The 70,104-nt window shown below is 52.8% G+C and overlaps 1 protein-coding gene and 1 long non-coding RNA gene across 2 annotated transcripts; one reads left to right on the forward strand and one right to left on the reverse strand.

Annotated features, from left to right (window-relative positions):
• Nucleotides 1–8,289: 8,289 nt before the first annotated feature.
• Nucleotides 8,290–15,904, reverse strand: LOC109566355 (uncharacterized). Its single transcript, XR_011569371.1, has 3 exons — nt 15,651–15,904; nt 9,318–9,424; nt 8,290–8,981 (listed from the first exon to the last, which is right to left on the reverse strand). It is a non-coding gene; the product is annotated as an uncharacterized lncRNA (long non-coding RNA).
• Nucleotides 15,905–16,026: 122 nt separating this feature from the next.
• SDC1 (syndecan 1) lies at nt 16,027–40,745 on the forward strand. The gene is made up of 5 exons (XM_019970659.2): nt 16,027–16,394; nt 36,220–36,301; nt 37,231–37,703; nt 38,303–38,447; nt 38,584–40,745. The coding sequence occupies exons 1-5, from the start codon at nt 16,329–16,331 to the stop codon at nt 38,751–38,753; spliced, it is 936 nt and encodes a 311-aa protein (XP_019826218.2). The 5' UTR covers nt 16,027–16,328; the 3' UTR covers nt 38,754–40,745.
• The last annotated feature ends 29,359 nt before the right edge of the window (nt 40,746–70,104 follow it).

Consider the following 70,104-nt stretch of genomic DNA (forward strand, 5'->3'; position numbering starts at 1 on the left):
GGCACCACCGATGGATGGACATGAGTTTAAGCAAGCTCAGGGAGTTGGTGATGGACAGGGAAGGCATGCTGCAGTCCGTTGGGTCGAAAAGAGTCAGACACGATTGAGCAACTGAACTAAGCAAGGATACATACAAATTCATGAATCGGTCTATATTTTTAATTTTTATAAATATTTTGTGTGGAGGGGAAAGAAGTGGATTCTGCAGTTAAAGTGAAAGTGAAAATGTTTATAAAAATAATTTATATTTGGCAAAACTAATACAATATTGTAAAGTTTAAAAATAAAATAAAAATTAAAAAAAAGAATAATTTTTATAATTTGTTATTCAAATAAATTTATATCATTTATCTATTGAGAGTAATGTGTGTGTGCTAAGTCACTTCATTCTTGTCTGACTCTTCACAACCCCTTGGACTGTAGACCACCAGGCTCGTCTGCCCATGGGATTTCCCAGTCATGAATACTGGAACAGGTTGCCCTTTCCTACTCCCAGGGATCTTTCTGACCCACAGATCAAATCATGTCTCTTAAGTTTCCTACATTGGCAGGTGAGTTTTTACCACTAGCACCATCTGGGAAGTCCATTGAGAGGAGAGTGTTGAAAATATCCCATCATAATTAATTTTTCACTGTTTTCGCCCTGTATATTTTAAGGACATGCTATTAAGTACATGCAAATATACAGTTGTATTTTCCCGATAATCTATCCGATAAAAGAATATTTTGTTTAAGAAGGAAGGAAAGTAAAAAGAAGAAGTTATCAAAGATATACCCTTAAAGGCACAAGCCCAGACTGTTTTGGAGGCAAGTCTACTGTAAACCTTCAAAGAGCATATAATTCCTAGTTTAAGTAAAATTTTACAGAGCATGGAAAACAATGAAAAGTTCCCAAGTTATTCTACAAAACTGTAATAAACTTGAAAACAAAACAAAATGATAGTACACACACAAACAATAAGCATGGGCTATTTTCATTTACATGTATAGATACAAAGCTCCTAAGTAATATGTGAATCTACCAAACCCAGTGGAATCATACTTCATGACCCAGCAGAATTTTATTGTAGAAATTCAGGATAGTTGAACATCAGAAATTTTATTAATGTAATTTTAGTGCATTAACACATAAGCAGGGAAAATATATCAAATAATAAGAAAGGCAATGCTGCTGCTGCTGCTGCTGCTAAGTCGCTGCTAAGTCGTGTCTGACTCTGTGCGACCCCATAGACGGCGGCCCACCAGGCTCTCCCGTCCCTGGGATTCTCCAGGCAAGACCACTGGAGTGGGTTGCCATTTCCTTCTCCAATGCATGAAAGGGAAAAGTGAAAGTGAGGTCACTCAGTCGTGTCCGACTCCTAGTAACCCCATGGACTGAAGCCTGCCAGGCTTCTCCATCCATGGGATTTTCCAGGCAAGAGTACTGGAGTGGGGTGCCATTGCCTTCTCCGAAGAAAGGCAATAGATAAATTTCAATACTCATTTCTTTTTTAAAAAAAATTTATTGAAATGTAGTTGATTTATAATGTAGTATTAGTTTCGGACATACAGCTGGATATTCATTTCTGATAAAAACTCATTACAAGCTAACAATGTTGAGAAGTTTCCTTCAGCTAAAAAGTAATACCTATCAAACGTTTAAAGCAAACAGCAAATTTAATGTTGAAACATTAGAAGTAATCCCATTAAAGACAGAAGCAAATAAGAATGTCCACAATTGTCACTGCTATTCAACATAAAGCTGGGGTCCCTAGACAGTGCATTAAGTAAAGCATAAGAGATTTAAGTATTAAAAAGGAAAGAATGGTAGAATGATTTACCTAAAATTCCAAGAGGATCCACTGAAAAAACAGTTTTAGAACTATTAAGAGTTCAAGAAATTGGCTAGACAGAAGATTCATATACAAAAACTAATCAACTGATTGTAGTTACAGCTGTCTAGACACCAAAAAACTAATTTAAAAAAATCATCATAGTAAAAAAAACCTTTCAAATAACTGTGGAAAAAAATAAATTCACGATGTGAAGAGAATAATTTTCATTGAAAGATGGCAAAGAAAAATGGATTAAGTAGTGACAGCATATTCCCAGATAGAAAGAGTCAATGCTACGAACTGTTACTTCTCCCCAATTTAATCTGTAAATTCAATTCATCCAAAGAGTTCAGACTGAGGTCTTCAAGTTCCATTTCTTATTGGCTAATTGCAGATCTAGGGTAGGAGGTGTCCAGGATGAGCCTGGAACATTGTGTCATCTTCTAATGTGTCTTGGAGAAGGCAATGGCACCCCACTCCAGTACTTTTGCCTGGAAAATCCCATGGATGGAGGAGCCTGGTAGGCTGCAGTCCATGGGGTCGCTAAGAGTCCCACACAACTGAGCAACTTCACTTTCACTTTTCACTTCCATGCATTGGAGAAGGAAATGGCAACCCACTCCAGTGTTCTTGCCTTGAGAATCCCAGGGACAGAGGAGCCTCGTGGGCTGCCGTCTATGGGGTCGCACAGAGTCAGACACGACTGAAGTGACTTAGCAGCTTAGCAGCAAACCACCTCTGAATCCAGTGGCAGAATCTTCGTCTTCCTCTTCCCCTTCCTTTTTTTCAAGCTCATACATTAGTAGTGTGGGCCAGGATCAGAAGGCAGCGTGTCTATACTCGGTGTCAGCTGGGGCGGCCTGAAGGCTGGGAGCTGGAATCACAAGACGGAGAGTTTGCTCACATGTCTGGCGCTTGACGCCAGCTGTCAGACAGCTGACACCCCCAGAACACCCACATGCGGAGGCCTCTCCCCGTAGCCTGGGTTTTCTCACTTTGTGATGACTGGGTTCTAAAAGGAGCATTGAGGGGAGGGAGGCTGGGAGGGGAGGGGGATAAACCCCATCACCACCATCACTGGTCACCCTCACACCTACAGTCTGGCCAGTATTCTTGACTCTCTTCCAAGGGCCCATAGGACTTGTGTGTGTTCCACAGCTTCCTGCTGTGAACTCCAGAACAAGTCACTTAGATCCCAGCGACACACTTTCCTCATTTGTAAAATAAGGTATGCCCAGGACTAGGCTGCAACATTCGTGTTCTATGTAGTGCGTGTGTGTTACTCGCTCAGTTGTGTCTGACTCTCTGCAACCCCATGGGGTGTAGCCCACCAGGCTCCTCCGTCCATGTGATTTTCCAGGCAAGAATACTGGAGTGGGGTGCCATTTCCTTCTCAGTTCTATGTAGTATTGTTCGATTTTTTGTGATGTGACTTTATTCACGTATTATGAAATTGAGTCTTACTATATGATTCAGTAATTGTGCCCCTAGATATTCACCCAAATGAGTTGAAGATTTATGTCCATGCCAGAAACAGCACACAGATATTGACAGCAGCTTTACTCATAATTGCCAGAATTTGGAAGCTGCCAAGATGTCGTTCAGGAGGTGAATGGATACACAAATTAATGCATCCAGACAATGGAATGTTATTCAGAGATAAAGAGAAGTGAGCCCTCCAGTTATGAAAAGACAGGGAAGAACCTGAAATGCATGTTACTCAGTGAAGTTAGTATGAAAAGGCCATGTGCTATGTGATTCCAACTGTATGACATTCTGGAAAAGGGCAACCTATGGAGACAGTAAAAAGGTCAGGGGTTACCAGAGGTTGGGTGGTGGGTGGGATAAACAGGCAGAGGGGAAGGGATTTTTATGGCAGTGGAACTACCTTCTGGGATATTATAATGGTTTGTACATGACCATATACATTCATCAGAACTCACAGAATGTACAAGGCCAAGAGTGAATCCTAATGCAAACTGCAGACTTCGGTAATAATCATGTATCAATATTGGTTCATTGGTTGTAACAGAAGCACACCCCCTAATGCAAGGTGTTAGTAATGGGGAGACGGGGTGGATGTCTGTACTTTCTCCTCAATTTTCCTACAAACCTAAACCTGCTCTTAAAAAAATCTATGAATTAGAAAAAAGGAAGGAAGGAGGGCAGGAAAGAAGGAAGAAAGGCAAAGAAAGAAGGCCCTTCACACAGGGCCTGCTTCATGGTGGGCTCTTAGCTGATGGGAATTGATGCCTCTTCCCCTTCCCACCCTCCTGGATCAGCCTTGACCATGTGCTTGTGGGTGAGAGAGAGGTCAAGCACCTCTGCTTAACCCCCTGTGTGACCATCCTCGGGCGACAGTCACTCTCCTAGCTTGGCATCACCTCCTGCCACTCCCATCCCCCATGGCCCTGAGCACTAAGGAGGCAGCAGTACTCACCAGGGCATGGCTGGCTTTGGCCCTCTTCCACTTGCTGCTCTGCCCAAGCAAAACTGTGCTCCTGGAAGCCCTCCTTGCTCCTCTCTGTTCCCAGTCCTGGGCCCCCATGGCTCACCCCATCATAGGACCCTAAGACTGAATCCCTGGCTCCCTCTCCTAAGCAGCCAAGAGCTGTGCCAGGACCTGGCTCAGAATAGGCACTCGGGGCCATTTGAGAGCCCTGGGCAGGAATGTGGAAGCCCAGCCTGGAGGGGCACAGTTCAGCAGGGTTCTCAGAATCTCTTGGGCCGCCCCTCCACTTCCATCCCAGGCAAGGTTTATTCCCTCCATGAAGAAGCCCAGGCGAGGATATTCGGTGGCATTTTTTTGATTAGCAAAGTTTTAATAAAAACACCCATCAGAAGGGAGATGGTTAAAAATCAATGTAGAGCCAAACCAGGGAATCCCCACACAAGACGGAGTCTGGTTATAGATACTGACATTTCTAAGACATATTAAATCAAAATGGTGAGTTGCAGATGTTAGTATAAGTACTACTTATGTGGGTAAATGCAAAGGAAAAGGTCTGAATAAATCCCTCCCTTCTTGTATTGCTAGAATTTGTTTGAATTTTTTAAGTCTATTGGTTGTTACAATATTGTTCTACTTTTTTAAAAAATTTTTTGGGGTTTTTTGGCCAACAGACATGTGGGATCCTAGCTCCCTAGACCGGGGATGGAACCTGCATCCTCTGCATTGGAAAGCAAAGTCTTAACCACTGGATCTCCAGAGTTAAATTACGCAGTTAAGGTCATGCAGCTAAAGTAGTGCTAAGAATCTGTCAGAGGAAACTGCAAAGAGTTTTTAGCTGGGAGGAAGTGGCGGTGGGGGGGTTGGGGTGGGTGGGGAGAATGAGCTTGGCCTGCCTCTTCCTGGCTCCCCAGACCTCCACTACTCCACCGATGAGCAGCATCAGTGCCCCTTCCCCACCTGGGGCTGAGTCAGAGGCAGCCAGACACACAGGGAGGGAGGGGAGGGACTGGAGAGGGCCGGGGGCAAGTGGCCCCACCCTAGGAAGTGGCTCAGGATGAATCTGCACCGGGCGGCACCTGGGTGGGCATGGCTGGCATTGGCACACCTGCCTGCTGGAGAACTTCCTGTCCAAGCCTCTGACAAAGGCTGCTCCTTCCCAGGTGGCCCAGAACTGAGTCAAGAGGCACAGCGGGGTTCAGTGCATGACCTCATCGGTGGTGCCCACTTCACACAGTGACTTGGGCAATTTACAGAAACCAAGTGGAAAGATGCCCACCACTGATTTTCAGAATCTCCCACTTCCCTCTTCCCTATCCATCACACCACAGTCTATCTACTTCCTCCTAGTTTTCCATCCTGCCCCTTCCCTCTCTTCAATGCCACCCTCTCCAGACAGGCCAGTCCTCTCTCTCTGTTGTCTTTCCCTGTATCCCAAGCAGCAGTCTCCTTCCCTTCAGCCCATCTTTCCACGCAGGGGTCAGGGGATCTTTCTAACATGCGACCCCTTTGAGTCCCTCCTCTGCTTGGTGGCTCCTTTGGCCTAAGCTTGACTGGGGAAACTTTTCCAGCTCTGACCTCTGACTCAACTCTCCAGGGGACCTGTGCTCTGGCCAGTCCAGACTCCTTCCAGGTCCAGAACACTCTGAACCTCTTTCTTGCTTCCCTGACTCTTCTTAGCTGGGTTTCCGCACTTGGAACCAGGTTGGGAATGTCCTCTCTCTATCAAAATTGCTGGAACTTGTGAATATTACTTTACCTGGCCAAAAAAAAAAAAAAAAAAAAAAAATGGAGATACGTCTTCTGCAGATTTGGAGATGCGATTCAGTTAAGCTTTTTGAGATGGGGAGCTTATCCTGGATCATCCACGTAGGCCCTAAAGCCAATCAGACACTTGTATCCTTGTTGTTAAGTCACTGAGTCGTGTCCGACTCTTTGCTACCCCTGAAGAGCAGCACACCAGGCTTCCCTGTCATTCACTAGCTCCCAACGTTTGTGCAAACACATGTCCCTTGAGTAGGTGATGCCATTCAACCATCTCATCCTCTGCTGCCTCTTCTCTTGCCTTCAGTCTTTCCCAGCACCGGGATCTTTTCCAGTGAGTCGGCCAAAGTATTGGGAGTTTCAGTTTCAGCATCAGCCCTTCCGATGAATGTTCAGGGTTGGTTTCCTTTAGGATGTAAGAAGGAAGCGGAAGGCAATTTTATTACACTGAGATAAGAAGGTGATGTTAAGACAGAGTGGAGAGAGCCCTGAAGACTGCAGTGAGGCAGACACAAGCCAAGTGATGTTGGCAACCACCCCTTTCTTGGAAGAGGAAAGGAACATGTTCCCTTAGAGCCTCTGGAGGGAGCTCAGACCTGCTCCGAGCTGGGAGCAGCAATTGGGAGATTCAGCCCAAAGAAACTGAATCGGGGTTTTTGGCTTCCAGCATTGTAAGAGAATAAATATGTGCTATTTTAAGCAGCCAAATTTGTAGTAATTATTACACTAACCACAGGAAACTAATAAACTGCAAAACCCTCTTTTCATCTAAAAACAGGTTCTAATGGCTTCCCCAACCCCCAGTCCACATCCATGAAACTTTTGAGAACCTCTTCTCTGCGTTCCAAATTGATGTTTCCCTTAAGCTATCAATAAACAGGCTGACAGGATAGTTCTTCTTTGCTTTATAATGATTGTTTATATCTGTTTCTTCCCCCAAACTAGGACCCCCTGGAACTTGAGAACCTTATGGGGGCTGGCTCCAGCAGGCACTCCTGAAGCTGTTGCAGTGCTGTGCTGCCCAATTCCAGGGAGCACCATTCAGGCCAGGTGCTATGGGACGTGAATCCCCAGGGATCCTGTTTACCTGGGAGGCACTGGGGATGGTATTTCCTGGGAGTTGGGCAACATTGCTACTTTGAACACAAGTATCAAGTGCATGAACTATTACACTCCACCCTCCTCCAAAAAAAGCTATTCTCTTAGAGTCTCTAGGCCTCCCTGGAGTGATGGGATGGGTAGCAAGGTAGCAACAGCATCAGGTGATAAGCAGGGTCTCTGGAGGGGACCTCTTTGGGGAAGTAATACTCTGACTTGGATGGGTAAATTCCAATGATATTTACATAGGATGTATTTAGTCTCTCTCTTTCCTGCTGATATTCTATCAAATATTACAGGCAACTCAGAAGGCAAGGGATTCCCCATCAAGGGATATACATAACAATATCTTTGAGCTGTTTTGCAGATACTAAAACCTCCAACAAGTGGGAGAAGTTAATTGTATGTTGCCCATAAGCAGGTAGACCCCACACTGGTTGGAACCGGAAAGTCAATGATGCTGACTCCCACTTACTTCACCACAGAAAGTAAGCAGAAAAAAAAAACCAATCGGAAGAATGTCCACCAGCCGATCACGTCTTCTTTGAATTATTTTACTATAGAATCCCTCACTACCCCCTCCAGGTCAGGACACTTAGTTTTGAGGGCATTAGCCCCCCGTGGCCCCCTTTGCCTGGCAAAGCAATAAAGCTGTTCTTTCCTACTTCACCCTCCTCTGCTGCTGCTAAGTCACTTCAGTCGTGTCCGACTCTGTGCAACCCCATAAATGGCAGCCCACCAGGCTCTGCCATCCCTGGGATTCTCCAGGCAAGAACACTGGAGTGGGTTGCCATTTCCTTCTCCAATGCATGAAAGTGAAAAGTGAAAGGGAAGTCACTCAGTCATGTCTGACTTCACGACCCCATGGACTGAAGCCTACCAGGCTCCTCCGTCCATGGGATTTTCCAGGCAAGAGTACTGGAGTGGGGTGCCATTGCCTTCTCCATTCACCCTCCCCACCCCCCCCCCAAAAAAAAGAATGCAAGGGAGACTATAAATTAGAGATAGATGGGTAGTGAGGTAGGCGTGAGGATGGGACGGAGAAGCAGGGTGTCAAGTCCAGTATACTTGTAATAACCCAATCACCCGTTGTCTGTTTCAGTAAAAACAGAACACACGCAGTCACACAGTCCTCACTCTCTATGAGAACAAGCACACCCATTGCTTAGAAGAAACAAAAATGTCCCAAGGTTTTTATTCTTCGTTTCTCCCAAAGGACTCAAGCCCAGCCCCACAGTAGGTGTGGGCAAGGAGTTACACGCCGAGCCTCCGTGGAGGTCAGGGTCATGCCTGCCACCTCCTGAGACCACCCTCCAGGAGCAGTTCCCCCGAGAGGCAGAGGGGGCCGCACAGACTTCAGACTCTGAAAGCACCGCCTCACTCCAAAATGATATTTCTTGTCTAGACTTCTTCTAGGGAAGGATGTTAGGTGACTCAAGTCACATCCAGAGTTTAACTCACAGTCCAGGCCTCAGAAACAGGCCAGGTTGCCTTCTATAGGGATGTATTGGTGCTTCCGCAGAACCTCTCCTTTCTCCGTCCTTCCCAGACACACACATGTCCTCCCTTGGGTGGTGTGCATAAGACTGAACTGATGAGTGTATTGTTAGGATTGGATTCCTCATGAGAGATAGAAAATATAGGGTAGCAGTGTCTGAAGCAAAGCAGAAGTCTCTTTCTCCATCATGAGTATGTCTGGGTGGGCAGTCCAGGGCTGGTGCAGTGAATCATGGGTCATGGGTCCACCAGGCTCGTTCCTTCTAACCTGTTCCTCTGCCACTCTTGCTTTGGTTTCCAAGTTCACTTCATCATCCAAGATAACTGCTCCAGCTGCAGCCATCGTATCTGCATTCCAGCTGAAAGGAAAGAAGAAGGGAAGGAGAAGGGCATGCCCCCTCCCTTTGACACTTCCTGAAGGTGCACAGCCACCGTTCACTCTAATCAGCGAAACACTAATCACTTGGCTACACATAGTTGTAAGAGATGATGGGAAGGGTGGTCTTTATTTCAGGAGGCCATAAGCCCAACTGAAATTTAGGTGTTTTTTTTTTTTTATGGAAAAGCAGAGTAAAACAGCTGTGGGGAGCAAACAGTACCATCTGCCCAAACAGTCAGCAACAAAAGGGCTCAGCAAAATGTTTCATAACAAGAGAGCCATTCAAAATCAAAAGGACAATGAGATATCATTTTACCTGCATCAGATTGGCACAATCAAAGGGTCCAATGAATGTCAAGTCACAGAATGTAGAAAAATGGAAACTCTCATAATTGCCGCTGGAAGTGTAAATTGCTGTAAGCCCTGAGGAGAGATTTGGAGATTTGTTTAGAAAAATTGCTTAGAGCAATTCCTGAGAAAGTCAAAGATACTTATACCTACTGCCCAGGAGCTCTATCTATCTATCCTTCTAGAGAAAACCTCACATGCACTTACAGAGAAAAATACAAGAATTGACTGCTGCACTGTGAGTAATATTGAAAAACTGAAAACAACTGCATGTCCATGGATAAATAAATTGTGGCATATGCATGAATTATAATACAGCAATTAAGATAAATGACACAGAGCCACATGTATCAACACAGATAAATCTCAAAATATAAATTGAGATGATCTAGTTAAATCCACAATGTTTTGTTTCATTAAAAAGAAGAGGAAAAAAGACATCATGTGAAGATTTGATAAACTAAGTGTTCATTATATTATTCTTTTTTCAAGATTAAGCTGAAGGATTTTTTTGCATTCTTTTTTTACTGTAAAATATACATAACAAAATTTACCATTTTAACCCTTTTTCTTTGCCGAGAAGGGTGCAGGATTTTCAGTTCCCTGAAAAGGGATGGGACCTGTGCCCCCTGCAGTGGGAGCAGAGAGTCTTAACCACTGAACTGCCAGGGAAGTCCCCCATTTTCACCTTCTCAAGGGTACAGTTCAGTGGCATCAAGTACATTCACATTGTTGTGCAACCATCAACAATGATAGAGCCTCTTTCATCTTCCCAGAATGAAACTCTGTATCCATTAAGCAATAATGCCTTGGACTTCCCTGGTGGTCCAGTGGTTAAGACTCAGCACTTCCACTGCAGGGGGTATAGGTTCCATTCCTAGTTGGGGAACTGAGATCCCATGTGACACATGGTGCCACCAAAAACAACAATAAAGTCTCATTCTCCCCTCTCTCCAACCCCTAGGAACCACCACTCTACTTTCTGTCTCTAAGACTTTGACTGCTCTCGGAACTCCAATCACATGCAGTCATACAGTATTTGTCCTTTGGTGACTGTCTTATTTAACTGAGCAGAAAATCTTCCAGGTTCATCAACATTGTTGCCTGTAACAGAAATTCCTTCCTTTTAGGGCTGAAGAGTACTCCACTCTCTCTCTCTCTCTCTCTCTCTCTATATATATATATATATACTTCCTTTTATTTATCCATTCATCTATCAGTGGACACTTGTGTTGCTTCCACCTTTTGGTTATTGGGAATAACGCTGCCATGAACGTGGGTATACAAATATCTGTTCTAGTCCCTGCTTTTACTTCTTGTGGATATATATCTAGAAGTAGAAATGCTAGATTATATGATAATACTATTTTTAATTTTTGAGGAACATTATTTTTTATTATTTGTTTCAAATGCTTCACAATAAAATGATTAATGGTCTTTTTAAATGCTTCATGATAGGAAGAAGTTACCATGAAAAATGTTTTATCATCTTGAAAAATGCCTTTACACACATCTGAGATGCTTTAAGGAGTCAAAATATTTAGTGGATATGGCATCAGTTTCCCCAAATCCAAGCCCTTGGAAGGTTAATCTATACCCACGTTGGTATGGAAACTCGCCTTGCAGTGCTGGCTTCATGAAGGCATGGGGCTCACTTCAGGCCAGTGAGATGGGAAAAGAAGCTATGTGTCCCAGGGGTGAGGGAGGGTAGGGTTAATTCAGAAAACTATTTCCTCGTTCCTAAGAAAAACATTAGGAGAAGGCGGCCTTGTTTCTGGGCATGGCTGTGTTAGCTCTGGTGGCTAGAAACAATGCTGCCATCTTGCCTCCATACAGAGTGGGGACCCACAAAGGAGATGGCAGAGCCAAAGGGTAGGAGAGGCTTAAATTTCCATATTGTGGAGTTTTTAGTTGTTGAGTAGATAATACAGGTATAGGTATGTGCAATAAATGCCCTAATATTCAGGTTACTTGAGGGGAAGCTATTAGTTGAGGTTGAAAGCATCTCCACTGATTCAGTAAATAAATTTAAGTAAACTAATTTAAGAAATTCAGTTCAGTTCAGTCACTCAGTTGTGTTCGACTCTTTGAGACCCCATGGACTGGAGCACACCAAGCCTCCCTGTCCATCGCCAACTCTTGGAGTTTACTCAAACTCATGTCCTTGATGAGTTGGTGATGAGAACTTGAGTTGGTGATGCCATCCAACCATCTCATCCTCTGTCGTCCCCTTCTCCTCCTGCCTTCAATCTTTCCCGGCATCAGGGTCTTTTCCAGTGAGTCAGTTCTTTTCATCAGGTGGCCAAAGTATTGGAGTTTCAGCTTCAGCATCAGTCCTTCCAATGAATATTCAGGACTGATCTCCTTTAGGATGCACTGGTTGGATCTCCTTGCAGTCCAAGGGACTCTCAAGAGTCTTCTCCAAGACCACAGTTCAAAATTTTGAACCACAGTTCAAAATTCTTTGGCACTCAGCTTTCTTATAGTCCAACTCTCACATCCATATATGACTACTGGAAAAACCATAACTTTGACTAGACAGACCTTTGTTGACAAACTAATGTCTCCTTTTATTATTAAAAAGTAATATGCTGTCTAGGTTGGTCATAACTTATCTTCCAAGGAAGCAAGTGTCTTAATTTCATGGCTGCAGTCCCCATCTGCAGTGATTTTGGAGCCCCCCAAAATAGTCTCTCACTGTTTCCACTGTATCCCCATCTATTTGCTGTGAAGTGATGGGACCAGATGCCATGATCATAGTTTTCCGAATGTTGAGTTTTAAGCCAGGTTTTTCACTCTCCTCTTTTACTTTCATCAAGAAAAAGTAAAAACTTTCATCATTAGTTCTTTGCTTTCTGTTGTAAGGGTGGTGTCATCTGCATACCTGAGGTTATTGATATTTCTCCCGGCAATCTTGATTCCAGTTTGTGCTTCATCTAGCCCAGCATTTCTCATGATGTACTTTGCATATAAGTTAAATAAGCAGGGTGACAATATACAGCCTTTGCGTACTCATTTCCCTATTTGGAACCAGTCTGTTGTTCCATGTCCACTTCTAACTGTTGCTTCCTGATCTGCATACAGATTTATCAAGAGTCAGTTTAAGAAATTAGACAAGTAATATATATATATATATATATATATATATATATATATATAATATAATTATAAATACTTTAAGAATACAGAGCAAACTTAAAATTTCCCCTTCACTTTCCCTATCAAAATTTCCTCCCCTAGACCTTTTTTAATTTTATATATATATATATATATATATAAAATCTATGCTTAAACACGTTTTTATTTTTATTTTTTAAGAAAATTTTGGCCACACTACATGTAGATCACTCTTCAAATCACTCTTTTTATCTAAAAGTAGGTTTTGAAAAATATTCCAGGCCAGGAGTTTTCCATCTTCTTAATTTTAAAAAGTGTTGTATAGTATTTCATGGTGTGGGAATACCCACATTTATTCTACTTTTCCTTTATCAATGAACATTTACACACACCTCTTTGGGCACTGAAATACTTATGAAGAGTGAATTCACTGAAGGAGAATTCCTGAGTGAATGGATAGGTGTATTTAAAGTTTCTAGCTGTGGTGAGTGGGGACTACTCTTTGCTGTGGTGCTCGAGCTTCACTGAGGTGGCTTCTTTTGTGAAGCACAGACTCTAGGCGCACGGGCTTCAGTAGTTGCAACATGCAGGTTCAGTAGTAGTGGCCCGTGGGTTTAGTTGCCACGTGACATGTGGAATCTTCCTGGACCAGCGATCAAACCCATGTCCCCTGGGTTGGCAGGCACATTCTGATCCACTGTATCACCAGGGATATCTGCATTTTACGTTTTGATAGATATCGACTTGTCCAGGGAATATTTGTGCCAGTGGAGGTGCCTAATGCATAAAAAGGGCAACCCTGTGCCCAGGGTCTCCGCCCCTCCCCTCTACCCACCCCAGTCTGCTGCTGGTCTCTTCCTATCAGCTCCCTTCCAGCTGCCACCTCCCCCTCAGTGGCAACAGCATGCATTTCTCCAGAAGGCAGCCCAGTGCGTTCCTGGGAAGAATGAAAGAAACCAGAGGAGAAATGAGAAATGAAAGAAACGAGAGAGAAACGAGGGGAGGAGCCACTGGCCCTGCCTTCCAGGAACTTTCTTTTATGGGAAAAGGAAGCAACATTCAAGGCGGTCAGTGATTCAACAGGGATGCTATTAAAAATATTTAACAACCTGTATTAGGAACAGAGGCACAGAGGCCTTGCCTTAGTGCCTCCAGCCGGGGAGGCTAGAGGCCCTCTGCTCAGCCAGATGTTTAACCCTTTAGTTGTCAGATCCATGAAGGTCTGGGAGGATCCCAAGGAAGGGGCTGATAAGAGTTCAGATAGCATGGCCACAGCAGTGCAAATGGGCTGACACCCCTGTGGCATTCCTAGAGGCCGTAGGGTATCTTGGGAGGCACAGGTCCTGGGTTAATATGGGACTCCAAGAGAGCTTCTGGGAGGAAGAGATTTTCTTGCAGAGTTTGGGTTGGGAGGAGAAGCAAGCAGCCCAGGAGTCAGCAAGGTCAAGGCAAGCCCTGATGCTCTAGTCCCCTTCTCTGTGTGTTTTCCTTGAGGCCTCTCCTCTTCGTAATCTGCCCAAAGAAATACACACTGGTCTGGGGGCAAATTTACTCAGTTTGAAAGAAACAGTGGACCGGTCATTTTTCTAATATCAAGACCCCATCAAATGTTCCCTGACCCCAATTTTCTTTATGTTGTGCAGCAGACAAAGGCAAGATTCCAAACTGATCTACTCTTCCTCCATATTGGGTTAAAAAGGCCAGAGAGTTGACCTCAAACCGTGAGCCAGCTCCTGGTGAACACACTCACGGGTCTTTCACTAAAAGGGCCTTCTACCCAACCAGGACCCTGTGAGGTCCCTGGAGGAGGCTTGTCTTGTGCCCTGCTGTTGGATGATCCCTGAAACCAGGGCCCTAGAGACCCTGCATGTGGCACCAAGGACCTGGATGAGGATCTGCCATTCCTCACAGACAGACCTGGGGACACTGAGACCCCCCCCCAAAGGAAGAGCTGCCTGAGGTCAAACAGGTACACAGAAGCAGAGGCGAAACCAGGGGGCTTTACATAAATGGCAACCCACTCCAGAGGAGCCTGGTGGACTACAGTCCATGGGGTCGCAAAGAGTCGGACACAACTGAGTGACTTCACTTCACTACTTTACCGTGTCTGATAGGGGAGAGGCTAAGATGGAGATGCAGGAGGCTGCTTAGTTCAGGGCACACCCGCAGGATGGAGAAGAATCCACTGGCCAGCAGCCAGTTGTCCCTGCCTGCAAAACCCAGGACTCAGGAATGTTTAATCCGTTTTAAGAGAAACACAGGAGACTGCCCAAGAGGCCAAGAAGCAGTCAGGGAGAGTTTTTCGGTTCCAGTTTCCGCCGGGGCAGGCCGTGTCCTCTGCCTGGGGACGACGCCATCTTTGGTGTCCAGGTCCAAGGTCCTTTAGCACCATCTCTCCCGCCTACCAGATTGCTGTCAGGGCTGGGCCGGTGCTTCCCCTTTTCTTTCAAGGCCGTTTGCACCACACCCGCGGGCCTTCTTTTTGCACCGAGGTTCCAGATTGGTGACGGAAACACAGGTCCAGGGTTTCTTGGGGAATCATGAAGAGCAAGAACCTCAGTGATGCTTGTCAGGTCTGCAGCTCAGAGGTCACCTCGGCACAGAGCCGTTTATTTTTACTTTTAGCCCAGAGGATGAAGAGAGGGCATTTTTTGTTTTTAAATTAGGTCTTTTTTTTTAAAAAATTATTTTAATTGGGGGCTAATTACTTTGCAATATTGTAGTGGTTTTTGCCATACATTCACATGAATCAGCCATGGGTGTACATGCGTTCCCCATCCTGAACCCCCCTCCCACCTCCCTCTCCATCCCATCCCTCAGGGTCATCTCAGTGCACCAGCCCTGAGCACCCTGTTTCATGTATCGAACCTGGACTGGCGATCTATTTCACGTATTTTTTTTCTATAGAAAGACACTGAAAAGTCCTTTTTAAAAAAATTTCCCCCCTCGGCAGGCGGAGGTGACTGGTTGTTCTTTTAAAAAAAATTTTTTTAACACCCCCTCCTGTGCGTGTCCAGTTGTTTAAAATAAGGTTCCGAGTTTCCAGCACTGGCAGATTGGGTGAGGGAGGGCGTACAGCGCCCCCATCCGCAGCCAGGGAAGGGTCCCTCGGTTTCAGGCCCCATCACCCCGGGGCCCCCCTGCACAATTTCCGAAAGGGTTCCTGCCTGGGAGTCCTACGCACCTGGAGGGCGCTCGGTGTCCGCTCCCAGAGGGCGCTGCAGACTGGAGCCCAGAGTCGACGACCAACTACCGCCCCTCCCGCCACTCTCCCGGGCAGAGCCTCCAAACCCTGGGCCAGGGAGGCAAGGACTGCGCCCAGCCTCCACCACGGGTGAACCTGGGGGCCGCGGAGCTGAAAGGCCGGGGAGCCACGGTCCGCGGGGGACCAGGGCTCCGCAGGTAGGCGAGGCTTCGGCCCCTGTCGCGGGCCGGGGGCGGGGCTGAGGTGCAGTGGTTGGGGCGTTCCTTGGCCGGGGAGCGGGGGACGGGCCTCGTGGCTCAGGGGGCGGGGTCCTAGGGGGGTGGGGACGAAGGCTGGCCCCGAGACCTGGAGAGCTGGGGGTGGGCGGCTAGTTTTTGCAACGGCTAAGGCCCGGGTTTATTATAAGGCGGAGCTCGGCGGGAGAGGTGCAGGCGGGAGCAGAGCTGAGCCGAGAGGAATCCAGCCGTAAGGGGAGCTGAGAGCGGCCGGCGGATCCGTAGACCTCGCCTAGGACTGCCGCGCGCTGGGCATTGCTCGAGGGAGCTGCGCGCAGCGCAACCGGCGGCGCCGAACCGGAGCCCCGCGCAGTCCGCGCAGCGCGGCGCAGCCCTGATCCGCGCAGCTCGCCGCTCTACTCCAGCCGCCGGTCCGGGCAGCATGAGGCGCGCGGCGCTCTGGCTGTGGCTCTGCGCGCTGGCGCTGCGCCTGCAGCCGGCCCTCCTGGTGAGTGCGGCCCGGGGCCGGGCTGCTAGGCGGCGGGAAGCCGGGGCTGGCAGACCCGCCGATGCCGGCTGTTGCACACGTGGAGGGGGAGGGGAAGCGGGGACTTCCCTTCTTCCCGCGCTAGCCCGGCGGGCCCCGGGACCCGGAGTCCCGAAATCAGGACTCTTTCTCCAATTGCCTCTTGCCATCGAGGGGCGCCGTGAGGGTTTCGCCTCTCCGGGCGGGGGCCTGGGGAGCCCTGCGGAGCGGAACCTGCGTGGGAGCTCCGCACTTATATAGGAACGGCTCCACGGGCGAAGGCGCCGGGGGTCGCCGGCTCCCAACCGGTCTCCCAGGGCACCGCGGCGGCCGGGCCCCCCGCCGGTGACCCGGGAGGATGCGGTGATCGCTGCAACTGCACCCCGCCCGCGGACCCTAATTCAAACCACACCCGCCGAGCTCCGGCTCCTGACCCCTCGGCGGAGGCAAGTTTGGGCGCCGCGGACTCGGTGCGGGAGCAAGCGGGCGTGTTGGCTCCGGAGCCCCAGCCAAGGTTGCGCGGCGAACGACGGCGGGCGGGTGGAGGTGGGGTCCTCGGCTATCCGTTGGCCGCCGGAGAGAAGCCGGGCCGAGCTGGTAGCGGGAGATTCCGGGAAGTTGGCCCCGGCATTCTAGAGACCCGCAAGAACCCAACTTCAGGGCTGCTGAAGTTGTGCTGCCCGCGGAGGGGCGCGAGCCGGCGCTGGGCACCGCCAGGGCGCCCGGGCGGCTTCCACGCTAGTGGACCCTGGAATGGCTTTTCCCCTCCCCCGACCTGGCTTTGTGCTGGGGCCGCGCGGAGGGAAGGCGGGTCCCTTGGCCCGCCCAGCGGATCTGGAGGAAAAGGGGGACAAATGTGGAGCCCGGAGTTGGAGGGGAGGCCTTTGGGTAGGACTCCAGCATCCACCTTTGGCGAGGGGTGGGTCCCCTCTCTGAGAGGGACCTAGCCGACAAAGAGCATCCTGAGGCTCCCCAGAAAGTGGTCTGTCTCCCCAGCCGCCGTCCGCTGGCCCGCCTTCCCCAAAGGGGGCGCTTTGTTCTCGGCCCCTGTAACCCTTTCCTGGGAACCGCCCCTCAGCGCCGGCCCGAAAGAGGGCTGAGACCTGGGTTGCCGCCAGGTGTCAGCGCTGGCCGCGGGGTGCTTGCGTCCACACCCCATCCCCCACACCCGTTGCTGGAGTCCTGGGGTCCTCCCCGCTGGCCGTGTCGGCCATCCCTGGAGGGGATGGTGAGGGGAGGTGCGGACCGAGGGGTTTTTGCCGTTCCGGAAGTGGCGGTCTCTGGCCACCACATCTGGACGGCTCGACTTCCCTAGCTCTGGCAAAAGGAGGCACGTGGGAGGGCAAGGAGCGGCTCCCGGGGCGCGGGTACTCCGATCCTCTCCTTATAATGTATTACTGGACAAGTCTCTGGGCAACGCCAAAACCCTCCATAAGCGTGTCCCTCCATAATAATGGTAGCTCCCAGCTCTTGAGAACCTTGGTGTATTTTTCTCAGGGTCTGGCTCAGGTGAGGTGTATTTTCAGGTAGATCTGTGAAGTGCCTTTTTGCTTTGCTTGGAAACATTTTGGAGTCGAGGAACAGGTCCCTAATGCCTCTTGGATCGCTGATGAGTTGGAGCATGTGCCTCTCAGGGAGCCATGGGGACAGATAAGATTTCTGAGCGAAGTGTCCAGAGCACTCCTGGCTCTTAGGCCCAAGAAGTTGGCATCTGGCTTCTTCTCCTTCACTCCTTAAGTGCCGTGGCTTCTTAGGGATTCAGACTGCACCTTGAACCCACAGCTAATACTCTGGAGAAGAGGGTAGAGGTATTTGGCTCACGTCCCTGGCCCACCTCGCCTTGCCTGGCTGCTCCACACTCTCTCCAGGCTGAAGACGGGACCTCAGCAGTACTCCACCTATTTCCAGCCAGAGTCAGGAGTGGTAGCAGCGGTTTCTTTGCTAGCCTAGGTGAAGCTGGCATTCATACTTCTGAGCGGGGATCCCAGAGTGCCCTTTAACACTGGGAGGCAGATGGGATTAGAGATCCTCTGAGGACCAATGGCACCCCACTCCAGTACTCTTGACTGGAAAATCCCATGGACAGAGGAGCCTGGTAAGCTGCAGTCCATGGGGTCACTGAGGGTCGGACACGACTGAGCAACTTCACTTTCACTTTTCACTTTCATGCATTGGAGAAGGAAATGGCAACCCACTCCAGTGGTCTTGCCTGGAGAATCCCAGGGATGGGGGAGCCTGGTGGGCTGCTGTTTATGGGGTCGCACGGAGTCGGACACGACTGAAGCGACTTAGCAACAGAGGACCACTTTCCCAGAGTTTTCCTGTGTCCTAGGAAGGAGCAGACAGCTGCTTTTTTTTTTTTTTTTTTTCTTCTCTCTTTCTCTTTTTCTCCGCTAGAAACTGAACCGTTGTGGAAAGGCAGAGCAGAGCCAAAGGCAGTTGAGTTTGGAGGGGGAAAGATGGGTGGGAGGGAGGGAGACTCATTAGAGCTGTGGTGGTGGGAGGGCTTCCTGGAGGGGGTGATTGAGCTGAGCCTGAAAGCACTAATCTTTGGGGTCAGACTCTGGCTCAGAATTTAGGGTTTGGTTCTCCCCTCCCCCTATTTACAAAGTTTAGTCTGTTTTCTCTTTCCCAGCCCTGTTCTCTCCCTTTTATAGTGGCTGTCCGTGTTTGGTTCAGAGTGGGGGCATGAATCTTCTGCCCTCTTCCTGAAATAAATATGGCAGTGGGATTTGCCAGGATAGGAGAAGATGTCCACCAGTTGCAGAGGTCTGACGTTTCCCAGGGTTCACTTTGGTCCCAGTGGGAAGCAGGTCAGAACCCCCTGGGGACCAGGGAGTGACCCTGGGTGCCTGACTTTGGACAAGGGAAGGCTGCTGGGGCAGGAGGTTGCTCAAAACCACTCCCAAGAGACGAGAACAGGTTTGTCTAAAAAGGTTTCTGTGTGTGGTTTTGCCTGTGTGAGATCCCCGTGGTCTTTTGTTTCTGCCATGCAAGAAAAATTGCTTGTTCTGAAAAGTTATTTGCTCTTTCCCTCTCTTACTCTCTTCCTTTTCTTGAAAGGCATAAAATCCCTTTTTGCCTTAATTATGGGGGCTAGTAGAGACATTTCCCTTCGGCCTGGAGGAGTGGGTGGGGACAGGGGGGAGACAGAGGGAGGCGCTGACTGCTTCTGCCTGGGCTCCAAGCCTCCTAGAGGTGATGTCACTCCTGGCTTCAGCTCCACAGGGAGGGTGGGGCTGGTTTAAGTCTCTACCTGTGGCTCATGGTGGGTTCCAGTAAAATCTCATTAACCCAGATTGGTGGGGAGAGGGATGAGAAGGGAGAGGAGCCTGGAAAGAATTAATGAAAAGCTTGAATTTTGGAGGCGTTTTTATGGAGGAATCTTTTTTTATGGCAGCAGAATCTTGAATTCTGAACTCCCTTGAAAATGAGGTATCCTTCATATCCAGGTTTTCTCAGTAAGCTGAGAATCCACATTACCCTCAAAAATATTCTTACTTTGGGCAGGACTCTCTGAAATACTTCTCTTCCTTTATTAACAAAACAGTACTAAGCATAGTTTGATCTCTGGGTGCCAGGGGCCTCAAAGCTGTCACCATGTTAGGTTACGGCATTCATCTCCTGGGTTTATTGAGCTCTGAAGAGCACTTTGCCCCTGGGCCTGGTGCCCTCATGTTGGTACACTTGGAATTCTGGTTTGCTCTTTATCCTCTCCCATCCCTGTCTGATAGCAGCCAAAAGTGACATTTGTGGACCTAAAGTGTAGCCGGCAGCTTTTCAGTTCAGTTCTAATTGGCACTTTTCTCCAGCAGTACTAAGGAATTTGTTGGATTTGTTAGAATTATTTCTAAGATAAGAGTTCTCAGTGCTGAGTGAGGGTCTCACCTGTAACACTCATGAGCTGTGATACATGGATTTTGTGCCTTCAGAGGCCCAGCTGGGACTTCTGCATTGTTCTGATACTCCTAGAATAACCAAGAGGCTGTCAAGGGAGGTTCCTGCGGGACTCAGATGTCAGTGACCTCTGAAACAAGCACCTGACGATGACCCTATGTTCTCGGTTCTTCTATTTGGCTGAAGCTGTAAGTGACTTGCCAGTCACAGGTAGCCTGGACCTTGTGAGACTAGCGCACTCTAAATCCTGGTTGGCAAGGGCCCTCATTCTTAGCTTGGGTCCTGTCTCCCTTTTCTCACCATGTTTTATTTGGGTGACAGTGCATGCATACTGTTTGACAGGCCAGAAACAACTTTGGGTAAGGTAGAGCTTTGGGATTGGGTCTCTGCTTTGCCACTAAGTTACCGTGTAATCTCAGATGAGTCACTTCACTGTTGAGTCTTGATGTCCTGTGTAAGCTTATTCTCTCATTTGCGTATTCATTTCATAATGAAGGTGTGAAAGTGTTTGGTAATGAAAATGCCAGAGGAAAGTTGGCTGTTGATAGAATTAGGGTCATCTTCTTTTTTTTTTTTGCCTAAAGCCATGTAGGATCTTAGTTTCCCAACCAGGGATTGAACCTGTGCTCATCGCAGAAGCGTAGAGTCCCAACCACTGGAGCACCAGAGAAGTCCCTAGGGTCATCTTTGAGTGCCTACTATTGAGTGCTATATGCTTTTCCTGCATCCTAATTTCATATTTAACCCAAACCTTTACCATGTATGTCACTGTCCCCATTTTGTGGATGAGGCCTGCAGAGGTGAGCCCCTACAAGGGGCCAGTGTGGAAGAACCAGGATCTGTACGCATGCCTGTGCACACATGTATGGCGTGAAGAAATGGAAGGACTGGCAAATCTCCCCGGTGAACCTAGCATAGGAGGCTGGCTGAAACCTACCAGGCTTTCCCTTGTGCTTGCCCCCAGGGTAGCAGCCAGCATGCGCTGACTTTCATCTTGGGCACTGGGGAGACGTTTGTGGGATTAGTAGATCCTTTATAAGTCTGAAAAGTGGGCACCGTGGCTCCCATGGGGCGACCAGAACCCAGGACTCCTGCCTCCTGTGTTGGGCTCACCTCCTGGCCTTTTCAGTCCTGCTGTGAAAACAGCCGCATGAGGAGTTGGTCATTAAATGATTTCTAGTCCCAGAATCCTGGGATTTTTAACAGAACAAATGATTTCCTGATTTCCTCCTTCTTTTCAACAACGAATTTTAGAGGCTTGGGTTGAAAGCCACTCCTTGAGGGCCTGCGTAAATGTGTCTGGAGAGAAGGAATGGGATTAACGGAGTCTGTGGAAAGAGGGCTTTTGGCGCCAGGATCCTGTACCCTGGAACAGTTTCAGCGCGGTGTCATTTCCCTCTCAGCTGTTCCAGCAGAGGTTGGGCTTTCAATGGGAGGATACGTTCTGGAACCTCTCTCTGAGCTGCCATGAGTGCCCTGGCAACGCCAAGGGGCGGCAAGCATGTGGGCATCCCCCTGCACAAGGAGCCACGACCCTGTGCTCCGGGTCACTTTAGCAACTATGCAACTTCCGGCTCCAGGTAGACATGAGAGCCCCGTCCACTGCCCCCCAGAGGGGCTTTGTGAGATCTTACCACCTCTTCCTGTCCTCAGGATGCTGACCTTGGGTGGGGTGTCAGCACTGGAAAGTCCCCTCCATGCCCCGATCCAAGACAGGGACACCTGGTAAGCTCCCCAGGACTTGGTACCCAGAGGGAGCACCCGGGGCAGGGCGGTCTAAGCTTCCTCTGAAAAGAGTCCTTTTGTCTGTCGTACTGTGCTGGTTTGGGGAGCCAAGACAGGTCTAGTGGGGTCGTCAGGTCAGGAGAGAGAAGCCTTGAGGGTCTCTCTCCTGTGTCTATGGCTCTGTGGTTCTGCCTAATTATATGGAGAGGCTGCTCCCTCCTTGGCCTTCAGCCCTGGGAAAAACTCCTCTCTCTTCCCAGTGACTCACCTGAGGCTTGCAGCCCCACGAGAGACCGTGTGTGTGTGTGTGTGTGTGTGTGTGTGTGTGTGCGCGCACGCACACATGTGCATGCTCATGCACGTGTGAAGTGGTGGGTCCACTGCATGGGTTGCAGCTACGGCTGGGCCTTGCCTGGCCCGTCTTGACTTGATTTCCCCATTGAGCTTGCCTGTAGGTTAGGCTGCAGTCTGAGATTTGGGGAAACCTGCTCACCACCTGTCTGCAACTTCCTCCTCAAAAAGCAGGAAACCGTTTTTTCCCTCCCTTCAACAGTCTTTTCCCTTTTAACTGCAGCTTTAGAAGTCCATGGAAGTTATTCCTACAGACAAGGGTGGCCAGGACACCAGGTCCCTCCTGGTCTCAGTTTAACCCTCTCCTGTGTGATCAGGCAGGTCACTGCCCATCTGCACCTCAGTTCCCCCAGGCACTCAAGGGCCCTCCGCTTCCCTGCCTCAGCTCTGACAGCCATGTGGTTGCAGACAGTCCTTGTCCCGGGAAGGGTGAAGGTGCCACTGTGGGGAACCTAGCAGAGGCTCAAGCCCACTTTATTCCTCCAGGGACTTGAAGGAGCACGAGCTGACTGAGGGGTCATCTGTGGGGCGGAAATCAGGGCAGGCTGCTTGGAGGAGATGGACTTAGGGCTCAGTATGGGAACTGGAGGTGGACGGAGGCCCCTGGGCAAAGACGGGCTGCGGGTGGGGGCTGGGTGGTGGTCCCTGCACACACCCAGGCCCCTGGCCACCTGCCCCCCAGTCCTCTCATCGGCAGGAGCGGAAGCCGTGTTGGGCAGGTTGGGGCAGTGGGGAAGGCGGGCGTGCTTATCGCTCCACTCATCAGCTGAGTCACTGTGCCAGGCCCACGAGTCCTCCCCAGAGACTCATCCAACCAGCCTTGTCCGCGAGCCCACTGTGCGCGAGGCCGGCTAGGGCTCGGGGGCCTGGCTTCCCGCCCTGACCCTCTGCACCGCTGAGTGACACTGCGCAGGCCTCTCTTGGCCTCAGTGAGCCCACATGTGAAATGGGAGGGGGCTCGGAGGGTGGGTGGGCGGAGGCTCGGCAACGAATCCGGGTGTTGGCGACATCTGGTGACTGTGTCGCGGGACTGGTGGGCGTCTGGGTGGGGCCTGCTCCTGCTGCCTCAGGAGAACTCTGCCTCGAGCATGGGGGTTGTGAAGCCTCCTTGGCTTGACCAGACCTGAAGCCCGGAGCCTGGGTGCCTGCTGTGCGCACAGCCTTGAGCGGGTAGAGAAAGGTCCATGCCTGGTCCAAGGGCGCGTATTGAGAGAGGAGAGCCATTAATGAGACCAGACCGGACGGTCAGTCGGTCTGTACAGACAGACCACAGGGACAGTGACAGCCAAAGGCCATTCACCCTGAGAAAGGGATTCATCCCGGAGCCCCTCCAATCAGGAACGCAGGCTGTGAGGCAGGGGCGCTTTCCACATTAGGGCAGTGGGTCCCCAGTGAAGGCAGCAGGACTTGGGGAGGCTGCCAGTCCTGCTCTGGGACAACTCTTGGGCTCCATTCATCTCCAGAGGTGTTCAGAGACTTGTCGCACCATGGGACGCTGGAGTCACAGTCTTGCCTGGCTACCTGGCACTTCCTGTGGCCATGCTGGCCCTCGCTGGGTGCCATCTGCCCCACCTTCTCACAGCAGGCTTAGGAGATGGGGTTCTGGGGCCTGGTCCAGGGTGGGTGGGATGTGGGGAGGTGGGAGGGAACTTCTGAAGGGCCCAGGTGGCTTGGCCACCCCAACTCCTAGTATGTGCTGGGCCCCAGGGGGCCTCAGGAGGACATGAGGCCTTCCCCTGCGGTTTCCACACCATGTCTGATGCCCTGGCTGCGTCTGACCTGGTTGGGGACTTGACTGTGGCAGTCCCATGGCAGGGGCACAGAGTTTGTGTTGCCTTTAATTTCCAGCAGCTTCTCAGCACCCCTGCTGCCTACGGCACGAGCCGGGGCCTCAGAGTCCCGTCTCCAGGAAGTGTCTGGATGGACAGTGGTCAGGTTTGGCCTCGCAGGGTGTGTTGGGAGCCTCTGAGACTGTGGTGGAGGCTGACGTTGCTCCAGCTTCTCCCAGAGAAAAGCACTGGGGGACACTGCTGTCTGTGGTAGGCGCCCTCCTCCCAGGAGAGGGTGGGTAGGGCCTGGGCAACCCGACCTCCTGGCTGACTGGGGCTCACTGCGCTGTGAGCCAGGCCAGGAGAATGGGCCCATAGAGGCTGAGCAGAGACCCCCAGATTTTGCCCCTGCCTCCTCTCCCGCCCAACACCCCCAGGCCCTGGGGAGCAGGGTACAGGGGTCTGAGGGGGTAAGGGTAGGTTCAGAGTGTCCCTGGAGCAGCAGGCCTGGTTGTTGTGAAATTCTGGGAAGGCTCAGGCCAGGAAGCCGGCCCTGAGGTCTTCATGGTGAGCCTGAAGCAGTAGCTGAGGCCCCTCTGGGTTCTGTGAATTGTGTGAGAAGTGGGGAACCCCCAACTTCACCCCTCTCCCTTGCACAACCCTCCCGCCCCAGAGGAACAGGATCATCCTTTCAGAGCCTTGTCTAGGGGCTGGGTATCCAGTGGATGCCCTGGGCCAGCTCTCCTCACAGTGCAGTTGCAGCAGCTGAGCCTGAATATCTGAGTCTGCCTACCTTTGAGGTAGGTCTGGGGCCCCATCTGGGGTCCTGAAGCCTTCAAGCTGGGAAGGCAAGGTGGGACCCAGAACTGGCTGGCTGGTCTGCCTCAGTTATTCTCTCCCAGCTGTCGGAGCAGAGAGAGGTGTTGTGTGGAGGCTGAAAGAGCACAGGCCTCAGAGTGTGGCCAGCCCCGACCGTCACCAGGCTCACCGCCTCTTCCCCGTAGCATCTTGTTCATGATTCTTCACCTGCCCTGAAGCCTCAGTTTCCTCCTGCATAAAACCGGGATTTTTCAAGTCCTGCTTTGGAGGGCATCAGGAAAGATCCTGTGAAATACCATATATGGTGGGATTGGAGCGTCTTCCTCATCTGGCCTCCGAGGAGCAAGTCTGGGAGAGCTTTGGGACTGACACTGCTTAGGGAGTCCCCTGGAGAGAGCTTCCATGGCACTGACCCTGCACCCCAGGGGTGCAGTCTGAGCTGGCCCAGGTGTGGGATCGGACTCAGCACGAGTGACCGGCTGGTCTTACCCCAGTGCTGACGAAGCAGGGCCTGCAAACATGGCTTTTGCCCCTTCTCAGAAATATGAGCCTTGCTTGGCAGGCCAGACTTTGCTCACTTCTGCCTGAGCCTCTGCCAGGGGCCGGCTCCTGCCCCGGGAAGGTGTGGGCTGGGTTGGCAGGCAGTGGCAGGAGGTCTGGTAAACCTGGACCCCAGGTACCCAGGTGGGGTCTCAGGGCAGTTGAGCAGGGCTCTGTGGCTGTGGGGCACTGTAGCCTGTGGGCAGAACTGTGGACTGTGTGGTGCCTTGGACTGGGAGCAGGGCTGGGCTGCAGGGTGGACTGGGAAGGCCCCACGCCAGGGTCTTCTTTCCTTCCTCTTGTGCTGCTTCCAGTGGAAATGATGGCTGTTTTCTTCCTGAGGGTCAGAGAGCCCTCGATCTTGCCTGTGACGGGGTGGTTAACTGCATGTCTGCTGGAGCAAGGCTGTGTGTATTTGTTGCTCAGTTGTGTCCTGACTCTTTGCGACAGCAGAGAGCCCACCAGGCTCCTCTGTCCATGGGGATTTCCCATGGACTGTGGCCCATCAGGCTTCTCTGTCCATGGGGATTTCCCAGGCAAGAATACTGGAGTGGGTTGCCATTTCCTTCTCCAGGGGAATCTTCCTGACCCAGGGATTGAACCTGGGTCTCCTGCCTTGCAGGCAGATTCTTCACCATCTGAGCCACCAGGGAAGTCCTAAGCAAGACTGCCTGGCCCCAGATCCTCTTTCTAAGCCCTTTAGTGGCTGTATGCCTTGGGACAGATGACTTGACCCCTTTGCCTTAGTTTCCTCATCTGTAAGATGGGTATGGACTAGAATCTAAGGTCATCCTGAGGTAAAGTGCTTAGACTAGTACCTGACACATAGTACTCAAGACGTATTAGCTGTGATTACTGTCCCTGCCCCCCCCCACCAACTCCCCACCTCTGCCCCAAGGCCCAGGTCAGATCTTTCTATTTTTCAAGTGACCCCCAAAACCCAGGTCAGATCCTTGGGTTCTTCCTTCTGCCCCATAACTGTTTTGAGCCCTGAGCAGGTGTTTTGACTTTCTGGGGTTTCTCTGAGCTCCTCAGACTGGGGCTACAGTCCACTGTCCTCCTTTAAAACTTTTATTTAAAAAATAATTTTTTTAAAAATTTTTTGGCTGTGCTTCCAAGCATGTGGAATCTTAGTTCCCCCAACCAGGGATCAAACCTGTGCCCTCTGCATCAGAAGCATGGAGTCTTAACCACTGGACCACGAAGGAAGTCCCACAGTCCTCCTTTTAACCAACTTAGCACTTACCTTGTGCAGAGGCTGCCAGGGCCTGGGAATTCAGCACCGGGCATTTGAAGTTGTGCATACCTTCCAGCCATCAAGAGCCTCTGGAGGAGGGCAGGCTGACAGTGAAGGGGCTCAGGGTGCTTTGCTGTTGGTTAGGGGAGGGTCCTACCAGTAGTCTGGGGAAAGGGCCCAACCTATTGGCACCTGGCTTTCACTGAAAATTCTTCTTTCCATCATTCAGGTCAGAAAGTACTGGCTCCACTCTGCCGTAGGACATCCTTCAAGGACACTCTGACCTTCCTGTGTCTCTGGGCTTCGAGTAGCCTTAGTGCCTACTTGGTCTGCCTCCTGCTTGATCCCAGAGACAGGTTCCCAGACTGGCCCATTCTCCTTCTGGACGTGGGAGGAGAAGCCATGTACACCTGTGACTTAAGCAGGAGCAAAGGGAATTTCATCCTCCTTTCTTGGGTGTGGGGTTGGCTGGCAACAGCATTCTGACACAGGTTAAAAAATGTGCTCTTGGCATCTTTCAGCCTCCTTTCTGCAATCCCTTCACATCTTCCAAAGTGCCTGCCCATCCCCAGTGCCCTAGTGCCAGACTGTCCTTCCCTCTAGAGCTGATTTCTGCTCTCCTGTGAGTCTCTAGCGCCCTTCAGCCCTCCTAGAGGCATTTGCATCTTAAATGGGATGGTCAACTGCACACTGGGGAGATCTGGGGGATAAAGTGCTCCCCCGTCACCCCCTCCCCCACCTCATCCCCACAGCTGGAGCCCTGTCTGGCTGCAGGTGTGTCAAAAGCTGCAAGTTTCTGCCTCCTTGAAACCTGAGGACACTTTATTTAGCTGGAGCAGGCGGAGGATGGCTCTTGAAGCCCATGCCAGAGGTGTCAGGTCCCCAGGCCAGGCTCAGTTTGGGGATTAATCAGCCAGAGAGCAGTTTGAGGGGCCTTCATGGGGTGGGGTGGAGGGCGGCAGGCACGACTCGGGGATCCTGCCATGAGCTTTCTGCCCTTAGCTGTCTCATTGAGACAGCCTGAGCCGAGGAGGGAAGAGCCTGTGGGAGTCTGGACTGCTCCCTCTGTCCCTGTGGGTTGACAGTTGCCATGCCCAGAGTCACTTTGGTTTGGGACATCTCCAGCCTCCTGTCTAGGCCATCACCCTCTGGGACAGTGGAGAGGGGTGACCCTGAATCGCTCTGATCAAGTGCCCCTCACTGCTGAGTCCCTCTTGGGGGTTGGCTGCCCCTCCAGGGTGGGCCTTGACTCCTTGGCCACAGACCTGGGTCTCGGAGCCCTCTTGCTGCCTTTCAGCCAAGCCCCTGCTCTGCAGAGGGGCTGCCTGAGGCAAGGTGTCTCTTCAAGGTCACCCAGTGAGTTGGAAGAAGAGCCCAGCTTTTCCAGCTCTGGGTCTGGTCCCTTTCCCCTGCCCACCTCCTTGTCTGGATCCTGGGGCAGCAGCAGGCATGGATGCGGGCTGGGCCAGGCTGGCCTTGCTCAATGCCTGAGTGGAATCCTACCCTGCCTGGCCCAGGTTCTGGCAGGTGGAGGAAAGCCGAGGAACTGGTCTCCCAGCTCCATGGCCCCACACCCAGCCGTCAGCGGGGCCTGTTCTAAGACGAGTCTCGGCACGCGGCAGCAAGACGGGTGCCAGCCCTCTGGAAGGGTGGCTACGGGGGTTGCTGGTGACAGCTCTGACCTGGCTTGGGCATCGGGGCTGGCTCTGGTTGCCAGGAAACCCTCCCTCCCTCAACACATCGCTGGCCCCAGGTACTCCAAGGAGGAGGGCCCTCTGACCTGACCTTGGGTCCCCCTTCTGAAAGTCCTGACACGCAGTGCCCTGCAGGACGTGCTACTGCAGAGGGGGTCTTTAAGCCAAGTACGGGTGGTATCCTGCACCCCAGCCCTGCCCTGGAATCCCCCAGAGGACTGAGGTCTGTCTCCTAGTGGCAGGGTGGGAATGGCTGAGGTGGGGTTGTTGGGGTCGGGGGGTGGTAAGGGGTGCGTGCCCCGGAGGTCCCCCTGTAAGGCACTCCTCCTCGGGGCTCTGTTGGTGCCCTGACAGAAGCACGATCTCAGGGTGAGAGCAGCAGAAGCACCCTCTTCCCCGCCTGTCTGTTCCGGGGGCCCCTCCTGTTTTGGGCCGTACCCATCACCCCTCGGCAGGTCCCAGCTTGACTTGGTTCCTGGTGAGTTGATAAATCGTGGTGCCTGTCAGGCTGGAAATGCTGATGCTGTCCCGAGGCACCGACGGGGCCCCTCCCTCCTGGAAGTGGAGAGGCGGGGGGGAAGGTTTCAAGGTCTTGAGGCCAAAGCCGGGAGATCTGAATCCCTTCGATGCCTAAGCACATGTCCCCTGCAGCACAACTTCCAATTTAGGGAAGAAGCCTTCAGAGAGGAAGTGATTTATCCACCACTGTGACATCCCGGGCAGGGGGAGCCCTGGTCTGCAGGCCTGCCCCTCTAACCCACCCCTACGTGGCTGGCTGTGGCCAGCTTATCACCCCCTGCCCCCACTCTGGCCTCACTCACGATGAATTGGGGCTGCAGATCCCAGCCTAGCCTGTCAGGACCCTAAGAAGGTTTAGGGTTCTTCAAGCTCTGAACCCCTTCTGTTATCCGGATGGGAATGAGGTCCAGAGAGACGGCAGAGGCCCAGGTCACCCAGCAAAGGAATCTCAGCCTGGGGTGGCTCCCTTATCAGGGCTCTTTCCCTTCTGACATCCTTCGCTGTGGTCGTTTCTCTGAGAGCCTTGATTCAAGATGCTCTGGATTTGGCCTGCGTGGTCTGTGCATAGGTTGTGTGAGCCTGGGCTAACCGAAGGGGTGCAAATGATCCCTCTGATGAGGGAAAGCAGAGTCACCAACTGCACTGCTGGTTTCAGCCTGCATCTGGCCAGCTGACCAGATGAGAACTGCCTGGAGAGCCGAGGGGGCCCTGCTCAGCCCCAGGCAGGCAGGACGGAGCCCCAGCCCAGCTTCAGGACAGAAGAGTCTGGCTTGTCTTTGTTTCCTGCTTCTTGCACTCCTGGGATTGAAGGCATCCTCTCAACTCTGTGGTGAAGCTTCTGCAGACCAAGCAGGCACCATGGTGTACTGACAACAGAGAATGGGTATATCAGAGGTGTAGGGAGAACGTTCTAGAGCTTTCTCAGATCACTTGGCCCCTAGGGCGTGTTTTGGGGGCTACATGGTACCTCTTCTTTGAACCCTGGCCCTGAGTGGGGGGTCTTATCTCCTCCAGCCCACTCCCAGTGAGACCTTTTCCTGTCCAGACTATTGCTCTCCACATGCAGTCTGCAGACCGCTTACAGCAGCTGGAGCTTGTAACATGCAGAGTCCTAGGCCTTTGCCCCCAACCCCCAAATCCACCTTAGGGATGGAGCTCAGAAGACTTCCTCTCCAGCAGTCTCCTGGTAGTTCTTAGGGACGTTAAAGAAGAGAGCCCCCAGCCTGAATGCAGGTGATGGTGTGAATCTTCCCTCTGGCCACTTTGGCATCCTGCTGCACAGGTCAGGGATGACAGCTGGGATTCTGTAGCTTACACAATTCAGCCCCCAAGAATTGTGTGGGGTTGGAAAAATAAGCTTTTTTTCCCCACTCTTAGATCCATAGATCTGACCAAGAAACTGGTAAAAAAAAAAAGATTAAAAAAAACCCATGAAACTCATTTAAGCCTCTCGAGAATGCCTGCTGTTGTGTGGGATTTTGATGGGATGGGATGAGGAGTGTTTATCCCAGCGTGATTGTAGGGCCGCCTCATGAGAAAAGTACATTTTCTCATGAAATGTACGTTCATTCTCATGAAATGTAAGAAAAGTACGTTCTTACCCTCTCTTCTCCCCTCAACCTGGGCTTATGGAACCAGTTGGGCCTCCCACCCCCTGTCCTCAGCCCCGGAGCTGGCACCGAGGCTGGCTGCTTGGGGAAGTCCGTGACCTGGGCCCTGTGACAAGGGGCAGTACTTGGTCCTGTGGGCTCTGGGACTGAGCTCCCACCACGGCGGCCAAAGCTCTGTCACCACACAGAGCATTCCAACCAACAGACACCTAAACCCCCCTTTCCCACTTGGCTGCAGTCTGCCATACCAGTGAGGCCGCAGTGCTGCTGAAGTTGTGACTTAGAACTAAGAGCTGACCTCTCTGGTGTCTGGCTGTGGGCTTCACTATCCTCCCCTAGTGCCCTCAGCACGATGACCCTCTGTGCCCCAGCCTGGGCGACTCCCCCTTCCAGAAGCCTCCTGGAGTGGGGGCTGCACTCTGGAGGCTCACCAGGGTCCAGATCATACTGTTTCTTACCCTCTCTTCTCCCCCAAACCCCTGGATGGTGGTCCCCTGAGTTTTGAAGTTGAAGACCCTCTTCACTGTCAAAATCTGTGACCTTGCATAATATTGTACTTTTCTCGTGTGACCTCAGCTTTTAAAGGATTTGTGTTTATCCATCACTCAAATCAAGTAGTGGGTGACATGTTAGTGATTCAGGGTGTGGGTTGGAAACCATAATCTTTGGACCTGGTGGCTATGGGTTGATGGGGTGGCAAGGGTCAGGGGCCAGAATGGGCAACCTCTGTGGTCAGCCTGGAAGTAGAAGCCCCTCACCTGAATATCTGAGATGCCCACTTGGTATCCCGATGTATGATTGTCCCAAGGAACTTTTATGCACATGCCTAAGGTGTCTTGGCAATGGCACCCCACTCCAATACTCTTGCCTGGAAAATCCCATGGACGGAGGAGCCTGGTAGGCTGCAGTCCATGGGGTCGCACAGAGTCGGACACGACTGAGCGATTTCACTTTCACTTTTCACTTTCATGCATTGGAGAAGGAAATGGCAACCCACTCCAGTGTTCTTGCCTGGAGAATCCCAGGGACAGGGAAGCCTGGTGGGCTGCCGTCTATGGGGTCGCACAGAGTCGGACACGACTGAAGCGACTTAGCAGCAAGGTGTCTTGGAGGAATGCTGTCACACAGCTCCAGGCCCTCCTATGGCCAGTTGCGGGTGAGAGATGGCAGGAGTGGGCTTGAGGGAACCAGTGCCTCCTATAACGGAAGCACGGAGTCCCAACCACTGGACCAGAAGGGAATTCCCCTTGAGGCTGCCTTCTCGAAGCTTCTCTGCCAGTCTTCTGCCTGGGGGCTGCCTGCCTGCCAGACTCCTGACTTGCTCTTGGGAATGGCAGGCAGCCTGGTGATGAAGACCCTCCACTCCTGATGATCCTGACCCTTGCTTGGCCATGCCGTCCCCTCTGCACCTCTGAAGCTGGACCAGCACCTGGGTCTCAGCTGCTGGGCAGGGGTTGGGAACCCTTACTTGGTGAGGAACACGTGCGCATCCCAGGACTCCTGGGGCCTGCAGAACATTGTAGAAACTTGGGCAAGTGAAGTGAAAGTCACTCAGTCATGTCCAACTCTTGGCGACCCCATGGACTATAGCTGGCCAGGCCCCTCTGTCCATGGAATGCTCCAGGCAAGAATACTGGAGTGGGTTGCTATTCCTTTCTCCAAGGGATCTTCCCAACCCAGGGATCGAACCCAGAGGTCTCCCACATTACAGGCAGATTCTTTATCTAAGCCACCAGGGAAGAGACTTAGGCAAGTTTCCCTTAAAACAGCTGAGCTATCAGGGAATGTGGTCCTCTGGGGCAGGGCAGAGGGAGAGAGATGGCAGACGAGGGGTACAAGCCCTGCCTGTGAGTGTGCAGACACTTCACTGCCTGGTGGCCATGGGCAAGAGCCCACCTTATCTCAGGAGAGGCCAAATCTCAGCCCTGCCTGCCTCAAATCAAAGGCTAACAGGAGGAAAGGGATGGAAAATACTTCCAGTGTCAAGAGACCAGGTTCTCCTTTCATACTCCCTGTCCTGCTCTCCCAGAGCCCTAACCCCAAGTCCTCTCTCGGGGGGCGGGGGAGGTGGGTGCTCCTCTCACAGCCTCGGTGTGGCCTGAAGACCAGCATGGCTGAGACGAGGTGGGCTGGCTATTCCCTTCAGGCTTCCTGTGCCCTAGCCCCTGTGTATCTATCTGCCCCAGACACCCCGCCACACCTGGCTTTGGCCTTTCAGGCCCTGGGCTTCCAGGGTCTGTGCTGGTGGTGGGAAGGACCAGATTCAGCAGACTAAGTCTGCCTTTGAGCAGACTATGTGACCGTCTAGACCTACTCATAGGGCTTTTGATTTGTTGTGTGAAAAACTGGTTTTCTGGGCCTTACAGAGGCTAAAGGCTTCATTAGAGGTCTGGCTGGCTCCCTTTTGTCTTCCCAGGCTGCTTGAGGTTCCAAACTGGGCCGACCTGCCCCTGGCATACCTGCGTTTTGGCCAAGTGGTCTCAGGGCAGCGTCAAGAGGCCATGCCCAGGAGAGCCCTATTTTGGGCCCTGGAGGCAGCTGACCACAGGCCCATAGCATGGCCTGGCCGCTGAGTGAAACCAGAAGTCTCCCAACCTCCGGTGTCAGCCGGCACCTGGTGAGGCAAGATCAACCTCAGCAGTTTCTGCTGATTTCCTCCCCAGGGAGCTGCAGCTGTCACAGGGAGGCTCATGCTGGAGGTCTGGGAGGTCACTGAGGCCCATCCCCTCAGTGGAGACCCAGCCCAAAAGGGCAAGAGGCTGCCCTGAGGCCTGGGAGCCGGTTTCAGGGGAGAAAGTGTTTGCTTAAGAGCTTGTTGTGTAAACAAGATCGCAGTGGGATAAACCCAGCCAAGATGAGGAAACAAATTGTTTTTAGGGACTGGGCCAATCCAAAGTCTTATCTCGTCCTGAGAGAAACCCTTCTCTTGGGAAACTGCTAACCTGTCGGGGCCTCTGTGTAGGTGAGAGGCGGGGCCTCCTTGGTTTTGCCCGCGCCTCCAAGGTGGACGGGGTCTCTCTCAGTGCACTGTGCTCTCTGTGGGCTTCAGAGGCCCCGTCCGTGAAAAAGGGCCTGGCCCCGGGGATGCTGCCTTCTGCTTCATGTCATGTGGTCCAGGCTGGTGTGGCTGCAGCCCTGGCCCCCAGCTCCAGCTCCAGCTTTCTCTCCAAGGGTGGGAAATGGAGCGTCACCACCTAGGGTCTCCTCCAGATCTTCAAGGGTGTTGGGTGAAGGTGGGGGGTCTCAGTGAGTGAGTGTGGGTGGATGGGGTCCCCTGAATGCTTGTCCCCCTCAAGCTGTCCTGTCGGGAGCATCTGCTGGGGGCCTGGGGCAGCAGCATGTCAGGATGGGGATACCCACTCTGCACCTGCCTGAGGGGCAGGGTTCTTTGTTACTGAAGCGGGGTAGCCTTCCAGGAGCCCAGGGCAGCTTTAAAGCTCCATGGAGGCAGGGCAGGTGTTTGAAGCACCCCAGGGGACAATACACACAGGATGTGGCCCAGGGTGCAGGTAGAATCTATGTATTGTGAATGGGCCGTGGCAGCTCAGACAGAGTGGCCAAAATCTTCTTCTTGGGGGGCTGAAGTACAGTGTGGGTTTTGTACTTTCAAAGGAAGCTCAGTGGTATTTCTAGCCTCATAGTTTCTACACGTGTCTGAAGCTTCCCTCAGACCTGGGCCCTTGGACGGAGCTTCCACCTGGTCTAGCTCTGCCTCAGGAGGCCAAAGGTCTTGTCTGTCCCTTCCTGCTCTGCCCCACTCAAGAGGGCGGCCCCGTGGCCTGTGGCTAGGACCTGGCGAGGCCTCTTGGGCTGAGGAGGCCAGTTCCCTGGAGCCCAGCCTTGGGCGGGGCCTGCCCTCTGACAAGTTTGCACAGAGCTGCCTACGTACTGGCTCCCTTCTGCCCCGTCTTCTCCTAAAACCCTACCCACCTCCAGCCCTCCTCTTCCTGGACAGGCCCCAGAATCCTCTTTCCCATGCCGAGTGGCTCTTGCTCCCCAAGTTAGAGCGGGGAGCAAGTTAGAGACACTGTTGGTGGGATGCTTGGGTGGTGGGTTCACCACTGTGAACCAGGCTCTGTTAGGTTCTATTTTGTGTATAACCTTATTGAACTTTTGCAACAATCCTGGCATGTAGATAGGCTTCCCCAGTGGCTCAGTGGTAAAGAATCCACATGCAGTGCAGGAACCGCAGGAGATGTGTGTTTGATCCCTGGGTTGGGAAGATCCTCTGGAGAAGGGCATGGCAACCCACTCCAGTATTCTTGCCTGGAGAATCCCATGCACAGAGGAGCCTGGTGGGCTACAGTCCATAAGGTCACAAAGAGTCGGACACAAGTGAATCGACTTAGCATGCACATGTGGGATTTTGATATTACTACTGTTCCCGTTTTACAAATGGGAAGACTGAGGCTGTAAGAGGTTTACTGTGTCCTCAGGGCCATTCAGCTAGTAAGGGGCAGAGGTCAGGGGGTTTGCAAAAGCCCATGTGCTCTGAACTACACTGTCCCACTTCTTCATTTATTTTTTGTTCTGGCCGCTCATTTATTGGGACTGCTGCACAGGGTCATTTGGGTCAAAGTCTTATTGCTGCACAGGATACTTAAGGCTACTCTTCCTGCCACCTGGCTGCTGGGTCCTCCCTTCCTCACCTGTTCTCCTGGAGCCAGAGTTAGGGGTGGGCGTGGTCCCCCCCCCGCCCCCGACTGGGTTTCTGCCCTGGCCAGTTCAATGTCCTCACCTGGCCCCACTCCCTGGTCTTGCTGGAGCGGCCCCTTGCCTCAGGGCCTGGGTCTGAGTGTTCACTTTGGCGCCTGCAGCCTGTTGGGCTCGACCCCAGGCAGGCAGCTTCCCTGGGGTGGCTGTTTGCACACAGGACCCACCCCAGGCCCACGGCCCATTTGCCTCCTTAGCCCAGGGCCCCTTCTAGATCAGCCTCATCTGTCCTCAGCTTGATGGATGCTCTGTCCTTCCTTCCCCAAGAGGGAGGGACCCAGTTTCTCCTGTGAATGAGAAAATGGGCTGAGTGTGTGACCAAGCATCATGGCCAGGCCTGGGGGCTGTCCTGCGTGGGCAGGCCCTGTCTCAGCACAGACGACTTACTCCATGCCCATCCTCGCTGCCCCCACCCCTGCCCCCGTGGCGCCCTCGGGGTCTGCAGCTTGATGCTCAGCATGCCTGGGGATGGCCTCCTTGGAGCCAGGGGGTTGTAATGTTGTTTCCAGGGGCCCCTTGAAAGCCCCACTCTTGAACCCTGAAGCCCCCTGGCCAGCGGCCTCCAGGACCTGATTCTCAGGGTAGGGTGGGCTGTGGTCCCATAGAGGCCACCGCTGGGTTTCCAGTAATGGTGTCATCTGTCTGCTCCTCTGAGTTCTGGGGCTCCCTCGGTAGACCGAGCTTCTTGAGGCAAGGGCCTTGCCCCCAGTTTGCGGGTTTCTGCACCCCCAGTACCTGCCCAGGGCTGTGTCATCATAGCATTAGGGGGTGTGTGGGGGAACCAGAGGACTGCCCTCTAGAGCTGAGGGCTTCTTTCTGTGCTGTGTGTGGGGTGTGTGTTTGGGTGCAGCATTCAGCTGCCTAGGATGGGGACCCTGGACTAGCAGGCCCCAGTGAAGACTCCACTCTTATCCTTCCCTGATCTTTTTCCAGCACAGTGTGGCCGTAAACATGCCCCCCGAAGATCAGGATGGCTCTGGGGACGACAGTGACAACTTCTCTGGCTCGGGCGCAGGTGAGTGGACGTGAGGGCCCCCTCTAGGATGTCAGCAGGCCGTGGGCTGAGGGTGGTGATCAGGCTGGGCCTGAAAGGTTATGCCAGGAATGAGAACTGGGTCCATGCTGCAAGGAGAAAACACGTGTGGCTTGGGAGGGCAGGGTGTAGATTCCCAGGGGGGCTGCCTGCCGCAGACAGACTTGGGCTCATGTTCTCCTTTTTAACTCGCTGGGGAACCTTTGAAAGGATTTTTTTTTTAACTTCTCCAAACCTCTATTTTTTCATCTGTACAGTGGGAATAACATCTTGACTTTATAAGGTTGTTGGGAGCCGTGAGGCTACACAGATCTGGTGGGAGTACAGATCGTCCACAAATGTTCCTTTATCTTCCCTCTTTTCCCATTTCCCTGAGGCAGTAAAATCCTTGAACTGGAGGTGGTCAGGGAGACCTCCCAGAGGAGGTGCTCTTGAACTAGACCTCAGAAGGGGAGGCTACAGTCATCCTTGGGGAAAGTGGCCTAGGCAAGGGGGCCTTGGAGCTGGGAGGTAAGACACAGGCCTCTGTTCTTGGGAACCTGGGCGTTTCTGGAGGAAGAGTGAGTGGAGCAGGGAGGGCCAAGTGGGTGTGTGCTGGGGATAAGGTGTTCAGGGCCCTGAGGATGTGCCCCACCCCTCCGCCCAGGGAGCAGGCTTCAGCAGTGGCAGGAAACCCCCTTCCAGATGCAGCAGAAAAGGGCAGCTTTCCTAGCCCTAGCTGGTCCATAGGATGGCACAGAGTCAGACACAACTGAAGCGACTTAGCATGCACACACAGCTCTGCCCCACGGCTTCTCATGGGAAGAAAACCTTGCTGTGCTGGCCTGGGAGTCAGAGCCGGGGTCTGAGCTTGGCTGGTCTTGATGTTCGGGGGCTCCCTGATGCCACAAGCTCTGCTTCTGGCCCTGCAGGTGCTTTGCCAGATATCACCTCATCACACACGCCCTCCACCTGGAAGGACCTGGGGCCCGTGACGACCACAGCCACGGCTCCAGAGCCCACCAGCCCAGATGCCATCGCCGCCTCCACCACCATCCTGCCAACCGGAGAGCAGCCTGAGGGAGGCAGGGCAGTGCTCCTGGCAGAGGTGGAGCCTGGCCTCACCGCCCAGAAGGAGGCCACCCACCCACCCAGTGAGACCACACTGCACCCGACCACTCACAGCATGTCCACAGCCAGAGCCACCATGGCCCCAGGACCCACCACCTCCCATCCGCACAGGGACGTGCAGCCCGACCACCATGAGACCTCGGCTCCCACAGGCCGGGGCCGTATGGAGCCGCACAGGCCCCACGTGGAGGAGGGAGGTCCTCCTGCCACTGAGAAGGCGGCTGAGGAGGACCCCTCCACCCAGATCCCAGTGGGAGAGGGCTCTGGGGAGCAGGTAGGTGTCAGGCCCGCTGTCATCCTCTGCGTTTCCTGGGATATTGGGTGGCCCTAGTGCCTTGTGGGGCACAGTGCACTGGGTGCAGGGTGCTGGCCTAGTCCCCTGGCACACCCGACCCCTTGTACTCTATGAGCATGTAATCCTCACCGTGAAGACAAGATCCCAAGGTCCCATCCTCTGCCTGCCCACAGGGCTGAGCCTGCGGTGGGACAGACTAAGTAGACCAAAGCTAGAGGGCCCTTCAAGGCCCTTCAAGAGGGCTTCCCCAGCATATGCTCCTGGGACAAGAGGGAAAGCTCTCCCAGGTCTTGCTTTTCATCTTAGAGCATCATGGCAGTGTACACATTATGCTGAAGTGAGCCTATTTATTTTCGTATAAAATGTGCTTTGCATCACTGGACGTGGTGCCTCGGCCACAGTCCGGTAGGGTCCAGTGTGATGTGGCCAGAGGGACCTGACCTCCGGGTCCAGGGAGGTCTGGGTTCGGGTGTGCGCGTCTAGAGCTGGTGGCAGGGGTGACCATGGAAGCTGGAAGTGGACCTGGGTGCAGCCTCGTCTGTGGCCATCCACCTGGTCCTTTCCCTGCCCTCTCCTAGGACTTCACCTTCGACTTGTCCGGGGAGAATGCGGCCGGGGCCGCAGGGGAACCTGGCTCACGGAATGGAGCCCCGGAGGATCCTGAGGCCACGGGGGCAACGGGGGCCTCACAGGGCCTCCTGGATCGGAAGGAAGTCCTGGGAGGTGAGTTTTCTCTCCAGTGGGTGGGTGATGGAGGTTGGGGGAGGGGAATGCTGTCTTTATCACTGGCAGGGCTGCCACTCAGCCCCCAGGAGCAGCTGAGCTGAGCCGGCCTCTGTCCTCCTCCCTGCCCATCCAGGGGTCATTGCTGGAGGCCTCGTGGGGCTCATCTTTGCCGTGTGCTTGGTGGGTTTCATGCTGTACCGGATGAAGAAGAAGGACGAGGGCAGCTACTCCTTGGAGGAGCCAAAACAAGCCAACGGCGGGGCCTACCAGAAGCCCACTAAGCAGGAGGAGTTCTACGCCTGATGTGGGGGGACACCTCTCCCCTCTCCCTGCCACTCGCTAGACGCCCCCCACTCGCCTCTTCTGTGAAGAACTGCAGACCTGCATCCCTGCCACCATGCCACCTCCCTGGAGCGCCCAGCCCCGCTGGCGTCTCCCCTTGCCCACGGAGTTCTGGGCCCGCCGGGGAGGGGACCTCACCTCTGCTTCTCTCTCTGACTTCTGCCTGGAGACTTGGGCACAAGGGCTTTCTCGCGAACGACTGACTTTTCCACTGCAGACAGCACCTGGCATCCTGCCACGCTGACTCAATTTCTCCAAGCTGAAGCAGGCCCAGCTCTGGAGAGAAGGGGACCCTGCTGCTTTGGACGAAGATGCTGTGGCTGAGGGTGGACACGTCTGTAGCACTTACTGGTAGACACCAGCAGGCCTGGGGGCGTGTCCTGCCGAGTAGCAGGGCCAGGAGGTCAGGGCTCCATCAGAATTCACTTTGTTTCGTGGGGAGGTCTAACTTAGATGTCAACTTGTTTTTGCACATGTTTTTCCTCTAGTTTCTTTGTTCATAGCCCAGTAGGCTTTGTTACTTCTGAGGTAAGTTAAGTAAGTCGATTTGGTTATTCCCCATCTTTCTTCCCTAATCTACAGTCAGGAGACAGCGTCAGGGTTTTTAAGAAGACTTTTTCTTTTTTTTTTTTTGACTAGGAGAACCAAATCCAGGAGCCAATGTCTAGGTTAGTTTGTGTCTTGTCTGAGTTTATCGCTCACGTGTGCAACAGGGTATGGAATGTCTGTCGGGTGGCCTCATTGGTGGGCTGGCCCATCCCGGCTCCCATGGGTGGTCACCTCTTGGAGCAGTCCTGCCTGTGTCCATGAACTTGGGGCCGGGGCCATGGCCTGGGCGACTACCATACTGGGGAGGCCCCTGTAAAATTGAATCCTGATGTCTCAGGCTGGGGAAGATCAAGGAGAGACGACTCTAGGGTGGGAGAGATGGTGCTGGGCCCAGAGAATCTCCTGTAGACCAAGCCTTTCCTTTGATGCCATTTCTTGGGGACACTTTCTCCTGTAAAGTGACAAGAGACGTCTTGGGTACACCTGGCACTGAGCTGCCCCACGGATGGACCAGGCTCACTTTTGATTAGCTCCTGTAGCCTGACTGTGGGCCGGAATCAGGAATATTCCAAAGAGAATAGTCTTTTGCTTTTGGCAAAACTCTATTTAATCCAATGGGTTTTTCCCTGTACAGTAGATTTTCCAAATGTAATAAACTTTAATATAAAGTAGTCATGTGAACTCTACTGCCTTCGCTTCTTTCTGCGCTGGTTGTATGTTTGACCAGCCTTTTCTCTAAATGCCAACAATATTGGGAAACTTGGCTAAAAGCTCTGTGCTTTGTCTTTCCCATGGGGAGGGATTCGGAGGCCAGAGCACCTCTTGTTTGTTTGGTTTTTTTGTGTTGTTGTTTTTTCTCAACTTCTTCTGGACCTTGGCAGGTTCTGCCAAGGTTGTACAAGGCCTGATGTAAATTTCTGTGTTGCCAAGTTCGAAAGAACATCTCCTAAATGGTGACGAAGCTGTGTCAGCCCCAGTCCAGCTTGATCGGAGGCCATGGGCCCCACGGAGGCCTGGAGCCAAGGCCTGCCTCTCAGACACCTTGGATGTTCCTTTTCTCACACCTTTGCTGGGACCAGAGACAACCCCCCACCCCACCCCACCCCCATCCCAGCCCTGGCTCCTGGGAACTCCTGTGCTTGCTTATTTAATTTGACAATGTTCCAGCTGCTCTGTTGGCTTCTCCAAGAGGGGACCGTCCAAGACTTGGAGAGACGCCCCTGCCCGAAGAAGGGGACCCGTGCCTTGTGTTCCGTACGGGGACTTTGTGCCTGGAGTGTATGACTGGACACGACTCGGGGACGGGGAAGGGGTTGTGACTGTGCTCATCTCTGTGGGCCCATGGGATGGCACTCGGCCAGTGACTGGGCCCATTCATGTAACTGTAATAAACGGTACTTGTCATTCTGGCTGTGATGGTGATTGAATCTCCTCTTGGCCTGGCAACATCCTTGCCTGTCCCCTTCTTGTGGGGAGCCTGGCTCTGTGCTGTGGAGGGGTGAGCACCGGCCCCCTTCGCTGTGAGGGAAGCTATGTCCACCTCTGCCCTCGTCCCCCCCAGCCCCGCAGCAGGCCGGGCCTTCCTTTCGCCTCCTCCCAGGCCTTTGTCTCCCCTGCCCAGCCTCTCCTGGATTGTTCCGTTCTCCAAGGACACAAAGCTCCCTCCTGACTCAAAGTTCGCTGCCTGATTTGTTTGCTCATTGTCGCACAACTCTTGGAAACTCACCAGCAAACGGTCTCAGTGCCAAAGGTCTAGAAGAGTTGGAGAAAAACTACAGGAGAGATTTGGGGAGTTGGGAAAGCGCAGCACACTGCAGGAGCCCTAGTATCGTAAAGGCATTGAGCCGCCCACCCACCCGTTACTCAGAGTGTCCCCCAGGCTGCTGATGCCCACCCAGCCCCTTAGGTGCCCTTCCACAGCAGGTATCCCCGCCTGCACCTGACCTGCTCTCTGGCTCCAGGTGCTGACCCTGAACTCCAGAACCCGGGTGTGTCCTGGGGACACAGGGAGTGGGGGAGGCCGTTGCTCCCGGGGCCCTGCACCTGCCGGCGGGGCAGGGACTGCAGACGCAGGGTGGCTTTGCAGAGAGAATTTCTACTCTGCTTGAAGGGTTCAGAGGCAGAGACAAAGTCCTCATTCATTCAACAAACACCAAGGGCACCAAGTGCCTATTTTCTGCCTGTCCCTGGGCTGGACGGTGAGGGCACAGGTACAGAACTGGCCGCCTGGATGTTAGTACTTTTAACTGAGGGCCGGACACTGCTGGCCCTAGCGGCTGGGTGATTTCATCCACCAGGGTCAGCTCTTCAACCATTTTGGAGACGCACTTCTATGGATGACCCTCACTTTGCAGACAGAGCCTGCTGTGTGGAGGGGAAGCTCCTGCCCACAACTGCATGCTGGTGAGCAGTGAACTCAGGTTTAGATGCTGGCTACCTGGCCCCTGAGCCCACAGTGGTGACCCGGCTGACAGTCCGGTGGGGGAGGACGAATTCCGCACCCCCCACCAATGTGGGACCAGCAGGGTGCCAAGACTCCAGCCTCCTGAGCCACCTGCTTCCCTCATGTTCAAATGGGCTAAACTGCACCCACCCCCCCCTCCACCACACCCCGGCACTCTCCTCTTGCTCTGCGGATTCCCTTCGGGTGCTGTGCTCGCCCTGGGTCACCCCCACCCCAGGGCACTTCCAGGAGTGGGTGGTGCTGTCAAACAGGCTTTACTGGGTGCTTGAGAGGAACAGTGAAGAAAGGAAATTGTGAAGTGGTTCCTTTAGCGTCCCGACCTCAAGCAATTTCTCCGCCCATCTATCCTCAGAAGTCTTCCCTCATGCCTGAGAATGGAGCGGTTGAGCCCTATTTCATTTTCCCCTCACCTTTAGATCACGTCCACGTGGCCCAGGTGTGTGTGTGTGCACACTCACACGTGTGTGTGCGTATATTGTGTGGGGACGGGGGACCCACTGCATTTCCACCGAGTTCTTTCAAGCTATTTTCTAAACTAATGAGCCGTCTTCTCTTAGATGGTTTGCGTCGCCTTCTTAACTTGCAGCCAGTTTCTGCTTGAAATTGCATTTTCTGCCCTGCTTGCCTCTTGGGTTTTGTCCTGAGAATGCTGTGTTTTCACTTATGGAACAAAGATGCACAGCCCTGCTCTCAGGGAGGTTGGGGCTTGGGGGGAGACAGAGGACACTGAGGGGGCTCGTTGTGGGCTGGTGGGATAGTCAGGGCATTGCTGCCAGCTTGTCATTGGAGGGGAGGTGCCTGGAGGTGGCGATTGACCTAGGTCTTGAAGGACAGACTCAAGTCAGCCTCTCAAACCGGAGGGAGGAGGCATTCCAGGCAGAAGGCCCAGCTTCAGCAAAAATCAGGACTCAAGAGGCTCTGTGCTGGATGTGGAGCGAAAGCAGGTGTGAGAAGAGGGGAGGCTGGAATGTGGTAGGAAAGTGGCGGTCACCTGCCTTGTGACCTTGCCAAGGGCTGCCAGAGAGCCTCAAGCAAATGCGGGAAAGGTTAGGGATTGCAGAGGGATATGGGGGTGGAGGCCCGGGGACAAGGGAGGGCTGCGGAGGGGAGGCTGGTTTGGAGAGCTCGTTAAGAAGTTAAGCTGGTAGGACCTGAATGGTGTGTCACCGCCTCACTGGGCGTCACCTCCATCTCTCACAAACACACTTTCACACGGAGCCCGAGGGAAAAGGTGCCCGTGATGAGGTGGTCCTTGGAGCTGGTGGTCAAGGGTGGGGCCTAACAGGGGCAGAAGGGACAGTGGTCCCAGAGCTGGGCGGGAGTGACCCTCACGGGTTAGACATGGATGGTAGGATCAGTAGGATCCCAAAGCAGCATCTGGAAGAGAAAGCGGCTTTTACACAGGTGCAGGGAACTCCTATGAAGAAAGCTGAGCGCTGAAGTATTGATGCTTTTGAACTCTGGTGTTGGAGAAGACTCTTGAGAGTCCCTTGGACTGCAAGGAGATTCAACCAGTCCATCCTAAAGGAAATCAGCCCTGAATGTTCATTGGCAGGACTGATGCTGAAGCAGAAACTCCAATACTTTGGCCACCTGATGCAAAGAGCTGACTTATTTGAAAAGATCCTGATGGCTGGGAAAGATTGAAGGCAGGAGGAGAAGGGGATGACAGAGGATGAGATGGTTGGGTGGCATCACCAACTCAATGGACATGAGTTTGAGTAAGTTCTGGGAGTTGGTGACAGACAGGAAGGCCTGGTGTGCTGCAGTCCATGGGATCGCAAAGAGTCAGACACAACTGAGAGACTAAACTGAACTGAGGGAACTGTCCAGAGAGGTGTCCCAGGGCCAGCCTTTCATCTCTCTCCCCATCATCTCCAGCCACACGCCCTGTCCCTGGAGCCTGGCCGAAGAGCTAGTCGGGCTCGGGAGGGGGGTAACTCCTGGTTCCTGGAGAGGCAGGAGCTGGGGGAGGCCCCAGCCCAGCAAGCCCAGAGGGGTGTGGGGTCCTGCCAGCTCTGCTGGGCCATGGGCACAGCCCTCACCTGGCTTCCTCCCTGCCTGCCCCTTGCCTCCAGTACTGATCCTTGAGCCAGCTTTGCACCCACTCGTGGTGTGTGGCTGTGAGAGTGAGTGTACCCCCAAGTCAGGTCCTCGTCGGTGCTGCCGCAGCACCCGCTCAACTTCCAGTCTTGGTGCGAAGTTCCTCTGAGGTGAGGCCCTGCGTCCTCTGTGTCCCCATAACTTCTGGGTCACTGCTCCCGGCACCTCTCACCCCATTACGGCAAATATCTGTTTCCACACTGGCTTCCTGCTACCTTGGGTGCTTCTTAAGGGTAGATGCTTCATTATGAGGCCAGAACGAGGCGTGGCACATGGGGGATGGCTGCAGATATGGGAGCCTCTGTCTTTGGGAGCTCCTTGTAGCTGTCTGGTGCTTCTGTCATGCTCTGCAAAGTCAAGAGGTCATGAAAAGTTTATTAACGGTGTGAGACACCACCACTTACTCACCAGAAAGGCTGACGTTAAACTTGGACAATTGTTCAAGGGCGTGTGGGGCCACCGGAAAGCTCCCACACTGTTGGAAAATGTGCCTGTCGTACAAGCACTTGAGAGGCTAAAATCAAACCTGTGCCTATGTCTATGCTAGAATCCAGGCAGAAGGAGAGCACACGTCTGCAGAAGGGTATGTGGGAGAATGTCTACATCACAGCCCAAACATGGGATCAACCCAAGTGTCCACCAACAAGAGATCAGATAAATGAATTGTGCTGTATTGCCACGGTGGAATACTACTCAGCACTGAAAAAGAACCAGCGATGGCTACATGTTCGGCATAGATGACATCACTGGCACTATGTTAAGCATAGGAAGTCAGACGCCAAAGAGACCGGAGGGCATGATTCCATTTCTCTAAAGTTCAGCAACAGGCAAAATTGATTGGTGATAGAAGCCTGTGATACTTCTGCTGGGGGTGTGATATGGACAAGGTAGGGGCATGAGGATGTTTCTCTGAAAGGCTTTCTGGAATGTTCTCTGGCTTGACATAGGTGGTGATTACAAGAGTAATGTTCTTCAGTCACTAAGTCTGTCTGACTTTGAGACCCCATGGACTGCAGCATGCTAGGCTTCCCTGTCCTTCACCATGTCCTGGAGCGTGCTCAAACTCGTGTCCATTGAGTCGATGATACCATCCAAGGCATCAAGGGTGTATGTATCTGTAAATAAATCATCAAGTTATACATTGAAGATGAGTATTGTCTGTGTATTTTATTCTGCAATAAGAAGGTTAGAGGGAGGGGGGAAAACAGCTTATAAAAGGCTTCTGAGATTCTAATTAGTTTTTTAAAACTCCACTGTAGCTTTTGCAGCAAAAATAAATGAAGCCTGCATGGCCCACGTTTTCTTCAGGATCCCAGAGTATTCTCATTTATGGTCCCAGAGGCCCAGGGCTGCTGGTGAACGGAGGACCCGGCCGCCAGCCAGGAGGGTGGGCATGGCCCAGAGGGCAGCCCTTTTGACCCCCTCTTCCCGACCCCCTCCTCCCCCACTGTAGCCAGACCCCTCTCTTCCTCTGGTTCCTGGAAACTGCCCGACCCAAAGGTGTTTCCAGCACTTAAGGCTGGGAGCTAAGCCACTCCTCCACTCCAGGAAAATATTTGTTCAGGGACTTGGCACCCGCAGAAGAGGAAATAAAAGCCACCTTGGAGTTGAACGGGCGGCGCTGCTGCGGGTTGCTTTGTCTGCCCCTCCAGATTGCCTCTGCAGGCCCTGGGGCCCGGCATCTGGGGCCAGGCCCAGGGATCCTACTCCATAGACGGGCCTGTATCAGGGATGAGCCTGGAGCGCCAGCTGCCCCTGCGTTCCTCATTTGGTTCAGGCAGTCAGCTGTCAGTCCAGATGGCAGACGGTTATGAAACCTACTATGTCCTGCACGGCGCTGGGCCCTGGATGCCAGCGGTGTTCTTGCCTTCGAGGGTGTTGAGAGCTAGCGAGGCAGGCTAGTGGGACGGCCATTCCGGCCTAGTGGGAGATGTGATGTGATGGGACGTGGGGCTAGGGCCCTGGGCAGGGCAGCAGGGCAGGGCTAGGCTTGCCAGTCAGGGGACAATGGGCCGGGACCTGGTGTCAGGGCTGAGGGCTGAGGAAGCAAAGGTTAGCAGTGGATCAGAGTGGGCAGAGTGTGCCAGGGAGACAAGCAGTGTGGCCAGAGGCCCAGAGACAAGGGAGAGCCAGGGTCTTTGGGATGTGAAAGGTGGATGGGTTCGGCTGTGGTTGAGACCCAGAAGTCAGGAGACCAAAGCCGGGAAGCGCCTGCCACTGGCTCCGCGGGACCTCCCAGCGCGAGTTCAGGAGTGTGGACTTTATCCCCTGGGCACTGAAAGATTTTGTTTGCTTTGCAACATTTAAACACACTGATTGTGATTCTTTTTGATATAGGAAAGTAGAGAGAAAAAAACGAAATTGGCCTCAAATCCGCCCCCCGCCCCCGCTTCCCACTCCAGATCTTGCCTGATGACATTTCAAAAATTAAAACGCTCTGTGCAAATGAATTTGAAATCCAAGCAGAACAGAAAAGTAAACAAAGAAAAGTGAAAGCCTCCTATTCCCCACCTGTCTCGCCAAAGGCAATTTCGCTTAGCAGGTTTTCAGTGTGTGCTTCCAGAAATTTTTTCCATCATACACTTGTGAGGGAGCCTATGTTTTCAAGAGTTACACCAAAGGGATGGCGCTACATGCCGAGATCTGCAGCAGCTTCCTTTTCCTGACCTGGTTTCATTTCAGCACGTGTATTCGGTCCTACGCCATTGTTCCTTTTTTTATTCTTTTGTCCCAGCCACATGGTGCACGTGTGGGACCTTACTTTCTCGATGGGGGATTGAACCCTTGCCCTCTGCATCGGAAGCACAGCCAGGGAAGTCCTTACCCCACTGCATTTATTTATTTTAATTGATTAATTTATGGCTGTGCTGGACCTCCGTTGCTGTAAGGACTTTTCTCTGGTTGTGATGAGCAGGATCTCCTCTCTAGTTGCGGTGCGCTACTGACTTCTCTTGTTGCGCAGCACAAGCTCTAAGGTGCGAGGCCTTCAGTAGTTACGGCACACGAGCTCAGTGGTTGCAGCTTGCAGGCTCTAGAGCACAGGCTTAGTTGCTCGGTGGCCTGTGGAATCTGCCTGGATCAGGGATCGAACCCGTGTCTCCTGCACTGGCAGGCAGATTCTTTATCACTGAGTCACCAGGGAGGCCCCCGCCCTCCTGTGTTTAATGTTTGTGGAGCACTTGGTTGTACAGTGGAGCAGATGCACGTTACTGACATGATTCTTCCTACTGGATGGGCATCTCGTTTCCAGGCCTTTGCAGTTATAAACCTTGCTGGGGAACTCCTTCCCAGATAGCCATCCTAGAGTATCACATGGTACAGACCCGGGGAGAGTTGGGAGTTTGCACCCTGGGCACCTCTTTAGCAGAGTGGGTTCTAGACGGAGGGGGTCGTTCTTTATGATCATCTTCCAAAAGTTCCACCAGTTTGCCGCACCTGTCGCCACACCCAGACGTCGTGGGAGAAGCCCCAAGACAACTCTGTCCCATGTCACCATACGTGTCGTCAAACGGCTCCATTTTCTTTTCTCCCCTGGGGTGGAGGATATGAAGATGGTATTCCACGGTTGTTTTGATTTTCATATATTTAACTATAGATGAAGTTAGGAATCTCTTCATGTGTTTTTGCTATTTGCATTTTTTTTTTCCATAGGGGAACTGCTTCTTCATATTATTTGGCCCATTTTTCTCATGGATTGGCATGGGTTCCATGTGCATTGATGATATCCAAAATACCCCTCTGGCTGAGGTGTGAGGGGAATAGCGGGGAGCTGATCCGCTGGGAGGCCCATTTAGGGGTCCCTGTGAGAGGTGCCTTGCCTGGTGCAAGGGAGGGCCTTGGGGATAGGAACTGGGAAGACATTCAGGAAGGAACACTAGCAGGACTGGCCAGTGCCTTGATTTTTTTTTTTTTTTTGCACAATAATCCGGTCACTCTTGGGTCAGTGAGAAAAACAAAACACTGCCAGCTGCCCCTCAAATGCTGTAACACAGGATTCGTGTTGACAGGATGCAGTTGGGCTACAGCCCCCGCCTGGCAGTCTGTGCCACCCCGCCCCCACCTTCTGTGTGGGGCACCGGGGCTGCGGGTGACAAGGAGGAGGGAGGTGTGGAGGACGGTTCCCAGGTTCCCACTTCAAATATTATGGTCCCATAAACCATGGAAACGTCTCAGAAATTCCAGTGTTTCAGCACATAGTTACCGATTGACCCACATCAGGCAGAAGTGATCCAGAGTCCCCCCCTCCCGCCCCCGAAAGGGAAATCGGGGTACACTGGGCCTGAACACGTACGTTGGAGATGAAGGGGTGGCACGGGCTGGCGGCACAGTACAGCTGAGAAGGGACGGGTCTCCCACTGCCATCTCCGTACATAACAGAGGACCTGGAACGTAGGAGGCGCTTCGGAAATATCCACTAAGTGAAATTACGTTAGTGTTCAAATTTATCTTAAGGTCAAAATGAATGGGAAAGGGACTGAAAAGGAAATGTAATTTTTTCCTGTTTTTTAAAAAATGAAGGACGTGGATGGACCTAGAGACTGTCATACAGACTAAGTCAGAAAGAGAAAAACAAATGTCATATATTAACGCATATACGTGGAATCTAGAAAAATGCTACAGATGAACTTATTTGCAAAGCAGAAACAGAGACAGAGATGTAGAGAACAAATGTATGGGTACCGAGGGGGGAAAGGGAGAATGGAAAAAATTGGGAGATTGGGATTGACATATAGACACTACTGTGTGTAAAATAGGTAACTAACGAGAACCGACTGTATTCGGTTCACAGCACAGGGAACTCTGCTTAGTGCTCTATGGTGCTCTAAATGGGAAGGAAATCCAAGAAAGAGCTGATTCCCTTGGCTGTATAGAAGCTAACACAACTTTGCAAAACAATTATACTCCAATAAAAAAATTAAAGTCTCTTTTTTTGTACAATAATTCATTCTTGTTTCATTAAAAACATAAAAATCCAGTGGTTTTATTTGGCTTCTTTAAATTGAACTCTAGTTAACTTACAATCAGTCATTCATTCTTATTGTTGTATAGTTCTTTTACAAACCCATACAGTCATGTAACCACTACCACAATTATGATATCAACAGTCTCAGCACCCCCAAAACTCCCTCTGTCCCTTCGCAATCGACCCCTGACTCCACTCCCCAACCCCAGCAACCACTGATCTGTTTTTGTCTTGGTAGTTTTTCCTTTTCCAGACATCCTGTAAACGGAATCATAGAGCTTGGAGCCTTCTGAGTCTGGCTTCTTTTGTTTAGGAGACTGCATTTGACCTACATCAGAGCTGCTTTTAATTGCTGAGTATCATTCCATGTACCCATATGGGAACTTTGTTCATAATCACCCCAAAACTAGAAGAACCCAAGCGCTGTTCAACTATATGGATCTCCTTATTTCTAGATTCACAAATCAGAATGCTTCCTTTGTCCAAGTACAAACCCTGATTTAGGATCCTTATTACTTGAGGGTGAGAAGTTAATTTCAAGACCCTGCAGAGATTAACAGACTCCTAGTGAAGAGAGGGACCAAGGCCAAGGTCAGGACAGGACACCGGCTCCTGGACTCTGGGACTGACCGCCCCATCTCCTTTAGATCAGGCTCACCCCCAGTCTGTACAATGTATCTGGTGAATTGGACAGTGCTCCCTGTTTGGGGCCAGCTCAGTTGGTGGATGGTGCTCAGCCGGGCTCTGCCTGGACTATCAGTCAGTTCAGTTCAGCTGCTCAGTCATGTCCAACTCTTTGCGACCCCATGGACTTCAGCACGCCAGCCTTCCCTGTCCATCACCAACTCCCAAAGCTTACTCAAACTCATGTCCATTGAGTCAGTAATGCCGTCCAACCATCTCATCCTCTGTCGTCCCCTTCTCCTCCCGCCTTCAATCTTTCCCAGCATCAAGGTCATTTCAAATGAGTCACTTCTTCTCATCAGGTGGGCGAAGTATTGGAGTTTCAGCTTCAACATCAGTCCTTCCAATGAATATTCAGGACTGATTTTCTTTAAGGATAAACTGGTTGGATCTCCTTGCTGTCCAAGGGACTCTCAAGAGTCTTCTCCAACACCACAGTTCAAAAGCATCAATTCTTCAGTGCTCAGCTTTCTTTACAGTCCAACTCTCACAACCATACATGACTACTGGAAAAACCATAGCTTTGACTAGACGGACCTTTGTTGGCAAAGTAATGTCTGTTTTTTAATATGCTGTCTAGGTTGGTCATAACTTTTCTTCCAAGGAGCAAGTGTCTTTTGATTTCATGGCTGCAGTCACCATCCCTCTGCAGTGATTTTGGAGCCCCTAAAAATAAATTCTGCCACTGTTTCCCCATCTATTTGCCATGAAGTAGTGGGCTGGATACCATGATCCCATGATCTTCATTTTCTGAATGTTGAGTTTTAAGCCAACTTTCTCACTCTCCTCTTCCACTTTCATCAAGAGGCTCTTTAGTTCTTCTTCACTTTCTGCCGTAAAGGTGGTGTCATCTGCATATCTGAGGTTATTGATATTTCTCCCAGCAATCTTGATTCCAGCTTGTGCTTCATCCAGTCCAGCATTTCTTCTGATATACTCTGAATATCAGTTAAATAAGCATAGTGACAACATACAGCCTTGACGTACTCCTTTCCCAATTTGGAACCAGTCTGTTGTTACTTGTCCAGTTCTAACTGTTGCCTCTAGATCTGCAAACAGATTTCTCAGGAGGCAGGTCAGGTGGTCCAGTATTCCCATCTCTTGAAGAATTTTCCAGTTTGTTGTGATCCACATAGTCAAAGGATTTGGCATAGTCAATAAAGCAGAAGTTCTTATAACTCAGTTTCCTCTCTTGAAAACCAGGAAAGCTGATGCTTACCTTAAGGTTCTGGTTCAGAGACATTGGAAGAGATTTTAAAAAAATTCCATTTCCTAATACATGCCAGAAAGTAGGATTTGCAATAATTACTAATAATATATATTGCCTACTTTGTGATAGGGCTTTCCCCGTAGATCAGTTGGTAAAGAATATGCCTGCAATGCAGGAGACCCCGGTTCTATCCCTGGGTCAGGAAGATCCCATGGAGAAGGAAATGGCAACCTACTCCAGTATTCTTGCCTGGAGAATACCCATGGACAGAGGTGCCTGGTGGGCTACAGTTCATGGGGTCACAAAGAGTTGGACACAACTGAGCGACTAAGTATATCACTTCACCATATGATTAGAATCTGTCATGCCCGATACACACCTGCCCTCTACATTCAGGGGCTTTGCATTTTGACTCCCTTTTTCTTGTTATGTGACTATAAACTCCTTATACCTTCGATTTTCTGGTCTGTGAAATGGGGCTAACAGGTCTTTCTTCAAAGGGCTATGCAGCGATTAAAGAAGATAACGTAAGTAAACCACATCACAGAAACTGCATTTTGCATGAGACTTTGCAAGCACTCCATACATAGTGGTCATTAGTCTTATGCGGACAAAACCTCTGAGAAACAGGCGTTACTACTCCCATTTTACAGATGAGGAAAATGAGGCCCCAAGCCAGGACTTCATACAGCTGCTAAGTGGCCACACTGACAAGCAAACTCAGGTCTTTTTCGCTCAGAAGCACATAGCACTCCCCTGAACACGGCTGCTCCCTGTTTCATCCATTTTGGTCCCACAGGACCACCTGGACAGGGTGTGCGGGAGGCTCTTTGGGTCCAGGGTTGCTCCAGGCACAGGATATGATGGTCTCCCCGAAATGTCTGGGTACTGCTGCCAAGGTCAACAATGATAACCTGTGGTGCAGGAAGCCATGGTCACAAGGATACAAACAGCAGGGTGAGGGTGGCCACTCCCTTCTGCCCCAGCCCTGCCAGCTCTGTGCTCCTGGGGCTGGACTGGGGGTAACACCTGGCATGTCTCAGATCTAGGAGTTAAGGGATGGCCCTGTCCCCCCATAGGGAGTGAGTATGGGCAGTGCCCTGTCCCTGTCGTGCATCTCCTAGGAAGCTGGACAAGCAGGTGGCGCTGGGATCTGCTGAGAAAGGTCCAAGATTGTGACATGGGCCTCTGTGGCAGCTCTCCCCCTAGAGCCCTGAGCAGGCCGCTTCATGCATCTCACGCCCTTAACAGAATCACAGAGGCTTTCCTGGGTCAGAGCCTCTGCAGAGCCCATAGTTTCGTGGGAAGGACAGCCCGCATGACTGTACAATGCAGACAACCAAGGCAGTATCCTAGGGACACAGAGTCTAAGAGCCTAAAGGGGGGAAGCATCTGAACAGAATATTTTTTTAAAATATTCATTTATTTATTTGGCTGCACTGGGTCTTGGTTGCTGCATGTAGAACCTAGTTCCCCAACCAGGGATCGAATCCAGCACTCCCAGCACTGGGGGTATGGAGTCTTAGCCACTGGACCGCCAGGGAAGTCCTTGAATGGGGTTATTATTAAAGGAGCCGGCCAGGCCAAGCAGGAGAGGGATGTCTGGGACATGTGCTGGGTGCACTCAGGGACTCTCAGGTCAGATCTAGTGGGCGGTGTCTGTGGGGCGGTGGGCGGGGACGGGAAGGCAGTGGCAGAGGAGGCAAGAGGGACAAGCGGAGCCTTAAAGGAGGGCTTGCATCCTGGGTTGGAGTAAAGGGAAGAGGTGGCCATGGTGTGTGGAGTCAGCTGCTCCCGGCCTATGGAAGCTGACTGTGCACAAGTTCAGTGACCTCACACTGGCTGTTTGAAACTGGCCATGGTGGGAATTGGCAAGTGCTACAAATCAGAGCCAGTCGTTGAAAAAATAAAAAAGGGCAGGCTCTGGTGGATTTAAAAGTCAGGGCATGGGATGATTAACTTTATTCCTCAGGAGAATACTCTGTCTGGCGTGAAGTGTGGGTGGAAGGCAGTGCACTTAGAGGCTGGAGCTCGGCAGCTTTGGGTGACTTCCCGGCAAGGGTAAGGGACCAGGAATGGAGAGGACCGCCCCGCCAGTCAACCGACCCCACTGTGTGGGCGCAGCCTGGGGGTGGGGCGGAGGCTTGGGGAGCCCCTCAACCTTCCTCAGCCAGAGCCTGAGAATCCGCAATAAAACCCTTAACGAGAAACACCTGGGCTCTGCCCCAGCCCAAGCTGGGAGCTGGGACGGGAGGGGATTAGAGCATTGCAAGTGGGGTGGAGAAGGAGCTGGTATTTCAGGCAGTCATTTGCTGGTTCATCATCAGCTCCCCTGAGCCCAGGCCTGGGTGGGAAGAATGGGGCGCTGAGGGAAGAGGGGAAAGGAAGTCGCAGTGATGGCATCACTGCGCATGGGCCCTGGGGACCCCCCGAGCCAAGGCTCTGGTTGTGTGAGAGCTGGTTCTATGGAAGCTTCTGGTCAAGGTCACAGTGTGTCAGAGCAACATCAGGCAGGGCCCTGCATATCCCACGACCTCCCAGAGAGTCCTGTGTGGGGGAGGGGGGCTGAGCGGTAAGAGTGCTGGAAGGGTGAAGACTGAGTGCCTCTCCCCACCCTATCCCATCCCCCCTCCAGGATGCATGAAGGAAGGGGTGTCTGGCCCCCACTGGGGCTCTTGGCCTGGTCCAGTCTGGCCTCCAGATCCAAACTGCTCCCTGGACTTGGGTGTCTGGGGAACTGAGGTGGCCACTGGGGAGGCTAGGCCCCAGGCTTCCGCCTACCCTTCTCTTGAAGGATGTGCTGGCAGGGCAGGACATGTCTTGAGTGGGAGGGCACTTCCAACTGGGCAGTGGTTCTCTTGACTTCTCAAGACCATCCAGGGCTGGCGCAGAAGCAGCCGCGGGGCTCCCAAGCTCTGTGCCCACCGGCAGAGCTGGGGTTCCCTGTCGGAAGTGCCAGTGGTCATCAACCGGGTGGGTCAGGAATTGGGAAAAGGCTGTTGGGCACTGGGCAGGGGTGTGCCAGTGTGTGCACTGAGTCCCACCTGTTGTGCCCCTTCAGGGCCCCCCTCCCCACCCAAAGTCTGCCTGGGGTCGGGTGACCCCCAGGCACAGTCTCAGAACCTCAGGGAGCCACCCAGCACCCCTCTGTGTATGTAGAAACAGCACCTTCTCTGGGCAGACCCAGCCCTGTGTGCACACAGCTTGGTGAGGAGACACAGCCTTGATTGCAGCTAAGAAGGAGGACACTTCCTTTAAAGCAGATGCAGCCTTTGAGAAGTGACCAGAAGGCATGCGGTGGCCCCGAGCACACCCTCCAGCAGCCAGAGGAGAGGTTCTGTCTGCCCATCCACAACTGGGGCTGCCCTGCCCCCTCTGCCCTGCCCCCACCCACGGGCCGCCCCAGCCCTTGTCATAAACAGCCCTGACAAGGATGGGAGGGACTTGGAGGGTGGGGATGGGTGCCATGAACACAGAGCCTCACACACTTCAAGGACTGCGGGAGGCACCCCACTCTGCACCCGACTCTGACCCGCTGTTGACAGTTCTGCTACAGAACCCAGGAGAGGAAGGCCCACGCTCCTTCTGGGCGCCATGTGGGGAGGGAGGCCAGGGCATCTGGAGATGAAAGAATCAGGACCGGCTGCGGCCCCGGTCACAAGCCGGGAGGCTGCCCCGCCACCCCTCCAGGGCTTCCCTCTGGTGCACGTGGTCCCATCTGGCTCCCACTCCACCTCCGGACACGAGGCATCAGGGGTGGAGCCCCAGACCCTCCTGGGGAGAGGAACTGGTCTTGCCAGCTGGGCTCTGAGAGGTGGCCGCCTCCAACTCAGCCTTTGAAAGTTGAACACCCCTCCCAGCACCCTGACCTCTCTTCAACTGTCCACCCTTTAGGGTCAGTCCACTGGGAAAAGAGAGGTAGGACACAGCGCTGCAAGCCGGCAGGCCCAGGGACTGGCCCTAGATCATGGGCACATTTCTTCCATCAGGAGGGGCTCAGGTCTCCCATCTGTAAAATGGGGTCAGAAAGTTACATAATGTGCAAGTGAGAGGCAGAGTTGGGATCAGAACCCAAAGCTGACGGCTTCAAAGCTTCCTCAGGGTCCCTTTGTCAGCCAGGGTACGTGGTGCCAGCTGGGACATGCCACTCACAGGTTTCTTTAGGACATGGTCTGCCTAGCAGCACTTCTCCCTGGACATGGGCTGCTGGAAGTCACACAATTGTGAAGATTCTTAGGGTTCTTGCAGCCATATCCTGGACATTGAGATTCAGAGAAATAATGTGACTTGCCAGGTAGAAGGGGAACCAATGTGAAGAGCCGACTCATGGGAAAAGACCCTGATGCTGGGAAAGATTGAGGGCAGGAGGAGAAGGGGACGACAGAGGACGAGATGGTTGGATGGCATCACTGACTCAATGGACATGAGTTTAAGCAGACTCTGGGAGATAGTGGAGGACAGGTAAGCCTGGCATGCTGTGGTCCATGGGGTTGCAAAGAGTTGGACACAACTAAGCGATTGAACAACAACAGGGAACCAAGACTCCCTGGGTCTCCTTGCTCCTTGCCCATTACTCTTTCACTGCTCAGGGTGGAGTCTAGAAGCCCAGGCTGGTTAGACTGCACGTACATGGAGCCCATATTGTTCCTAGGGACCTCCTTCCCATGGGAGGAACTGTCCCCTGGGAGAAGCAGAAGCAACATGCCTCCCTCTATGACTGTAACTGTCACATGAGACCACCCTCGGCCTTTGCCTCCAGCTCCTGAGTCACAGAAGGGCAGTTAGTTCCCCGAAGGGAAAGGAGCAGAGGCCAGTGACTGGCAGGAAAGTTCCCTGGGTGGGTCAGGGACCAGGCCCCAGGTTTGTACAGGCTGCGAGAAGCTGGGTTGCTGCCCCGCATTCCTGGAGCAGGGCTGAGCCTGAAGGCAGGAATTCTGGTGGCTCTTACAGACAGGCCAGCTCCCTGAGGCCAACAGAGCATGGGGAGTGGCGAGAGGGTGGAGACCAGGGGGGCTGAAGCTGGAGAATCAGCCCATCAGAGCCCCTACTGAGCACCCACAGGTGCCCAGACAGGTTCCCCTCTGGGACAGGTACCCTGTCCTTAGGGACCCCATGATCCTGCTGGGAAAACACACGGCATGGGACTTGGGCACCTGTGAACTGGACCCTAAGTCCTATAGGAGGGCAGGAAGGAGGGAGAAACCTGCTGAGGCGGGGGGAGAAAAGGGATGGTGGGGGCAGTCAGGGAGGGCTCCTCAGGCTGGCCTGGGAGGATGGGTAGGATTTCCCATGGGAAAAGTCTAAGAGACATGAAAAAAACAGGAAACCAAAGTGCGGGTGGGGGAAGTGAGTTGGCTTGGACCCCAGCCTCTCTGAGTGTTGGTGAGGGTGCTGGACAGGGCACTACCCTTCCGAAAGCTGCTCCCTACAGCAGGTCCCCCGCATTGCAAGGCGGATTCTTTACCGGCTGAGCCACCAGGGAAGCCCAAGTATACCGGAGTGGGTAGCCTATCCCTTCTTCAGCAGATCTTCCCGACCCAGGAATCGAACTGGGATCTCCTGCATTGCAGATTGTTTTATCAGCTGAGCTACCAGGGAAGCTGTATAGCAGCCACAGCCGTGGCCAGAGCATCCACTTGCACCCTGGAGGGGCACGACGTCTCTCTTGGGACCCTGATGACATGGGCTCCGGTCAGTCAGGGGGCCACCCCCTGACCCACTTCCCGGCACTCCCTCCCCACTCAAGAACCACTTCCTGTGCGGGTTAGTCAGCTCCATGGGTGCCTCCAGCAGGGAGCTCAGATACAGCTCAGTGTGTCCCCTCCTCCCCCGGCCACCACCACCCCGCGCCTCCTCTTAGGGGCGGGGTCCTCCTGGGCCTCTGGGTGCTCCCTTTGTCCTGTCCAGAAGAGCGTCCCTGTCCTCACTGCCTGCCCTCTGCTGCCCCCCTGTGCAGTGGGCAGCCACCCGGAAGGAGGGGTCTCCTCGGGAGCCGGGTCCCCGGCCCCGAGAGCCAGCCTCCCCACCCCCAGGGGAGCAGGAGTCCAGAGTGGATTGTGTGGCCCCTCCTCCCCTTGCCCATCACCTCCCCCACCCCGTGTGCTCCCCTGTCCTCTGCCTTTTCCCTATTCCTTTCTCAGCAGCTGCTCTGATTCTAAGTCCATCCCCATTCACAAGGGAGACTTCCAGGAGGAGGTGGTCACTCAGCTGGGCCCTTGAGTGCAAGGACCATCTCTCTGGGACTTCAGAAACTTCCCAGAGTTTCTAGGAGCTTCCAGGAGGAGGGCTGGAGCTGTGAGTGGAAGCAGCTGGGCTCCTCACTCCCCACCCTCACCCTGACCCGCAGATTCTCTTCAAGCACGAGTGGAAGTGGGGTGGGGGTTTAAGCATCCAGGAGAAGGCAAGACTAGACTGAAGAGTCCTCAGCCAAATTTGCCTGCCTGATGGGGCAGGGCTGCCTGGGGACACAGCAGGATTTAGAACTGAGACAGACAGAGAGAGAGAGAGGAGTGAATGGGTGGAGAGGAGTGGGTGAGGTTGTCTCTTCTCAGTAGCCCTTCGTCCAGAAAACAGGAGCGCTCCTGGCACTCACATCAGGGTCTTGGCATCTCTGTTGCCAAGCACCCCTTCTTCAGCTCTTCCCTGGCACCCTGGATGATCTTAGGATGGTCCTGTGGTGCCCGTCCCCAAAAGGGCCCTTCTCCCCATGCTCTGCCATTGTGGGGGCTGCTGCAGATTCCAGCCTGGGTGCACAGGTAGAGAGCCCATGTTTTAGTCAGGTATGCTGACCCAAGCAAGGGTGCCTGGATGCTGGACTCGTGACAGTTACAAGATCACGTCTCTCCCCAACCCTGCCAGGGAGACTGATGACTTCCTGAAAAGGGGTTAAATGAGGAGGGGTGGGTTGTGACATGGAACATCTGATATGACCCCAGAACTTCCTGTTCAAGTGACCCTTGGGGGCTCCTGAGCTCCGAAAGCATCCCATGCACAGTCAGAACGATCCCTGAAAGTCTCGCTTCTCTAAGCTGAGAGATGCTTACAAACTGGGCTTGCCCTGGGGTGCAGTGGAATCCAAGTCCCCGAGCCCTGCAGGCTCGTCTGAGCTGCTGCCACAGGGGCCTTGAAACTCAGAAAGTCAACTGGGGAATCCCCAAGAGGAAGAGGACATCACATTCCATCCTCCACCCCCACCGCTGGAACCCTGGAATTCCAGTTTAATTCCTTCATGCCCAGTAAGGCATAGGTTCACTAGCTGATCGCCTAAATGGGTCATCTGGAAAGCCCAAGTCCTCATGAGGCTCTGGTATGTCAGAGAAGGAAGATTCAAAAGGAAGGAAGATTACTTAGTGCTCAGCTGTGTGCAGACCAGGGCAGGAGAGACTGCTGGCCTGCTCTGAGAGGTCCCAGCCAGGCCTGATGGCAGAGCTGGGAAGACTCTCTGGGGAAAAAAAAAAAAATCTTCCTGAGGTTTTCAAATTTTCAGCATCACTTGGTGAGTCAGGGCCAGGCGCTGTTCTATAGGCCTCCTGTCTCAGCCTCTCAAAGCTGAAGTCCGCCCAGCTGTTGCTGTGAGCTGTACGGACCAGCAGCTGGTCAGACCCGGGTTGCACACAACATCAGCTGTCTGCCCACTGGGCAGCCTATGAAGCAATGCGGCTGAATCAGGCCTTGACTAGACTTAATAGATACCAGACCTGGGGGCTGGGATTTGAAGTCATGGTGGGGGGGTGCTTGAAGGCAGGCCAGCCTCTCAGAAGAAGGAGATGTGGTAATTCGTTGTGGGCCAGGGAGAGAAACATTGTGCAAACCCCCGTCCCCTTGGAGGCAGCGAGTATAAGATACAGACTCTTAACTGCTTGATGTTCCTTGGGTGAGAGCCAGCAGAGAAGCCTGGAAGCTGGTCCCAGGGGAGGTTGAAGCATGAGGGTGGTCAGCATGATGGGGAGGCAAAACCAGAATGTTTGATTTCCTGGGAGAGGGCAAACTGAGCAGTGACTCAGTTGAGAAATATTCAATCACGTCTTTGTTTTTGGAAGGACGATGTAATCAGAAGTCAGTCGGGCTGTGAAGGGCTTGAAGCCCTGGGGAGATCTGATGGAGTTATTCCCACCCACCCTCACCCCATGTGGTTCTGCCCCAACACCAGGATCCACCCTGGAGGAAAGCTTGACCTCCTGCCTCCTGCAAGCTGCAAAAGATGAGAGGTTAAATGGAAGATTTAAACCAGATATCCCCCCAAATGGAGGTGCCTCTTTGGGTTTGGTATCCCTGGCTGGTGGGCAGAATAGTAGCGCTTGTCAATGTCTTTGGCTAGCTTATTGTTGTCATTCAGTTGCTAAGTCATGTCCAACTCTTTGTGACCCTGTGGACTGTAGCCTGCCAGGATCCTTTGTTCATGGGATTTTTCAGGCAAGTATACTGGAGTGGGTTGCCATTTCCTTCTCCAGTGGATCTTCCTAACCCAGGGATCAAACCCATATCTTCTGCTTGGCAGATGGCTCCTTTATTGCTGTGCCACCAAGGAAGCCCCATTGGTGGACTGCTCTGGCTTTATTTAGCTCTTGGCCCCTCTGGCCAACAGAGTCCCCTTAGACCTATCCTGGACACCCCAGCATTCTGCACCCCTCTCGCCCCGTCGCTCCTTCCAGCTAAGTTCATGCATCTGAGAGCGTTTTCCTTGTATCAGAAAGAAAAGAAGTCCAGCAACCATTTCTGCACGGACTATTCTCCAAGGCTCCCAAGCCGTTCCGTGTGGTGGCTTGTCTTCGGGAACAGAGCGGGTCGTGGCCAAAGGTCAGACGGAGAATCAGGGCTGTAGGCAGGGGTACACCAGTGCATTCAGCCACCTGAAAGTCCTTCAGACACTACCACAAACTCATCATCTCCATTCCAGACCCCTGACTCCCTGCTGATCCTCTATCAGCACTCTGTCCTCCCAGCTACGCCAGCAAGGTACCCCATTCATCCTGGAGCTCCTTCCTGCTCCCTCAGGCTCCTCCTTCAGCCTGTTTATCTTATAAGTATGTCTCCAATCCAGCTCTTCCTTCCTCTTACCACCACTGTCCCACTTTACTGCTCCATCTTCCTTCATGGGCTTCCCTCATAGCTCAGTTGGTAAAGAATCTGCCTGCCACGTAGGAGACCCCAGTTCGATTCCTGGATCAGGAAGATCCGCTAGAGAACGGATAGGCTATCCACTCCAGTATTCTTGGGCTTCCCTTGTGGCTCAGCTAGTAAAGAATCCTCCTGCAATGCGGGTTTGATCCCTGGGTTGGGAGGATCCCCTGGAGAAGGGAAAGGCTACCCACTCCAGTATTTTGGAATGGAGAATTTCATGGACTGTAGAGTCTATGGGGTCAGAAAGAGTTGGACACGACTGATCAGCTTATACTTTCTTCCTTCATCAAAATCACAGGGACGGTCTCTTAACGGGTACCTCTCTCCAGTCACACTCTTTGAATCAGTCAGCCAGGTTGCACTCAGGATAGCCTGAGAAGAGTTTACAAAGATGTGGGCAAGGGGTAGGGAGACCCTAGGACAGCTGGCCTTGTGCTGCGGTGTCCCCCAAGGGAGGCAGCCAGCTTGCAGAAGCGCCTCTGGGAAGGGGTGGGGAGTTAACCTCACTCTCTCCTCTCCCTCAGTTCCTGCTGGGCTCCCCATTGTCTGAGCCCATCAAGCAGTGGGAGAGCCACCGGGGAGTCTGTGATGCTGTCCACACAGGCTGGTCTCCCCAGCACGGGGCCGTGGGGAGGACAGTGGAGGAGGAATCTGGAGGGCAAACAGGCTCACCCAGATGCTCACCTCTTCACGCGGCCACCAGGGAGACGTCAAAACCCATATCTGAGCAGGTTCCTGCCTAAGACTTTGAGAATAACCCAAACAAGCATATGGAGTAAAATAACAGTCACCCCCTCACCTCAGGTGGGCCCCTGGAGCCAGTGGAACCCAGGTCTACGTGAAGCTTTGGCCAGCATCTTCCACTCACCACACTTCCAAGTGCATTTTACAGCTGAAGCTCAGAGGTGCAGACACTGGGGTCTCACGGTCAGGGCCTGGTGACCCTGGAGCCGGAGCCTGGGCCCACCCTGCTGTGACAACACCTCCTCTCAGGCTCCTCAAGGCCCCACCTCCAATCTTGGCCAGCCCTGCTCCTCACTCCTGGGGCTCCTGGACCCCAGGCAATCTGTGTAACTCATTCTCTGAAGCCTCCTTGGCTCTCCCTTCTCTGAGTCTGTAGGGCCGGGGGCCCAGCAAACTGTGGTCCTGCCCCCATCACTCCTCCAGGCCTGCTTTTGAACAGCCTGGGAGCTAAAAACACTCTCTACATTTTAAACATTTGAGAATGTAAAAGAATAATGTTTTGTGGCATGTGAGAATCAGATGACATCCCCATATCTATTAAATAAAGCTTTAAAAAATTTTTATTTATTCATGGCTGGGCCCAGGTCTTCATTGCTTTGTGGGCTTTTCTCTAGTCACAGCAAGCAGGGGCTACTCCCTAGCTGCAGTGTGGTGGAGTGGCTTCTCTTGTTGCAGAGTGTGAGCTCTAGGGCAACAGGCTGAATTGTGAGGCACGGGCTTAGTTGCTCCATAGCACGTGGACTCTCCCAGATCAAGGATCGAACCCTTGTCTCCTGCATTAGCAGGTGGATTCTCCACCACTGAGTCACTGGGCAAGACCCTGTTAATAAAGTTTTATTGGCACACAGCCACGCCACATACCCTCTGGGGCTACTCTGGGGCTTCATGGGCTAAGCTGAGTAGTTGTGACAGAAAAGGCCTGGCCTGCGAAACCTCAGATCGTTACCATCTGGCCCTTTATGGGGAAGCTTTGCCAATCCCTGCGTTCAGAGCGTTGCTACTGAATCTTCACCGTGTTTTCGTGCGTGTTCACATTGCATCCGTAATCCAGACCTGGCTCTGTCACCATCCCGTCTGGCAAGCTGGCCTGGCCCTCCCTTTTCTCATCTATCTTGCTTTGAAGGCAGCATAGCGTCGAGGCTTAGAGCACAGGCGCGTGGGTTTGAATCGAGGTCCTGCTACTTAGATCCTCGGGCAACTTACTCACCTTCTCTGTGCCTTGGTTTTTCTCTCACCCTGCAATGAGGGTCATGAGTTTATCTGCTTCATATCTTGCCATGAAGCTCATGTGATAAAAACAAGTAAAAACCTGTGACCTGCTTCGAACAGGGCCTGGTATACAGAAGGTGCTGCTTAGGAGTCAAGGCTCACGGATCATCGCAGCGTGGGGACCGGTCCCCGACACAGACTTCTCACCTGTTCTCTGCTATTTGTTCACATGCCCTGAGGGCAGTGAGTATAGCCTGTTCTCTTCACGCCCAGAGTCAGGGAGCACATGGATTTGCTGTAAGGAGGCAGGTGGGAGGGGTCTGGGCAGGGGGTCTCAGGTAGCCCCAAGAGGTTGAGACCCAGGTAGGGTGGGTGGGTGGATGGGGGTGGTCCTCCAATGAGAGAAAAAGCAACATATGATGCTCCAAGTACATAGCTTAGAAATCGGGGACCCCCAAGGCTGGGCAGGTGAATCGGGGGCAAAACAGGGCCCAACTTGCCAGTCAGGAGGTGCCCAGACTTTGTGGCTGCAAAGTTTTTGGAAGCCCTGGAGGTCACAATATTCCTGGGCAGCCCAGTCAGGCCCGGACTCCTGGGCACCATGGGGAGTGGAGTGGTTTGCTGAGGGGCACCCACTAAAGCAAACTGAACCCCTCAGATCACTAAGATCCCTCATCAGACCAGTAGGAACTGGCCTTTGTGGAATACTGAGCCGACCAAGTTGGGGTGGGGAGAGGGTCGTCCCTGTCAGCAGCATCCTCCTCCACCCATCTTCAGAGAAAATTACCTTTCACTCCCCACCCCCTTAGCTCCCACCCACACATCTCAGCCATCTCCAGACTCTGGAGCAGGGAAGCTGGACCCAAAACGGGCACAGTGTTTACTGAGGACAAAGGACTTCAGTGCTTCTTTGTTCAACAAAAAAACGAGGCCCAGCTTCGGGCCAGTGTGTGGGCACGGCGCTGAGTCTGGAGACAGATTTGGCCTAGCTGGAGTGTGAGTTCATACCTACCAGCCCTCTGGGAATGGGGTGCTCCCGGGGGAGGGGTCCTAGGGGCTGGAGCGAGTGTGGGTGCCCCAGGCCTGAGACAGAGTGCGCCTATGTACTTGGAATAGCAAGGAGCAGGGAGGGAGGTACAGAGGAGCTGCCTGGGGGCTCCCTGTCTGCCCTGGGCCTGGAGCTGGGTAGGCAGCCAGGGTGAGAGGCCGGGGTTCGCTCCTGCCTCCTCCAGTCCAACCTGGCACTTGCTGCTCTGCGGCTGGAGCCAAGGGGGCAGTTTCAGGTGACACTATTTGAAGATCTTCAGCAAGGTTGACCCCACCGGGCGCTGGGTCTGGAGTCTGCTGCCATGGTGAATGGGAGCCCCCAGGAGAGGCTCCGAGAGCTGGGGGCAAGGTGGGTGTCTTGGGAGGGGCGGAATGTGGCAGTGGTCACATCTTCACGTCCATCCAGACTGTCCCTTGTCTTTTCCAAGGCCATTTCCCCAGCTTCTGGGAGGCTGCCCGGCCCTGCCCCCTGGGTCGCCCCCGAGCTGGGCAGGTGGGTGCGGTATCCGTTGTGCAAGGGGTGAGCTCACCTGCCGCGCCCGCCCCGACTTGCACCAGCCTGCCCGCTGCAGTTAATCATTGTTCAAACGCCCTGGCAGGCAAGTGGGCTGAGGAGGAAGACCTGAAGGGCAGGGCCACCTCTGCCAGCTCTCAGCAAGGCACCCGCAACAGGCTGCGGCCACAGCCACTCGCCAGGACCCCCACACTGAGCATCCTATAGTGGAGCTGAGAACATCTCTCCTAATTCTCCAAGCAACTCTGAAAATATTTTTGATTCCCATCAGAGAGCACCCCCTTGTTGATTTCCTCTCTTGGAGTGAACTCAGGGCATTCAGTGGTAAAGCTAGGAGGGTGGCATCAGCACCCAAATGCCATGGTTCAAATCACAGTTCTGCCATTTGCCAGCTGTGTGACGTTGGCCAAGAATCATAGCCTCCCCGTGCCTCAGTTTCCTGGGCTATAAAAAGCTGTTGTTGATGACGATGCTTTCCTCAAAGGACCATTGTGAGGACTACGGTATATATAAGGTGCTTCCCATCCCAGTGCCTGGAAACAGGACTAATACACCCTTTGCTGGGCTCCAATAATTCCCAAGAGGAAGCCAAGGTGCTGGGCTGGGCTGTTGGTGCACGTTGTGTAATCACCTTTCATGTGGGTCCTTGTGAGTCAGGTACAACTGTCCGCATCTCCCTGGCACGGACACCCAGGCTCTAGGAGTGAAGTGACTGCCCGTGGTCACATGGTATAAGTGACCAAGCCGCGATTCAAGCCCAGGTCCGTCTGTACCCGAGTTCTCTCCACTACTCAGCACTGCCTGGCCTGCAGATCAAAGATGCGAATCTGAACTTGTCAGGCAATTAAATTCTGCCCACACTCATTGACGTCCTTGGAGCATGGGGGCGGGGGTGGGGAATGGGGCGAGGGGTTCTGGGCTGAGTTCTATTGTGAGAAAGACAGATGAACAACGCCCAGCCTGGTCCATATGCTCAGAGAACCCCAGACGGGTGAGGAGACTGAAGAGCCATGCACAGGCCCTGTAGAACCCCAGTGCCACTGTGGGCTGGAATCTTGGGGCCCCGGAACCCTGAGACAGGCAGGGCTTGGGTGGGTAGTGGAGGGACAGGGGCCTGGAGGCAGCATGCTGGGGTTTTTTGGCAGCATGTGTTGAGGAGGCATGGCTTGGGGAAGGGGAACCATGGGAGGAGACTGAGAAAGGCCTAGAATCCCCTCCTCTCTCCCACCTCAACCTCCCCATGGTGCAGCTGCTGGCTGTGCTGAAGGCAAAGATGGTCACAATGGGATTGTGCCAGAGATTCCACTAAATGACCCCGGCACCTCCAGAGAGGGTCCTCTGTCTTTTCAGAAGTGTACCTTGAGGTGCACCTCTGAGTCCCTCTTGAGTCCCAGGACTCAGGTAGCCTGCTCCTGGGCCAGAGGGAGCACTGAAGCATGGAATTGACCTTGACCCCATGGATGCCAGCACATCTTGGAGTCAGCAGCTAGGAAAACCCCTGTCAGCCGTGTGATCTGAGACCCTGGGAAAGAAAGGGCCATGACAGCAACTAAAGCAACCCAAGGACCTCAGATGTGTGTGCATATGTGTGTTTGGCAGTGAGTGTCTCCTCTCCTTGTCAAGAACTTATATGAAAAATTCAGTGCCCTCAGAATAAGCCTATGTTCTGTCATTAGGACCAGCCCACCTTCTAGTTGGACTAAGAAACTTAGACTTTTATCAGAGTTGGGGTGGTTGGGGGTCCAGAGGGAGACCTAGAATTAAATGGAAGTAGACCCAGAGCACTAGGGGGTCAGGCATCCAGGTTTACTGGATTCTTCTCTGTTTTTTGGCAGTGCTGCGGGGCACGCAGGATCTTAGTTCCCGGATCAGGGATCGAACCTGTGCGCTCTGCAGTGGAGTCTTACCCTCTGGACCACCAGGGATTCTTCTCTCTTGTATAAGCAAAGACACAGCTGCTTGTTCTTGAATGTCACTCACTTCATCAATAACAGTTTGTCTAGAACACATTTTATGCTAACTAATGAATTCTGGAGATCAGATTTAGATAACTACATTTGAAGACCTTGCTAGCCACTCCAAGAGTGTGAATTCCTTTCCACGTTAAGTAATTACCCCTAAAGCATTCATTGCCATGAACTCACTCACACATACGCATTCTTCCTGTTCATAAGGGATGCTTTAAGGTGAATTGCAGGCAATGCCACAGGCCCAGGTTCCTCAGTCTCAGCACCATGGACCCTTTGGGCCGGGTAATCCTTTCTTGTGGGGGCTGCCTGTGAACACTGCAGCATCCCTGGCCTGTACCGTCGAGAAGACAGCAGCACACGCCCCACCTTAACTGTGACAACCCCAGAATGTCTCCAGACACTGCCAATTGCCCCCTGGGGACAAAAGCTCTCCTGATGATTGAACTGGAGTGACCATATTTGTGTTCAACTTAGGACACTTTTTAAAGACTTTTTTATATCAGAAAATTTGAAGCAAATTTAAAAAATTGACTAATTAATGAAACCCCACATAGTCCCACCACCAAGTGAATGAATGAATGAAACACCAAGTCCCAACAATGATTAACTCAGCCAATTTTATCTCTGCTCCTATCCACTCCCCTGCTGTCATTCCTCCCCTCGAATTATTTGGAAGCAAAAGTCAGACAGAATTCATCTATAAATGCATGGATGCGTGCTCGGTCATGTCCAGCTGTTTTCAATCCCACGGATTATAGCCCACCAGCTTCCTCTGTCCATGGGATTTTCCAGGCAGGAATACTGGAGTGGGTTGCCATTTCCTTCTCCAGGGCATCTTCCTGACTCAGGGATTGAACCCGCGTCTCCTGCTCTCCTGCATTGACAAGTGGATTCTTTACCACTGTGCCAGCTGGGAAGCCCATCTATAAATGTTGAGGGATATATCTTTAAAAGATAAGAACTCTTCTTTTTAACATAACTGCAATGCTCTTATCCAACCTTTAAAAAACTAAAATGAATTCCTTAATGTGATAAAAATATCCAATAAATGAAACCAGGATACTTCTGAGAGCTTCATGGGGAGTGGACAGGGATGCGGGTATAAGTCAGGACTGTCCAGGAGAGCCAGGACTAGGCCAAGTCAACTGGAACATTTGGTTTTCCTAACAGAACCCTCCCGATGCATGTGTCTTAAGAGTCATTCCCCAGCTCAAAAACCTCCTAAGGCTCTCGGGTACCAAAACACAAAGTCAGACTCAAACTGACCCTCAAGGCCCTCTGTGATGTGGTCCCAGTGGCTTCTGCCTTGTCCTCTGACAGTCCCTTTCCTGCTACTGCTGAGGTTGCATCTGGTGACCAAATCTCCCAAGGAGGCTATCTCCCTGCTTCCTGCTGCCAAAGGCCATTGCTGGTGCATGGGGGCAGGGGGCTGTGCGTGCGGAAATCACAGGAAGCGCCCTGGCTGTGGTGTCTTCTTTCGTTGAAGTTCTAGTTGTCCCTTCTTGGCACATGAATTTGAATGCTGGTGGAAGTAGCACGGCTGGTGTTTGCTGTAAAAGACATGTTTTGGTGGCTAGAGGCGGCTCGGCCTGGTCTGAGGTCCTTTTTGTCTCTTTCCTCCCTGCTTTCTTTTTTTCAAACGTATATGCAGGACCTACTTTGCTTTTGCAGGACTGAAAAGCTTACTCCCAAAGGTGGGCTCTCGTCCATCCTCAGTCACGCCCGTGGAAGGATGCAGAGCTAGGGCTCGGCCAAGGTGGGTAGAGGAAGCTGCTGACACTAGAGGCACCCCCTCCACATGGATGGACAGACAGACAGACACACATACACCGGCTTCAACTTGTCTGAACACAGTCAGTCCTGCTGCTTCCAAGGGGTGGCTCCTCAGAGCCCAGGGCTCCCTGTGAAGGAGTCTTGCCCTTCTGTCTCTCTCCTCTGTGGCCACCCCAGCTCTGCAACCAGGCTCACGGGGAGAGCCACTGTCTCCACACATCTCTACGAACTTCCTGATCTGGGGAGCTCTTCGCCGAGCACAGTTCTGAAGAATGAAAGCAAGCCATACTGCTTGAGATGAAATTTAAAAATAACCAGAACATTCTTGCAGACCCCACCAGGCCAGCTCTGTCTCACCCCGCTGGCCCAGGACAGGCTGGAGACTGGCCTGTCCAGGTCCTGACAACCTACCACCAGGATGCCATCAAGACAGACCTTGCCCCAGTGCTTCCAGAACCCCATTCCTTGGCTTTTCCCACTCTAGATGGGTCTCTCTCTTCTTACCCAGTATGGGGACCTCATTCTCCCAGATCCCCAGCCAGTCCGCTGTAACGCCCAGTGTCTGGCCCAGGCCTTGAGTTGGCCTCATGTTTGTCCTGTCCTCCTTGTGGGTGTCCTTCTGAGCCCTTAGAATCCTTTCTGCTAGCACAGCTTCATTCATTTAGTCATGAAACAAGCATGGAGGAATTACTACGCGCCAGGCCCAGGACTGAGTGCTGCGACACATAGAAGCAACATGAACCAATCCTGCCTTGTGGGGCTTCCATTCTAGGGGCCACTGCACCCAGGTCACCATGACACATTTTCATACAGCAGTTGGAGTCCCTTCTCTGGAAGCCCTGGGATTCTTATGCAAATGATTCTCCTCTTCCCAAGGGACCATGTCTGCGGGCCCAAGGCCTGGAAGGTGGTCTGCCCTGGTCAGGCCATGAGATGTCATAGTACCCTTTAACCCCAGACAGTGGGGGACTCCAGCCCTACCTGTACAAAAGAGATCTGTCAAGTGGACTCTCTCTAAGGAAAGACTGCAATTCAGGGTGACTTACTCCTTCCCTTGGAGAAACAGGAGTGTGTGTGCGTGTGTGTGTGTGTGTGTGTGTGTGTGAGGAGGGATTCAGAATACAAGAAGCAGTCTGGTGAATTCTATGTGGATTTTTTAATGTGGCTTCTAAAAGGATTCTGCGAATCTTCTACATGAATTCCACTAAGATCGCATGAGGATTTTAGGTTCATCTACAAGCAGTCTCTAAGACTTTGGAAAGATTCTCAGAGATTTCACCAAGTGGAGCACTGAAGCCCTGTAGTGTGAGCTGGATGCACAGTTTCTGCTCTCCACTGCGTCACACCCACCACAAATGGGCTCCCATTCCCCGCCCTTCCCCTATAAACTATATAGCATTTCTTTTCCGCTGGGCTCCTTCTTTTGCCCTTTACAGAACTAATTTAATGAGATGAATTTAAAAACAAATAAAAGGAAAACCCCAGAGCAAACAGCACATGGCCGGCTTGGCTAGGGCCATCCTCCAACATCAAAGGCTCCCAGGAGCATCAAAGATGCCGCGAAACAAACACGCAGCACCCACCCCCTCCCGGGGCCTCTCGTTAGGACCAAGGCTAGTGGCTTCCAAATGGAAGGGGCTCCCTTCCCAGCTCTGGGTTTCTGTCCATCAAAGCTGGGGTGCAGGCAGGTGGGCAGTGGCCCTGGCAGGCCCCACCCCTCGGGCCTCAGTCCCCTGTGGAGGGAGGCTCAGCAGCTCCCGCGATTGCTGGCCCCTGGTCAGCTCCCTGCAGGTCCCCACAGGCCCCGTTCCCCGCCCATGGGTAGTGGGGACAGCAGCAGACAGGCTTCTGGTTGGGTCAGGCAGCCTGAGAGAGGAGCTTGGGCCTGGAATGGAGGCTGGGGCCAGGGCAGGAGCTCAGGCCTGGCCCAGGGTGGGGCCCTGCCCCAGCTAGTTGGTCCTTTAAGGTCTTTTTCCTCCAAGAACCACACCTCCACCTCTGGCTCAATTCCAGTGGTTTTTTCATTTCAAGTGACTTCCTTCTAGGGCCAGTGCTGTCAGTAGAATTTTCTGTAACAGTGGAAATATCTGACTATCCAATATGATAACCTCTAAACAAAAGTGCTCTTGGACCTAAGGAAATTAATTTTAAGCTTTATTTAATTTAATTTAAAACAATTTTTTTGGCTGCGTCACACGGCATGTGGGATCTTAGTTCCCTGACCTGGGCTTGAACCTGTGCCCCACTGCGTTGAGAGTGTGGAGTCTTAACCACCGGACCACCAGAGAAGTCCCATAAATTTTACTTAATTTTAATTAATTTAAACATAAAGTGTCAAATGTGGCTACAGGCAGTGCAACTGAACGGTTCGGCCCCGAGCAGGGGCTCTCCCTACCCTATATCCAAATGTCTCTTGCACCCGACGTTCCTTTCTTCTTTATCACCACCCCCACCAAAACAAATGACACGGCAAAAGAAAACCTGTGGGTACATCTACCTCCTTCCAAGGATGCCCAGGACACTCCCTCAGTCTTACCAGCTCGTCTGCCTAGGTGGGCCCATCCCTTCCCCACCCTGCACACATGAGTCCCAGGTCACTCCAACCCTAGGACCGAATCGGGAACATTGCCAAAGCAGGACTTGCTGGAAGTCATTGTCAGTGCCAGGGAGTGTACCCCACTTTTCCCCTTAAAATCCTCTCCGTCTTTTCTCACATGCTCCCTTGACCTCAAGGATGGGCGGGTGTCATTTATGCCAGTCATTTAAAGAACTTTTCAGTCCCCCTCCCTCCTGCAGAGTCTGATGCACCTGTTTCGTCCTCCGGTGCCAACAGAAGGAAAGGGGAATGGGGACCCACCGTGCTATCCTTCATGATGTCAAATGCAGAACTCGAAACCTCCCTTACGAAGCCTCTTGTTCTTGCTGTGTAGCTGTCTGGAGGCTGCCAAGAGGAGAGTCTGGC

The sequence above is a fragment of the Bos indicus genome, chromosome 11, assembly GCF_029378745.1.
Source record: "Bos indicus isolate NIAB-ARS_2022 breed Sahiwal x Tharparkar chromosome 11, NIAB-ARS_B.indTharparkar_mat_pri_1.0, whole genome shotgun sequence".
Classification (NCBI taxonomy): Eukaryota; Metazoa; Chordata; class Mammalia; order Artiodactyla; family Bovidae; genus Bos; species Bos indicus.

Coding starts and splice junctions, on each gene's coding strand:
- SDC1 (XM_019970659.2), top strand. CDS start 16,329: ATGAGGCGCGCGGCGCTCTGGCTGTGGCTCTGCGCGCTGGCGCTGCGC. Junction 37,704..38,302: donor GAGAGGGCTCTGGGGAGCAG/GTAGGTGTCAGG, acceptor GCCCTCTCCTAG/GACTTCACCTTCGACTTGTC. Junction 38,448..38,583: donor TCGGAAGGAAGTCCTGGGAG/GTGAGTTTTCTC, acceptor CTGCCCATCCAG/GGGTCATTGCTGGAGGCCTC.